The following is a 71,934-nucleotide window of genomic DNA, read 5'->3' on the forward strand; positions in this document are numbered from 1 at the left end:
GCAGAATCAGTTAGAATCCTACCTTTTCCTCTCTCTGTGTTCATTAAAAGATGTCAGTCTTACTTCCAGTGCAAAGGAACGGTCTCTTCAGAGTGCAGTCCTTCTTCTCCAGGGTGACGGTTTCAGTCTGCCAATGGCCCTTATGGGTCAGGGAGCAGCAGTTACTAGCACCCAGTTGAGGCTCAGACACACAGTATGGAAAGGGGTCCCCATTGGACCACTCCCACATTCTGGTAGAAGTCTTCCAGTAGAGTCCAATCCACATTTCAAACTGCTGTGTCTCTGTTATGCTTTGGAATGCTGTGTAATCCTCTTGGGTGAGGATGCTCGCTAAGTCATCTCCACTGGCTCGGCAAGCCGTCTGTGCCTCCTCCCACGTCAATGAACCTTGACCCATGTAATATTTAAGCTCTGAGTTTAATTGTGTGCCTAAGGACAGAAAATACAATTGTCTTAAAAAAGCCCTAAAAGACATGGACATAGATGTTAAATAAATGCACCTAGACAATTGTCAAAGGATACAGTAACCCTTAAAGGTGACATTATTTGAAATGTACTATGTACTTTACCAAGATGTTTATAATGACTATCCCCCTTCAAGTAAAGTGTTTTCATTACTTTGGAGTAGTAGGGAGAAGGGATGCAAAATAAACATACTTTTCTGGCACACAAAGTTACATGAACTTGTGCATTCTCTCAAAACCCATAGTTTTTTTACAAGTCCATGAACAACACACTTTGCATTTGGTGTATTCCAATAGCCCCGTTTGGGCAAAAGGCCCGGTATTGGGAGTGGACCCAGACTGCGTCAGTGAGGCTCTGTGCTGACACTGCTCTCAGAGCTACTATCTGGTCCTCAGCATTGAAGATGGTGGCCAGTTCCTCATAGTACTCCCTGCAGAACTTCTGGGTTCCAGCCATGCTCCTCTCCTCACTAACCAGAGTAAACACAGGTAGCTCTACTGGTGGGCCTGTGTGGACAGACAAAGCACTGGGGTGATTCCTCATGAAACTAGAACCAAAGAAGTTCAGAACTCTTTGGGATTTTCACTAAATATATTCCATAGAATGGTCCATTGGAGGAAGGATTGCTGAAATACTCTGAATGTACAAAACATTAGGAACTTTTTTATGTCATTACATAGAAAGATCAGGTGAATCCAGGTGAAGACAATGGTCCCTTACTGATGTCACCTGTTTAATCCACATCCATCAGTGTAGATGAAGGAGAGGAAACAGGTTTAAGAATGATTTTTAAGCCTTGAGACAATTGAGACATGGATTGTGTATGTGTGACGTTTAGAGTGTGAATGGGCAAGACAAAATATTTAAGTGCCTTTTGAACAGTGGTGCCAGGCACATTTGTTTGTGTGTGTCAAGAGCTGTAACACTGCTGGGCTTTTTAAGATCAACAGTTTCCTGTGTGTTTCAGGAATGATCCATCACCCAAAGGACATCCAGACCATTTGACACAATTTGGGAAGCGTTGGCGTTAACATGGGCCAGCAACACTGTGGGACGCTTTTGACACCTTGTAGATTCCATACCCCGACAAATTGAGGGTGTTCGAAGTGCCAAAGGGGGTGCAACTCATAATATAACTTACTCCAATACCTAAGTTCCAGACTGTGATCTCTGCTACTTTTAGCGTTATAGGATTAAAAAATCATGTTAAACAATAGTATTTCCCAAGGAGTCCATGCAACTTATGCGACTTGGGACATTTTTACTGCTGAACTTATTTAGGTTTGCCATGACAAAGTGTTTAAATATGTATTGACTCAAGACATCTCAGCTTTTCATTTTTAATTAGTTTGTGAAAATGTCTAGAAACATGATTCCACTTTGACATTATGGGGTATAGTGTATAGGCTGGTGACAAAGCAATCTAAATTTTATAAATTTTATATTCAGGCTGTAAAACAACAACATTTTGAAAAAGTCAAGTAGTGTGAATACTTTCTGAAGCATCTGTATTCTACATCCATATTAGATTTCCAGAGTGGAATCTCTACTAGTATTAGTTTTATGGGATGAATTGAAGGGATCATATATTGAAAAATGTGCCAGATCTAAACAAAAGTTTATTTTTAAATATTCATGGTCATATTTTTCAATATGCATAAATGTATGTAAGAAATTTGATATTGAAATCAAAATACTACTCATATTACATAGCATGCGATAAAGCTTCATATGACACCAACTTTTACTTTGTAGCGCCTACAGATGAAAGTATGGAGTCCTAAAGGAGCCCTGGGTGAGGCCAAAATGTCACAAATATTCCAACTTCAGTTGCTGAAGTAAGCTTTAAGGTAGAAATTTCAAATATATGTCAATAATCCTTCCTCCAAAGAACTCTTCTATGGATGACATTTCTTGTTCTAGTTTTGTGAGCAATCACCCATGGACTGAGTGATCCACCCCTTTTTTTCAATTTTCGCCTAAAATGACATACCCAAATCTAACTGCCTGTAGCAAGGATATGCATATTCTTGATACCATTTCAAAGCAAAAACTTTGATGTTTGTGGAAATGTGAAATGAATGTAAGAGAATATAACACATTAGAACTGGTAGAAGGTAATATAAAGTAAAAAACATACGTCTTTTCATATTTTTTTGTACCATCATCTTTGATCTCCCCTGTTGAACCTGTGTGGACAAATTAAGTACCTGGGGTGATTCCTCATGAAAGTAGAACCAAAAAAGTTCAGAACTTTTGAGGATTTTTGCTGAATATAATCCATAGAATGGTCCTTTTGCAGGAAGGATTGTTGACATTAAATGAGTGAACAAAAATGCTCTTTCCATGACGTAGACTGACCAGGATAAAACTATGATCTCTTATTGATGTCACATGTTAAATCTACTTCAACCAGTGTAGATGAAGGAGAGGAGACAGGTTAAAGAAGGATTTTTAAGCCTTCAGTCAATTGAAACATGGCTTGTTTATGTGTGCCATTTAGAGGGCGAAAGAGGTAGTATGGTGGTAGGTGCCAGGCACACCTGTGTAAGTATGTCAATAACTGCAAAGCTGCTGGGTTTTTCAAACTCAACAGTTTCTGTGTGTATCAACAATGTGTATCACCCAACGGACATCCAGCCAACTTTACACAACTGTGGGAAGCATTGGAGTCAACATGAGCCAGCATCCTTGTGGAACGCTTCGACACCTTGTAGAGTCCCTGACCAATCGCCCTGATGAATTTAGGCTGTTCTGAGGGCAAAAGTGGGTGCGACTCATAATATACTTTACGTCCATATCAAAGTTCCAGACAGTGATCTCTGCTACTGTTAGCGTTATGGGATTACATTTTTATATGATTGCGTAACGTGTGAGTCCATGCAACTTATTATGTAACTTGTTAATGCCATTTTTGCTCCTTATTTAGGCTTGCCAAAACAAAGTGTTTGAATATTTATTGACTCAAGACATAAATGTTTTATATTTTTTATTAATTTGTTTTAAAATAATTGATAAACATAATTCCACTTGGAGTCTTAAAGGAAGCCTGAGTAAGGCCAAAATATTCCAACTTTAGTTAGATATTTCTCAATTATGCTTTAAGGTATAAATGTCAACTACTGTTTATTTCAACAATCCTTCCTCCAAAGGACTCTTCTATGGATGAAATTTAATTAAAAAAATATATATTTTTGTCTTAGTTCTGGTAGAAATCCCCTACAAACTGATATCCATGGTTTATATTAAACTACATTGGCTTTATTTTTTAACCTTTATTTTACTAGGCAAGTCAGTTAAGAACAAATTCTTATTTTCAATGACAGCCTAGGAACAGTGGGTTAACTGCCTGTTCAGGGGCAGAATGACAGATTTGTACCTTGTCAGCTCGGGGATTCAAACTTGCAACCTTTCAGTTACTAGTCCAACGCTCTAACCACTAGGCTAACTGAAGTTATTTGAAGCACGTACTAATGTTGTTGTGCTAGATCACTCTGTCATCTCAATTTAGAGCTTATTCGAACATATTTATTAACAGTTGTAAGTACTATTCGTACAGTAGGTTAGATTATCCTATACCTTTACTGCAGCCCTTCCTAGAGTAACCAGATATGACTCCTGGATAGATTATAATAGTTGGTTTACCATCTGAATACTTTTGATAGCAGCGGAATCTGTTTTGAAAGTAAAAGACAATACTGATGCTGTAAGGTTCTGGGTGTAACTGGTGCAGAGGAGTCAGGCACAGGACAGCAGAGATGAGTAACACAATGAACTTTATTCAAAATTTCCAAATACATTAAGAAATACCAAGCCCACAAACAACGGACCGAACTTACAATCTCTCACAAAAACCATGGTGAAATTGAAACCAGGTGTGTAAACCAAAAACAACAAAAATTAGAAGGCCGGTGACATCGACCGCCGAATGCCGCCCGAAAAAGAAGAGGGACTGACTTCGGCGGAAGTCGTGACAGTACCCCCCACCCCTTGACGCGAGGCTCCAGCTGAACATCAACACCGACCTCGGGGACGACCCGGAGGACGAGGCGCAAGGCGATCTGGATGGAGACGGTGGAACTCGCGCAGCAATGAAGGGTCCAAAACGTCCTCCACCGGCACCCAGCATCTCTCCTCCGGACCGTACCCCTCCCACTCCACGAGGTACTGAAGGCCCCTCGCCTGATGCCTCGAGTCCAGTATGGCTCGAACAGCACACGCCGGGGCCTTCTCGATGTCCAGAGGGGGCGGAGGAATCTCCCGCACCTCAGACTCCTGGAGTGGACCAGCCACCACCGGCCTGAGGAGAGACACATGGAACGAGGGGTTAATACCGTAGTCTGGAGGAAGCTGTAACCTGTAGCATACCTCGTTCCGTCTCCTCAGGACTTTGAATGGCCCCACAAACCGCGGGCCCAGCTTCCGGCAGGGCAGCCGGAGGGGCAGGTTTCGGGTCGAGAGCCAGACCTGGTCCCCCGGTGCGAACACCGGGGCCTCACTGCGGTGGCGATCGGCGCTCGCCTTCTGACACTTCACGGCCCGTTGCAGGTGCACATGAGCGGCGTCCCAGGTCTCCCCCGAGTGCTTAAACCATTCGTCCACCTCAGGAGCCTCGATCTGGCTCTGATAACAAGGTGCGAGGACCGGCTGATATCCCAGTACGCACTGGAAGGGGGAGAGGTTATTGGAGGATTAGTGGCATACCCGAGTGCTGAGAGAGCACGGCTCCTATCCCAGCCTCGGACGTGTCCACCTCCACTATGGACGCTAAAGAGGGATCCGGGGGAGCCGAGGTAAGCAGAGCCTTCAGGTGACCAAAAGCTCTGTCCGCCTCAGCCGACCACTGCAGTCGCACTGGTCCCCCCTTCAGCAGTGAGGTAATGGGAGCCGCTACCTGCCAATGCCCCGGATAAACCTTCGGTAGTAGTTGGCAAACCCTAGAAACCGCTGCAACTCCTTTACCGTGGTGGGAGTCGGCCAATTACACACGGCTGAAATGCAGTCACTCTCCATCTCCACCCCTGAAGTGGAAATGCAGTACCCTAGGAAGGAGAAGGACTGTTGGAAGAATAGACATTTCTCAACCTTGACGTACAGGTCATGCTCCAACAGTCGACCAAGCACCCTGTGCACCAGGGACACATGCTCGGCGCGTGTAGCAGAGTATATCAGAATGTCATCGATATACACCACTACACCCTGCCTGTGCAGGTCCCGGAAAATCTTGTCTACAAATGACTGGAAGACTGATGGAGCATTCTTCAACCCGTACGACATGACGAGGTACTCATAGTGCTCTGAGGTGGTACTAAATGCCGTCTTCCACTCTTCCCCCTCACGGATACGCACCAAGTTGTAAGCGCTCCTGAGATCCAATTTTGTGAAGAAGCGCGTCGTGTGCATTGACTCTATCGCACTGGCTATGAGAGGCAGCGGGTAGCTGTACCTCACAGTGATTTGGTTGATACCTCGATAGTCAATGCACGGGCGCAGACCTCCATCCTTCTTCTTCACAAAAAATAAACTCGAGGAGGCAGGTGAAGTGGAGGGCCGAATGTATCCCTGCCCCGGGATTCGGAGACATATGTTTCCATAGCTGCCGTCTCCTCCTGTGACAGGGGATACACATGACTCCTGGGAAGTTCTGCATCTACCAGTAGATTCATTGCAAAATCCCCCCGTCGATGAGGTGGTTATTGAGTCGACTTCTTGTTACAGAAGGCGAGAGCCAAATCGGCATATTCAGAGGGGAAGCACACGGTGGAGACCTGGTCTGGACTTTCCACAGTAGTAGCACCAAATTAAAACCCTAAACACCTCCCCGAGCACTTTCGTGACCACCCCTTGAGAGCCCTCTGTTGCCACGAAATAGTGGGGTCATGACAGGCCAACCATGGTAGGCCCAGCACCACGGGAAACGCAGGAGAATCAATAAGGAAAATACTAATTATCTCCTTGTGACCATCCTGCGTAACCATGTCCAGTAGAGTGGTGGCCTCCCTAATTAGCACTGACCCTAACGGTTGACTATCTAGGGTGTAGACAGGGAAGGGCATATCCACAGGAACAATGGGGATCCCTAAACTATGGGCAAATGCTCTGTCAATAAAATTCCCAGCTGCGCCTGAATCTACGAGCGCCTTATGCGGGGAAAACTCAGGAAAATGTATAAACAAAAACATGTGAGCAACAGGGGGCTCTAAGTGAGCCTGGTGCCGACTCACCTGGGGTGATACGAGCGTGCCCTGCCTGCCGTCTCGACTCCCAAAAGAACCTCCCCAGCACCGACCAGCAGTGTGCCCTCTGAGGCCACAGATGGTACAGGGAACGGCCCCTCTTCCGGTCACCCTAAGTGCAGCACCTCCCAGCTCCATGGGCATCGGGGCAGTGGTTCTGGGGGATGGAACTGACAGGCCCCGATCCGGATGTCCGCGGGGAGCCAGCAGGTTATCCAGCTGGATGGACAGGTCCACCAGCTGGTCAAACGTAAGAGTGGTGTCGCTGCAGGCCAACTCCCGTCGGACGTCCTCGCACAGACTGCACCGGTAGTGATTGATCAGGGCCCTGTCGCTGCAGCCGACGCTGGCGGCCAGGGTCCGGAAGTCCAAGACGAACTCCTGTGCCCTCCTCGTTCCCTGCCTCAAGTGGAACAGACGTTCACCCCCCACTCTACTGTCAGGAGGGTGGTTGAAAACTGCCCGAAAGCGGCGGGTGAACTCAGCGTAATTGTCCAACACCGCTTCTCCTTCCCCCCACAAGGCGTTGGCCCACTCCAGGGCTTTCCCTGAGAGACAGGAGACGAGGGAGGACACTTACGCTCTTACGTCCTGAAGGAGCCGGGTGGAAGGTCGCCAGGTAGAGTTCCTGCTGGAGTAGGAACCCCTGACATCCGGCAGCCGTCCCACCATACTCCCTCGTGAGCGCGAGCCGAATCCCACTGGGACCGGGTGAAGGAGGGGTGAACTGTGGTGCCTGTTGCAGTGGTGCCGGTGGAGGCGCTGGCAGAATTCCTCCTCTCTCCCATCGGTCATTCATCTGCAGCACGTGATCCATAGCAGTGCTGAGACGTTGCAACATGGTTGCATGCTGCTGGACGAGCTCCTCGACCTCCAAAGGGGTGTTGTTTGCTCTTGCTGACTCCATTTTCGGGTGAGTGATACTGTAAGGTTCTGGGTGTAGCTGGTGCAGAGGAGTAAGGCGCAGGATGGCAGAGATGAGTAACACAATGAACTTTACTCAAAATTTCCAAATACATGAAGAAATACCAAGCCCACAAACAATGGACCGAACTTACAATAAATCAATCACTCACAAAAATTATGGGGAAAACATAGGGTTAAATAATTAACATGTAATTGTGGAATTGAACCCAGGTGTGTAAACCAAAGACAAAACAAATGGAAAATGAAAAGTGGGTCGGCGATGGCTAGAAGGTCGGTGACGTCGACCGCCGAACGCCGCCCAAACAAGAAGAGGGACCGACTTCGGCGGAAGTCATGACAGATGCACTTCCTATGTCATTTCTGTTTAACATTAAAATAAATGTAATCAATGTAATTGTTAACAAATACTGCATATCATTTTGATCTCATGCATAGTCAGTGCATGAATCCTTAGCTCTGCATTTGAGAGGGGTGACATTTCTCTAACCCCATCCTTCAACTAATTACCAAAAGAAGTAGTGTGAACTCCACTCAAACAGACAACCCAGATACTCAAATAGGTTATACTCTTTAACCACGTAGCTGAAGTAGGGTTAGGGTTAGTGCAGGCAAGCTGGCAATGATGTAGGTCCCGTTCATACACCTTCAGAATGTCATTCCAGAAAAAGTATTTGTCAACCACGAATCCCTTTGAGCAGTGAGCTGTTGAATAAGGGCAAATATGGTTTTCAATTAAATTACAAGTAAATTATTAAAATATAAACTACCACAAAAGTGACAAATGGTCCATGCCTTATATTACAATATTCGATTGATTTACACTAAACCATGAAGGATATGTCTTATATAGCATACAAACATATACACTCACATGGTTCAGTGACACCCGAGAAGTCGAAGGACTCATCCAAGGACTGCTGGCTGAAGAAGAGGTCAGGTGCTGCACCTGGGCAAAGAAAACAGTCTAAACATTCCCATACCGTACATTTAAAGAGAAAGATCACAAAAAGCAATGTGTATGTTGTATCTGTTACACATGCATAACTACATAGATAGTGAGATATAAAAACATGGATATGTGTCACAGTAGGGCAAGGTAACTTCATCAACATACTGTGGTTAGTGTTCAAGGTCTAAATGATGTGATGTTTTTAGTTTAAAGATGTTGGGGAAAAGGGAATACAATTCTTACCCAGAAACAGTACCACCGCTGTTGGGAGCCACATTGCCACTGAAAAGATGTAAAGGGTCAAGAAGGTGTTTGTCTGTTTAAGAAAACCTTTTATGGAGATGTATAAGAAACAAGATTTTGTGATAGAAAAAATAGATTTAATGCAAACTGTTATGGAAAAGAAGTATCTCGTTACAGCCTTAACATTGAGTAGCTGATTTGGTTCTGGGTGTCGAGATTCATGTAAAAGCTATGTAAAAATAGCCAGTGGATTTAACTAAGCAAATACAGTATGATATTCTGGCTTATTTGACAAGGACAGAGTGACAAAAGCAGCTTGATTCAACCTTTCTCCTCCCCCTTCTGTCCTCCAAAAAGTATATGAAGTTTGTAGTGTTGGGAAACTTATTTTTTTGCTCAAATTCTTCCTCTGAATCCTCTGGAACAAGTATTCTGTAATGAGGCATCAATCTATTAATGCCAATATTTGACAAAGTGATACATCATTTTGTGTGTCATTGTAGTGGGTTTAGCTGCAGACCGTGTGAGAAAAAAAGTTATTTAGGACCCAGGCCTGATCACTGATTTATGTGTTCAATTCCACCTAAACTGGCTAAGTATCAGAAATGAATGCTCTGTTGACTATTTAAGTAAAACAACATATTTTACGGGGAGAATCGCTTTTTTTTTTTTACTTGACTCATAATGATTAGAAACAAACAGTACTGTATGTCATTGATCAAGTGCTGAGTGATATGATAAAATGATAGCTGGTATGCTATTGCAGTACTTTATGTCAGTACATAATCACCTTAAAACAAAACACATTTTCTGACATATTTTCTGCTTGAGAAATATCCCATTATGAGAGTCTCTAGGCATATTCAGTAGATAACATTAAAATAATTATTTTTGACACCAAAATATCAGTCATGATGTAAGATGTTATACAGTAATAAAGTGCTTGTAATATCTCATCAGTAAAAGTCAAATGAAACGTACCTCTTTGAATCCTTCTCTCTCTCTCTCTCTCTCTCTCTCTCTCTCTCTCTCTCTCTCTCTCTCTCTCTCTCTCTAAGGCTTGTTTGGCTTTGATGAGCAGACAGGTGGAGAAGTACTGTAGCTGGAGTGTTTATAAAGAGAATCTGATCTCCTCCTTCTTTGAACACACCCTTGTGTCAGTCAACCTCATCAAGCCTCCTCCTTGTTGTCTTGCTGAAAGATCCTTCTAGAAAGAGTGGACCCACCAAGACTGTGTTTATGTTCCTATATTGTAAATCAAGCAACCTGAAAGGGAGACTCCACTTATGCACATTGAGTAAATTATATTTAATAAGTATGTTGTAGCATAGTATGCAATAATATTCTTGATTTATTGTTCATCTTTAAATATGTTTTAAGATCTGGTAGGAGCCAACACATTTGAAAAATTCCAACATTTCCTAAAGACTTTACATAAAGATAACAATTTATGGTCGACATCATCAAATTACAAACTCATTTTTGGTTGGCATATGACCAAGACTAGAGATCAAGTCACCATGGTGATATACACTGAGTTTACAAAACAGTAAGGACACCTTATCTTTCCATGACATAGACACCAAGTGAATCCAGGTGAAAGCTATGATCCCTTATTAATGTCACTTGTAAATCCACTTCAATCAGTGTAGATAAAGGTGAGGAGACAGTTTAAAAGAAGGATTTTTACATGGATTGTATGTGTGTGCCATTCAGAAGGTGAATGGGCAAGACAAAAGATTTAAGTGAGTTTGAACGGGGTATAGAAGTAGGTGCCAGGCACACCGGTTTGAGTGTGTCAAGAACTGCAACTCAATATTAGGATACGGTTCCTAATGTTTTGTCCTCTCACTTTAGACCACCTGATATGTCCTGCTCTTCATTTGATTGGTAAATCAAGACTTTGCGCTCTGGGAAATGATAGGTGAATTTCAGTTAAATGTTCATGTCAGTTCTTCCCCTATCATGGTATTAACCCTAAATCTGTCTTTCTGGGAGAGGTATAGTTTTTGTGGTCCCTCTAAACTAGGTTTCCTTTGGTGACTCTGTTATATTGTCATTTGCCTTTTAAGGCCATGGACACACATGAAACAATATGATAACCACATATTACATTACAATCATAACTCAAACCTCAGTGTTACGAGCATCTAGGTGAGGGCAAGCATACTGTAGGGACCCCAGCAAGACCAATCAATCAGTCTGAAAATAGATTTACCAGTTTTTTAATTCTCCACTAGAGGGAGTTCAACATCTGAGGTCAAGATGATCAAGATCTTTCAAAATTAGCCAGCAGAACTAGCCTGTACATGCTACAATAAGAACAGTATATTTACCTGCCTATACCTTTTGGCTAGATTGAATATATGAGTATCACAGACCTTCCAGTGAGTGTAAATAAAGTACTGTTTTATATGTGATACCTACAGGGCTATGCCAGCCTAATCCCTAGTTGTGTTAACAAAGTGCAGAGTAATTCTGGATGTAGAAAAGCTGTGGTTTTACTTCCCTGTCTTTTTGTCGATTTGGATAAATGCTAAATAACGACATGATTGATGGTGATTGGTTTATCAAGTTGATTAATGTATAACAGCCATCAACTACATTAATAAGGGCAAGAACCCCACACCCCTCCCCTGCTATCCATGAGCCTGTGTTTATGACTGTAATAGCTGCCACAGTCAACACACCATGATATCAGGGAAAATGATAATATCCAAGTGTTTCTTAGGTTCATAACATGGATACTGTCATTCTGTCACACCCACAACAGTCTGTCTGTCTCTGCTTTACAGTTCTCTGAACCATCCCATCTGGAAGTGGACACATCATTCTACATTGTTGTGACTACTGCCTTCATCTCACCATTCCTGCTGCAAGGTGAAAATAATAATAATACCGTTGTCACTAATCAAACATATTTTATTTAAGAATGTTGACAGTTACATCCATAAGTAACATTATTATGAAGAATTTTACCCTTTGAAAATCCCTCACTGAAAGTTGTCACCACACATGTTTTATATACAAACTTGAAAATCCTTGTCTCCTAACGAATCAAATTGTCCTTATGTACAACAAGCTACATTATCACAATACAGCCAAACACCAATAAAAAATAGAGATTATATTTTTTTGTTGCATTTGTAAAACATTTGTAAATCTAAATCTAACCTAATTCTTTCATATTTCATAAGAGAAAATGAACTTTCAAAATGGGAATAATGTAAGCGAAATATGATTTACTAATCTTATTTCATATGTTATTTATAATGGACTATTTTAGTTGTCTTGGACCTTCCATCCCTCTCCTGCTGCATCAGTATAACTGGTCCTCAGCCAGACCCACACTAACCTAATGTAATACCCTTGTTAAAACCAAGTATAGAGTTTATTTGTTATTATTATTTATTTGTCCTGTGTGGCTCAGTCGGTAGAGCATGGCGCTTGCAACGCCAAGCGTCGTGGGTTCGCTTCCCACTGGGGCCACCCATATGCAAAAAGTAGTGGCCCCAGCCGACTTGTAAGTCGCTTTTAGCGTCTGCTAAATGGGATATATTATTTTTTATATTTTATTATTGTAGCAACACGCACAGACAGCTGTGTGTTATGTGTTAGGATATTAGTGGGTTGTGTTGTACTTACCAGTGTTCGTGGGGTCCGACATGCCAATCACCCTGCTATCTGCCAATCACGGGAATGCCTGGAATGTTCTGATGCCGGGCATCCTGGCGGTTGGCGGAGTGGCGTGGAGGGGGGTTGGGCAGGGGGATGGAGCATTGGAAGTTAAGACCAGGTTTAGCCATCGTTCTCTCTCCTACGTCTGGCCTTCACAAGAGAAGGTCACGGTTGGTTGGTGGGGTATCTTTCATTTATTTGGCGTGGGCTACGGCCAAACAGTAGCATGTGTAAAGTTGGGTTAATAAACAGTCAATTCGTAAACTCAAGCCTCAGTCTGGACAATTGTTCCTTCATGATCTTGTCAGGTCATTACATTATTAATTGGTATTAGATTTAAAAGGTGATTGAATTGCTCCTCAATTGTAATGTCTTTAATGCATTTGATTTTGTGAATAGGTTGGTTTACTTTTAAGTTTAAGTTTGACCAATGAGGTAGCTTGTTAAGTTTTGGCCAATGGGCGAGTTGACCTGGTTAACAGGAGGCCTGGGCAAAAAAGAGGGGTTGGAAAGAAAGAAAGATGGAGAGACCTTATCAGTGTTGGTGAAGAAAAATGGTAAAAGAAGACTAAAAATAGAGCAATACCTATACCTACCGAGTTTTGAAGGGAAATACTGATTTTATTTTATAAGAGACTATTATTATTTTGTTGAGAAAGACTTAGTAGCGACTGAAGCTACCGTCTTATCGTGGAGGAATTTGACAGCCATGAGGTTAGCCTAGCATTGCGCGAGACCTGGAGAGAATTGCTTGTGGAAGATTAACGAGTTCAAGTTTCCGTGGGATATCTGTTGCTGCTAAGGAGTACTGTCTGCATTGATAACTGTGCTAGCTGTGGATCTCGTGAGGACACCTGCACAAAACTGCTGTACTTCGCTGAGGAGATAGTAGTGAGTAACTACAACGGTGGGGTGCTTCGGGACTTTGTCGTCATTTTTTTTTTAGCTCCAACGTGCGCCAACGGGTTTAAGCAAGCTTGCAAGTAATTTGGACATGGGTTGTGCACGACTCATTTGGGTTTATTATTTTTATTTATTTTGATGTGGTACATTGAAGATGTGATGATACAGATCTTGAACCTTATGTCTGTTGCATCGGAGTGATTTACTGTTTCAGTTTCATTTAATGCATAGAAAAGCATATCCTTATATAATAACACATCTATAATCATTCAATCTGAGGTTAGTTAATACCCTAGTTGTCATCACCCTAGTGAGTTTACAATAAGGATTCTTATTGGAGATGTCCTTCTCACCTAATATCCCAAGCTGTTCAGATATTCTAAGTGAGGTAATATCGTGAGAGTCAAATTCGAGTCTGGTGAGAGGGTTACACTAAGAAAACAAACACAACAGTACAAAGACTCTCACTGGAATGAACACCTTACTTCATTTCCATCCTGTCAATGGGATGCAAAACCTAACAACACACTGAACAAGGGACTCTAAGCAATAGACTAAACAGAAGGAGGGACATTTTCATAACTGTGACGCAAAAACATTTTACCTTCAGGGCTTCCAAGACTTCCAACTGTCTTGCGAAAAGTGTCTCCGTTCGGCAGCTCTCTCCAACGTAGGCCTTGGATGGAGTTCCTGTTCTTGGCTAACTCCTTTCTGGTCTATGAGATATGATCAAACTAGATAATGCCAACACAAATTTTAATTGAGCATCCTAAATGTAATACTATGTGATGTTTGTATTCCTGATCCTGAGAACAGTGAAATGAGTGAGGATGACATTGATTTCTGATGTGGGAGATGTAGGACTACTGTACCTGCTCCAACATCTGTTCCTTTACCACTGGGTCATTGAGGTCAGCTCCTGTGTTAGATTTCAGAGACATCCTTACAATGGTCTTCTTGATTCTCTTTTCTAGATGGACAAAGGAATGGTAACAGACACTCAAATGAGATTCAGCTTATTTACAGTAAATATAACTTTTCTTTCAATATCCTTTGAAGACTGTACTTTTTTTTTTTTAAATTTCACCTTTATTTAACCAGGTAGGCTAGTTGAGAACAAGTTCTCATTTGCAACTGCGACCTGGCCAAGATAAAGCATAGCAGTTCGACACATACAACAACACAGAGTTACACATGGAATGAACAAAACATATACAGTCAATAATACAGTAGAAAAAAAGAAAACAAATTCTATATACAGTGAGTGCAAATTAGGTCAAATAAGGGAGTTAAGGCAATAACTGTTTCCTGTCTTTGTCTATGCACCAGACAGGACTGTTTTCACATTTGTTGTTTTGTAATTTGAAGTGTTCAGTTGGGATTTATTATTAAAGAAGATGAACCCTCACCACGCTGCGCTGCGCTTTGGTCCTCTCTTTCCCAGGAAGAAAGCTGTTACATGTGCAAGTAGAGATACTGTGGTGCAAAAGGAGCAAAATAAATAAATACAGTATGAGGATGAGGTAGATAGATGGGCTGTATACAGATGGGCGATGAACAGGTGCAGTGATCTGTGAGCTGCTCTGACAGCCGGTTCTTAATGCGAGTGAGGGAGATGGGAATCTCCAGCTTCAGTGATTTTTGCAGTTCGTTCCAGTCAGTGGCAGCAGAGAACTGGAAGGAAAGGCGACCAAAGGTGGAATTGGCTTTGGGGGTGACCAGTGAGATATACCTGCTGGAGCGCGTGCTACAAGTGGGTGCTGCTATTGTGACCAGCGAGCTGAGATAGGGCGGGGCTTTACCTAGCAGAGACTTGTAGATAACCTGTAGCCAGTGGGTTTGGCGACGAGTATGAAGCGAGGGCCAGCCAACGAGAGCGTATAGGTCGCAGTGGTGAGTAGTGTATGGGGCTTTGGTGGCAATACGTATGGCACTGTGATAGACGACATCCAGTTTGCTGAGTAGAGTGTTGGAGGCTATTTTATAGATGACATCGCCGAAGTCAAGGATCGGTAGGATGGTCAGTTTTACGAGGGTATGTTGGCAGCATGAGTGAAGGAAGCTTTGTTGCAAAATAGGAAGCCAATTCTAGATTTGATTGGAGATGCTTAATGTCAGTCTGGAAGGAGAGTTTACAGTCTAGCCACACACCTAGGTATTTGTAGTTATCCGCGTATTCTAAGTCAGAGCCGTCCAGAGTAGCGATGCTGGATGGGCGGGCAGGTGCAGGCAATGATCGGTTGAATAGCATGCATTTAGTTTTATTTGCGTTTAAGAGCAGTTGGAGGCCATGGAAGGAGAATTGTATGGCATTGAAGCTCGTCTGGAGGTTAGTTAACACAGTGTCCAAAGAAGGGCCAGAAGTAAACAGAATGGTGTCGTCTGCGTAGAGGTGGATCAGAGAATCACCAGCAGCAAGAGCGACATCATTGATGTATACAGAGAAGAGAGTCGGCCCGAGAATTGAACCCTGTGGCACCCCCATAGAGACTGGCAGATGTCCGGACAACAGGCCCTCAAATTTGACACACTGAGCTCTATCGGAGAAGTAGTTGGTGAACCAAGCGAGGCAATCATTAGAGAAACCAAGGCTGTTGAGTCTGCCAATAAGAATGTGGTGATTGACAGAGCCGAAAGCCTTGGCCAGGTCGATGAATCCAGCTGCAAATTACTGTGGAACTGTGTAGTAGCAAGCCTCTGTATTCTATGTTACCCAGAATGGAACTATTATCTCATATTAGAAACCACATGAACACATATTTGCATTAATCCCGAATGAGAGTGGGGAGAGAGAGGTGGCATTTTAGAGTGGATTAGGCTACATTACTGTGCGGCATCTGACAGTGCTTGTTAAAATGGGACCTTATTGGGTCTAAAATGCCACTCCTTCACGTGTCTCACAGATATTAACACCAATAAGATAGCAGTCTTGTTGACTGGTCCATCTAGTGGTAATGCCACAGCCTCTGACACACATATCTATGGTGTCAGTGTAGATTTGAATCTGGCATAGTGCCCCTTAGATGCAAGCTGTCTCTTTCCCTACTGTCCTCCTCTCTTTCTGTTTAAAAAATGTATATACGTAAAAGAGAAAAATATGACGGTCTTACTTCCAGTGCAAAGGAACAATCTCTTCAGAGAGCAGTCTCTATTGTCCAGAGAGGAGTGTTCAGTCTGTCAATGGCACTTACGGGTCAGATGGAGGCAGTTACTACCACCCAGTTGAGGCCAAAATCCTTTGTTCAGTATTACAATATTAGATTGATTTACACTAAAGCATTAAGTATAAAGTATATAAGCATACATTCACATGGGTTGACTGCTCAGGTGTCACTGAAGGACTCGTCCAAGGACTGCTGGCTAAAGAAGAGGTCAGGGGCTGCACCTGGGAAAAATAGATTTGAGCTTATGGTTTAGAGAGCAGTGTTGCATATATACAGCCTATCAGTGAAATAGTGTGTCAACATTACAGATGTCACAGACATCTCGCCCCCATGAAAAGTTGTTTTCTGAGATACCAGGTTCATTGTTGCTGACAGTTGAGATGGACTCCTTCAGTCCTGCTGAAAATATTGAGCAAGTCGATTTAGACTCGACACCACTTAATACCTCTCAAATAATAAGGTTACATTATGACCATTTTAATAGCTTTTGATTCATCACTCAATGCACTTTCTATGAAGAATGAAATTCCACACTGATCAAACTCTAAATGGTTGTTTATGCAGAAAGTACAAAAATAACAATTACATTCTAACTAAATCACGTTCTCAAACAGTACAGGTCACACAGGAGTTATACTATATTTTCAGTTTAACTTTTATTTGACCTTTCTTTACTCTGTTTTTAAACAGTTAAAGTATTACTCTCACGCCCTGGTCGAAGTATATTGTGTTTGTCTGCATTTATTTGGTCAGGCCAGGGTGTGACATGGGTTTTTTGTGGTGTGTTTTGTCTTGGGGGTGTCTAGCATAGTCTATGGCTGCCTGAGGCGGTTCTCAATCAGAGTCAGGTGATTATCGTTGTCTCTGATTGGGAACCATATTTAAGCAGCCATATTCTTTGAGTATTTCGTGGGTGATTGTTCCTGTCTCTGTGTTTGTAGTCACCAGATAGGCTGTATAGGTTTTCACGTTCCGTTTGTTGTTTTTGTATTGTTCGTGTTTTTTCATTCGTCATTAAACATGTCTAAAAAATACCACGCTGCATTTTGGTCCGCTTCTCCTTCAACAGACGAACGCCGTTACAATTACAGTACATTACAGGTCAAATAACAATGCTTATAATTTTGTATATGTAAGTGGAGTATCATTAAGCAATATCATGTAATAGAGATTATAATAATAAGTTAATGCAGTAATAATATTAATAATCGTAGTGTAATAATATAATGAATTGAAATGCAGGTTCCTTCCAGACCATGAGTGTGGTAGTCTCTCTGGCAGATCAGTGTGGTGTCTGTCTGCAGACTGTCCAGGCTGCCATGGAGAGCCCTCTAGTGGAGATCTGTTGAAACATCATACACAGGATTAGAGGACATCAATGTACAGTATCTTATATGACCAGGCCTTGCCATTATGTTTTGGCTCATTCTAAAGAGTATTACTAATAGAGTGAGTCGAGACTGTAAAAAGGAGAGAGTTAAAGGGAGTAAAGAGCAATTCAGATAGTAGCCAGCTGTAGAGAGGTTGTGTCTGGGATGTATGTTGAGCCTTTTAGGGAGGTATTATCAGAGCATTGCATAACGTAATTCAATGCATAAATCTGACATGAGTCGAGACAGTAAATCTCTATTCTGCAGTAAACCATGACACTTCTAAGTAATAATTGTCTATATGTAAAGTTCTGAATGTTCCACCCCACTGAACAAGCCCCAAAATAGGAGTTCCAAAGTTGAGCAATGCACCTTGACAGATGAAGGGTAATTCCTGATGACAGGAAGCATCCAGCCACTTCAGTTCTCTGTTGTCAACCCGGACCATCTTACCACAGTGGTAATTCATGGGATTGAGGGGGAAGCAGCTGTGCCACTCTCTGTTCTTCACCAACTTATCAACATCACCACTGGTCCACAGCCAGGGGGCGCTCCACTCAAAGATGGACCGCTCCAGACCAATCCACACCCCCCCACATGGCAGCTCCACATTGGCCAGGAGCTGGGTCACGTCAGCCTGTACAGTCTGGTTGGTGATGTGCACCAGGTTGGAGCCACGACTTTTACAGAACTCCAGGGCATTGATCCAGCTCTTGGACTCGTTGAAGTAGTGCAGGTAATCTGCATGGACAAGGAACAAACATGAAATTGCACAAATGTTAATGGAAGTGCACTAACACAAAACCACAAATTCTCTCACGGACTTGTCTGTCATTAAAAGCCCAACAACTGTCACTTGTACACATTTGTGCAGATTGGTACAGAATGTAGCTTCATGTCTGACACTCACCAGGATGGAGTGGAGAAGTTGTACTACTGGGGGAGGATGTGGACTTCCTGTCTGGGGAGGTGGGACCTAATGAGGTCAGTTGTCCACTGGAAGTTGAGGTGGTGGACTGTCCAATAGTAGTGGTAGTTGGTGTGGTTGTGGACTGTCCAATAGTAGTGGTAGTTGGTGAGGTGGTGGACTGTCCATTAGTGGTGGTAGGTGGTGAGGTATTGGACTGTCCATTAATAGTAGTAGGTAGTAAAGTGTTAGTTGTTGTGGTGGACGTCTTGATAGAGGGAGGTCCAGTTGAAGTAGGGCTGGTGGTTTCAGGGGTAACAGGAGTGGTCGTATCCCCAGTGGTGTTAAGTGGACGTTCGTCTGTCACAATGAAGTAGAATACATATACATTTAAGTACATTTGAAGTTTCCTGTAATTTTTATAATTGATACAAAAACAATACTTCTAGTAAACTAGGATTTTCTTTGTGGAGATTATATACAACTTAGTCATATCACTGACTGTTTGAAAAGGTTGAAAACGCTCTTACAATGTTGAACTCACCTCCATAGCAAAAGAAAGCACTTTGATTAGAGCAATCTTTTGGAGTACATTTTCTGTCTGAGTTCAGCTGTTGACAGTTTCCACCTACCCAGGTAGGTTCGCTTTCCTGAAATGGTTCTCTGTTTGACCATTCCCATAGTTTGTTGTGCTTAAGTCCAATCCAGGTGGCCACTGTAGTCAACTCATCAAAGGCTTCCTGTTCTTTCTGGTTACAGATACTCGCCAGTTCTCTGCCTTTTATTGTCCTGCAGTCTGTCACAGCATCCTGCCACATCGTTGCCCGAGGCATCAGCTCATACACCTTCTCTGTTGTTCCATTACCATGACGAACTTACAGGAGGGAAGGTGAAAAGTGACACATCTGATGAGACAGTTAATGACTTCGCACAATAAGAAATTAACTTGGAAGTTACAGGTGATAACCTAATTAATAAGGTGCTTGAGATCTGATTAGATGAAGAATACCGTATTAGAGTAGGTGTTGTACAATCAATCAGTCCCATTTGTTAAATGACAAGTTGGATTTTCCATTCAAAGAAAGAGACAGTGAGTGAGTTAGTCAGTCCTCACCTCGGTGACACATATACTGTCTTTGAGCTGCACAAGTCACTGGTTGCCAATGAGATGAAATAGACAAGACACAGTCATGACCCTCAGTGTGGATACCATAACTTTTTTCCCAGTTAAAGAACATGAAGTCCTCTCCATCAGACCACTTCCACTTTTCAGTTGGACCAGACCTATGGAGCCCAATCCACACATCACCACTGAAATCACCCAAAGAGAATTGAATTGCCTTCCAATCCTCTTCTGTGTGTATGATGGACAGGTTTGTGTAGTGTTGTCTACAGTATTCTTGTGCTTCGGTCCAGTTTTTCTTCTCAGGGACGAGGCTGTACTTCTTGACTGAGTAGGTGACTTTTGGAAATACAGAGGAAATGCTTATCAGACTGCTTGTTGTGTTGACTGGCAAATGTGACCATCTTCATCTTCCACTATTGATTATAAAATATAGGCAACACATAATGTTTGATAGCAGAGTAAAAAATACATGACAGAGGCAAATTCATACATTTGCAAACTCATTCAAACCTCCAACCAATTTGTTTTATGAATATGGACGTGTCCTGTGCATTAATGACTAAAAGTGAATACATAGTAGTGATAGTATTCTATAGAGTTTACACATCATTGGTCTGAAACAGCTCTCTTCAAAGAGCTCTGATGCTTGATTGATGACGTTCAATAAGTTACACCTTCAACAGAGATGATGGAATCAACAGAAACACAACATGACAGAGTTTGATATCCATGTCAATGTTATCCTGTTTAAGAGGGTCTATTAACAAAGTCTACCTCTGTGATTATTAGATATTGGCTAGATATTCAATGGCCAAAACAAATGACGAACCAAGTCATGTCATTGTATGTACTCACCTTTCCCACTGCAGTTTCTCAGAGAGTAGCCTGAGGTTGCATGTTGGAGGTGCTGTATTGTAATTTCAGGCGTATGACCAGTTGAGGCCTTCAGGAAACATTTGTTTCTGTGGGATAAATATCACAAAAATGTGGTAGTAGTTATCAGAATGGTGCTGATTCAAAAATGATATTGCTGCCTTTATTTGCCCAAGCATAACAAATATATAATTTTTGAGCATGTACCTGTGAACTATTATTCCTGCGTTTTCATCAACAAATGTGAAGTACTGGCATGTGTCATTTTTGGTGCATTCCTGCCTGCACTGACTTGCATTTTCGGTTGTAAATGGCTGATTCGCAATATTGTTCTCTAGAAAATGGACTTCGTCCAGTAGGTCCCTCACACAACCTGTAACCAAGACATACTGTATTTCACCACACAGACCATCAGAAAGGGACACAGTATAAAGATGAACTAGGCAGCAAAAGGATATTACCAGTAGTGCAGACTTTGTTCGTGTTAAGGGATTTTTTTTAATCAATAATGACTAATTATGTATACATTTCAATCAGGACTGACTAATCAGAATACTATTATGTTACTGTATAGATGTATGAATTTTCTTTTAATCCTTGTACTGAATATAATGTGTGTAATTATAATCAAGAATTAGAACAATGACTGTCTGTTCCTTGGTAGAAACGAATGAACTTATTGTTAGACTGGCTAGAATGCTTATCTACACAGGAAGACCTTGGCTTGGTCATAAATTATCTAATTTGGTGGGAGACGATGTAGGAAAGCTTTAGAACTATACTGCCATTGTACCGGAGTGGAGGAGGGATGGGACAGTTCGAAACCTAATGACGTCATTTTCAGTTTATAACTTGTTGTAAATTGTATCATGTTCAGTACTCTCGAGAATAAACGCTGGTGCTTGATTTTGAGACTGGTCTCCGCCCATTTTATGCAAATAAGTTTCTTACAAATCCTTAGAAATGGGCTGAGTGTATTAATTTAATTGGGTATTAAAACATATAGGAATTTAATTCCTCTAACAGTTAGCGAGAGAACAAACTGATACACAATAGTGATGCACTAATACAACATTCATACATGGAGATGAAGACTTTAAACCTTCTTGTTCCTTCCTACTGTAAGGTGACATCGGCACTGAGCAAAACCCATTGTTAACCCATAGTCTGAAGTGAGCAACACTTACCTTTGACTACCTTCAGGCTGTAGAATTGTTTAAGATCATTGAACCATCCAGATCCAGGGACATAGACTCTGCAGCAGTAGCTCCCACGGTCTGTCGGCTGTAGCTTTAAAATGGTGAGATTCACTGTTCCAACTTCAGCGTTAATGTTATATTTGGATTGATCTTCCATTATGGGATCAGTACACTGAAAAGTTCCACAAGTTCTGTCCCAGCATGTTTCAAGCTTTTTATCCCCTAGGTATGTGCAGACAAGGGTAACAGAGGTTCCCTCTAGTACCGATACCTCAGTCCCAAACACTGGTGAGGACATGGCTGCTGTGGGGATAAATGTCACATCAGAAAGGTGTTATTTTTGGGATGGTCAATCTCTTTCTCTGTTTATATTGTGACACCGACGTCAACATTAGGGCTAGAATTTCAACTTCATAATCACTGTACTAAAATATGAATGTGTCAACTCAAGGAGAGAATTCTGTAGATGTCATCTTAAATGTTGGTTAAACTGAAGCTCATTGTACATAAATAGATGTTGACAGGTTCCACTACCCAACTACTTTGAATACATGGTCAACTAGATAAGTCATAGCAGGTTGGTCTATAATAACAAAAGAGGAATATTCATCCCATCTGATCTCTTACCCAGTAGCAGGAGTAGAGGTACTGGCTTTATCATGACCACTGTGAAGAGATTGTGGTTTAATGCTCCCAACCCTTATATTGCAACTCAAGAGAAGCATTGTTGATGTGAACACATGTTAATTAAAACACAATCATTTATCCAGACCTGTTTTGAAATATTTAATGTAGAAGAAAATAATTAAGAAAGAATTGTCTGTCTTCGTTCATTCGTGTTGAAGTCTGAACTAATGTGCACAATTTCCTTCTGAGAGTTAATAGGCAGTGTTGTACCTTTCCAGTTAAACAAAATGATCATAAGGTGATTTGACTGCCAAAGTTGCATTGCAGTTACTCTAAGGAAACACTACATGTAATAAACTTTGATTAACCAAACATGCACTTTGAAAGAAGTAAAAAATATAGTCTAATTTGAGGTAAATGTGATGAGATTTAAAAGTGTCTCGTCTCTCTAAATCTACTGATTTCCACAATTTCTTTGATATGCATAAGATATGTTTTTACTCACACCGTTATCAAACATTAGATTTGACTTCTACACTTAAAAAAAATTTATCTAGAATCTGAAAGGGTTCTTTGTCTGTTCCCATAGGAGAACCCTTTGAAAAGGCCTTATGGGTTCCATGTGGAACCATTTCACAGAGGAAAATATTCTATGAACAAAAACGGTTATTCAAAAGGTTCTCCTATGAGGACAGCTGCAGAACCCTTTTGGAACCCTTTTTTCTAAGAGTGCAGGGGCGGACTGGGACCAGTATTCATTTCTGAAACACTGGCCCATTTTTTTTCTTTGATGTCCCAAAACTGGCCCAATATTTTTAACTTGAGGGCCCCATTATTAGACAGAGAGTGATTATTTTCCACAACATAAAAAAAAAGAAGTTAGATGGGCTGGTCCACTTTTAGCCAAGTGGGCCTATCTAGCATTTCGGGCAAATGTCTGACATTTTAAGAGTGTAGTCAGTCTCAACTTCATAAAAATACACAGAATACTAAGCAATGGGCACCATTCAAATCATTTCAAACAGTAAGTTTTATAAAAGATGCCAAACATATCTGAATTATTACCTCTTAAATTGAAACACTGTGCTTTTCTTTGATCAGGATAAAAATGTTTAATGCAGCTTGAAATGATGTCACACCTACCCAGTTAGCTGTCTTCTTCCCTCCCCAGAGTTTGGTTGTGAGATGGGGAGACCGGGGAAAGAGAGGTGTGTTTATAGAGTTTCTCTCCTCCCTTTCTGCTGACCAGGTGAACACACCCAGGAGATGCTGAAACTTCAGCTCCAACCCCTCCCTCCACATAAACAAACACTGACCAATAGACCCAATGTATTTTATCTGTTATTACAGTGGACTTTATACAGTGTTAGAAATAGAGTACATCTACGTTGCTTGATCAAATGTACATTTCTGTTAGTGTATCAAGTTCACATTTGTGACAGTAATTTGCTGTACATTTGGTAAATAGGAATCAATTCATTATTATTGGAGCTGGACCTGGGCTTCACTAAAGAGCATGGTTCAGTACAATATCCACTGACCTCTGATTGATGAGACATGAAGATATGTGGTTAAAGTAACAAAGAAAACACCAAATATATCATTGTAACCTGCGTCAGTGAGTTCTTCCAGTTCCAGGCAAAGCAGGGAACCTTCCGACATCCCAATGCATTGTAAATAAAGTCCTGTTTTCTATGTGGTACCTGAAGGGTTATGGCAGCCTAATCCCCAATTGTGTAAACAAAGTGCAATGTAATTCTGTATTTACAAAAGCCCATATTTCCTGGTATGAACACTTCTTCTTGGTCTCTATGTCGATTTGGATAATCATGTTTGCTAGGCCTACATAACTTTTTTTTGAAGTTGATTATTGTCCAACAGCCATCAACAACATGAATAAGGGCAAGAACCCCACACCCCTCCCCTGCTATCCATGACCATGTGTTTATGACTGTAATAGCTGCCCCAACACACCATGACACCAGTGAAAATTCAAATAACGTCCAAATGTTGCTTAGGTTCATAACATGGATACTGTAATACTGTCACACCCACAACTGTCTCTGTCTGTCTCGATACTTACAGTTCCCTGAAGGCTGTCACTTGGAAGTGGGCAAATAATTCTACATTGTTGTCATTTCAAATCAAATCCAACTTTATTTGTTACATGTGCCGAGTACAACATGTTTAGACCTTACCGTGAAATGCTTAGTCACAAGCCCTTTAACCAACAATGCACTTCAAGAAAACGTTAGAAAATATTTACCAAATTAACTAAAGTAAAAAAATAATTTAAAAAGTAGCACAATAATATAGCAATAACGAGGCTATATAAAGGGGGTACCGGTACCGAGTCAATGTGTGGGGGTACAGGTTAGCCGAGGTAATTTGTACATGACTTGCCTAGTTAAATATAAAAAATAAAAGGTAGGGGTGAAGTGATGATGCATAGATAATAAACAGTGTAGCAGCATTGTAAAAATGTCTATCTAAATAGTGTGGCCATTTGGTTAAGCAGTCTTTTGCCTTGGGGGTAGAAGCTGTTTTAAGGAGCCTTTTGATCCAAGACTTGGCGCTCCGGTAGCGCTTGCCGTGCGGTAGCAGGGAAAACAGTCTATGACTTGGGTGACTGGGGTCTTTGATAATTTTTTGGGCTTTCCTCTGACACCGCCTTGTATATAGGTCCTGGATGACAGGAAGCTTTGCCCCAGTGATGTACTGGGCCGTACCCTCTGTAGCTGCTTATGGTCAGATGCCGAGCAGTTGCCATACCAGGCGGTGATGCAACTGTTCAGGATGCTCTCGATGGTGCAGCTGTAGAACATTTTGAGGATCTGGGGACCTATGCCAAATCTGCAGAGGGAGATGTTTAGTCCCAAGATCCTTAGCTTAGTGATAAACTTTGTGGGCATTATGGTGTTGAATGCTGAGCTGTGTCAATGAACAGCATTCTCACATGGGTGTTCCTTTTGTCCAGGTGGGAAAGGGCAGTGTGGAGTGCGATTGAGATTGCGTCAACTGTGGATCTGTTGGGACGGTATGCAAATTGGAGTGGGTCTAGGGCATCAGGGAGTATGCTGTTGATGTGAGCCATGACCAGCCTTTCAAAGCACTTCATGGCTACCAACGTGAGTGCCCTGGGGCGGTAATCATTTAGGCAGATTACCTTCGCTTCATTGGGCACAGGGACTATGGTGGTCTGCTTGAAACATGTAGGTATTGCGGACTCAGTCAGAGAGAGGTTGAAAATGTCAGTGAAGACCCTTGCCAGTTGGTCCTCGCATACTTTGAGTACACATCCTGGTAATCTGTCTGGCCCCACGTCTTTGTGAATGTTAACTTCTTTAAAGGTCTTGCTCACATCGGCTACCGAGAGCATCATCACACAGTTGTCCTAAACAGCTGGTGCTCTCATGCATGCTTCAGAGTTGCTTGCCTCAAAGCGAACATAAAATGCATTTAGCTCGTCTGGTAGGCTCTCGTCACTGGGAAGCTCGCATTTGGGTTTCCCTTTGTCGTCCGTAATAGTTTTCAAGCCCTGCCATATCCGACGAGCATCAGAACCGGTGTAGTAGGATTCAACCTTAATCTTGTATTGACGTTTTGCTTGTTTGATGGTTAGTCTGAGAGCAGAGCGGGATTTCTAATTAGTGTCCCGCTCCTTGAATGTGGCAGCTCTAGCCTTTAGCTTGATGCAGATGTTGCCTGTAATCCATGGCTTCTGGTTGGGATATGAATGCACGGGCACTGTGGGGACGACGTCATCGATGTACTTATTGATGAAGCCGATGACTGAGGTTTGTGCCACCATCTCACCATTCTTGCTGGAGGGTGAAAATAATGGGAATACTGTTGTCACTAAAACGTATTTTATTTAAGAATATCAACAGTTACATCCATAAGTGAGTGTGTAACATCATTATGAAGAATTATTCAATGCAAATCCCTCACGGGAATGTCCATTTATTCCTCTTCACTAATCTAATTTCCCTTAGGTACAACAAACATTATTTTACATTACATTCATACACCAACAAAACATTTAGATTAGAATTTCATGTTACAATAGTAACTCATTGGAATGTTTAAAGTATTTGCTTCATATAACTTAAATAGCATTGTATTATGTATTCTAAGGTATATAACATGTCATGTGATTTTTTTCGAACATCCATGCCTCTCCTGCTGCATCATCATAGCTGGTCGTCTTCATCCAGACCCACACTGACTCACAGGAATTAGTTAATGAACACCATACTTCATTTCCATAGTTTCAATGGGATGCAAAACAGCACACTGCACAGTGGACTCTGAACAACAGACTAAACATAAGGAGGGTCATTTTGGATGAGGTTCCCGTTTTCAGCAAACTCCTTTCTGATCTATGAGATGTGATCAAACCAGATAAAGCCTGCAGTACTCATCGTTTTTATCAAGCATCAGAGTTTATTAATATGACCAATAGGAATAGAAACTTGAGATCATGTGAGAATAGTGAAATGAGTGAGGATGACATTGATTTCTGATGTGGGAGATGTAGGACGACTGTACCTGCTCCTACATCTGTTCCTTTACCACTGGGTCATTGAGGTCAGCTCCTGTGTTTAGATTTCAGAGACATCCTTACAATGGTCTACTTCATTCTCCTTTCTGGAGGGACAATAAATAAGTAACTTTTCTTTCTATGTCCTGTTGTAGGCTGTAAATTACTTTGGAACTATGTAGTAACAAGACTCTGTTTAACACTATGGAAATATTATCTCATAAGATAAACCACATGAACACACACTTGCATTAGTCCTTAGTGAGAGTGTTGAGAGATCTGCATCTGACAGTGGTGTAGTCTACATGAATGCCTCTCTGTGTCCTGCATCTGACAGTGCTTGTTAAAGTAGAACCCTATTGGTGCTAAAATGCCATCCCTGCACCTGTCTTACAGATATAAACCCCAATAACCCCAATAAGATACCAGTCTTGTGGACTGTCTGGTCTAGTGGTAATGCCACAGTCTCTGGAACACGCCTTTGGTGTCGTAGGTTTGATTCTGCCCTAGTGCACTTTGATGCAACCTCTGTGTAACTTCCCTACTATCATACTCTATTTCTATCTCGTCATAGAAAATATATATGTAAAATAAAAAAAATATGATTGTCTTACTTCCAATGCAAAGGAACGATCTCTTCAGAGAGCCGTCTCTGAACACTCCTCCCTTACGGGTCAGAGAGTCGCAGTTACTACCACCCAGTTGAGGCTGATTGTCTGTGCTCAATAATACAATATTAGATTGATTTACACTAAAGCATTAAGTATAAAGTATATAAGCATACATTCACATGGGTTGACTGCTCAGGTGTCACTGAAGGACTCGTCCAAGGACTGCTGGCTAAAGAAGAGGTCAGGGGCTGCACCTGGGAAAAATAGATTTGAGCTTATGGTTTAGAGAGCAGTGTTGCATATATACAGCCTATCAGTGAAATAGTGTGTCAACATTACAGATGTCACAGACATCTCACCCCCATGAAAATCTAATGGCAGTATTAGGTCAAAAATAGTTTTCCATGATGTCAGTTTCATTGTTGCTGACTGTTGAGATGGACTCTTTCAGTCCTGCTGAAAATATTGAGCAAGTCGATTTAGACGAGACACCACTTAATACCTCTCAAATAATAAGGTTACATTATGACCATTTTAATTGCTTTTGATTCATCACTCAATGCACTTTCTATGAAGAATGAAATTCCACACTGATCAAACTCTAAATGGTTGTTTATTCAGAACAGAGATGAAAGGAAATACAAAATAACAATAACTACATTCTAACTAAATAGTGTTCCCAAACAGTACAAATCACTATATTTTCAGTTAATAACTTTTACTTTTCCTTTCTTTACAATCAAAGTATTACAGTAAATTATAGGTCAAATAACAATGCTTATGTGTAAGTACAGTATCATTAAGTAATATCATTAAGTAATATAATGTAATAGAGATGATAATAAGTAAATGTAGTAATTGTCACGGTTTTCTGTAGGCAAAGGAGAGTCAGACCAAAATGCGGCTTGGCTATTTGATCCATGTTTAATGAAAACAAAGTGAACACGAATCAAATATAAAAACAATAAACGTAATTAGAAAACCTGTCAGGATTTGGCCAGGGTTGTTCCGGGTTTTGGTCACTAGATGCCCCCATTGTGCTTTTTGACCTTATGTTTTTTCCCTTGTTCCCCATTATTATTTGCACCTGTACCTCGTTTCCCCTGATTGTATTTAAACCCTTAGTTTCCCTCAGTTCTGTGCTCTGTGTTTGTATGTTAGCACCCAGCCCTAGTGTTCTGTGTTTTCTTGTCGATTCCGGTGGATGCTCTTGTGGAATTCTGTTTTTGTTTTTAAGTGTCTCTTGAGGCTTTTTTGTGCTATTCCTACCACCTTTTGGATTTGCCATTTTTGTATTTAAGGACTTCTCCTTTTTACTTTATTAAATACACCGTCTTAAGTACTGCTGTGTCTGCCTCATCTTCTGGGTTCTGCTGACTATTCGTGGCTCAGTTGGTTAAGTGACTGTTTCTCACTCCGGAGACCCAGGTTCGTAACCGGGTCCTGACAGAAACACAGAGCCAAAAATGAACCCAGAGTCAGCCAGTTCCCAGGACCTTTTTGCCATGCTGTCCCACCACCAGGAGACTGTCCAACGCCACGAAGCCGCCCTGGTTCAGCAAGAGGCCTTAATGGCTAGACATTCTCATCTTCTGTCGGAGATGCTGACTTCCATTAAGCAAATATCTGATCGTCTTACCCCGGCAACAGTTCCCGTCCCAGTACCTCAGATTCACGTACCCATGGCAGTTAACCCCCTGGCTGAACCTCGTCTTCCACCTCCCCAACGGTTCTCAGGTGATCCAAGTGCTTGTAAAGGGTTTCTCACCCAATGTTCTCTCTCCTTTGAGCTACAACCCTCGTCGTTTCCCACCGACCGGTCTAAGATCGCTTATATCATCACCCTGCTGTCGGAAAAAGCCCTGGCCTGGGCTACTGCTGTGTGGGATGCCCATAGTTCCTGCTGTGCCAGCTACTCTGCCTTTGCTGAGGAATTCAAACGAGTGTTTCAAGGCCCAAGCAGTGGTTCTGACTCAGCCAAACAGCTCCTGACTCTCCACCAAGGTTGGCGCAGCGTGACGGACTATGCCATCCAGTTCCGCACGGTGGCAGCAGCAAGTGGCTGGAACAACGAGGCGCTCACGGTGTGCTTTCTGAAAGGCCTTTCCGACACTATCCAAGATGAACTGGCCACTCGGGAACCACCGGACAATCTCGAGTCCCTGATCAAGTTGGCCTCACGCATTGACCAGCGTCTGAGAGAGAGAGAACTCAACCGTAGACCTCTAGCCCCTATCAGTCCCAGCTCCGAGTCCCCACCTTTATCCTCGCTGGCTCCATCGGAACCCATGCAGATTGGACGCATCTCCCAGGCTGAGAGAGACCGCCGGATGAGGGAGCGACGCTGTCTATATTGCGGCAAACCGGGCCATTTCCGTTCCACGTGTCCCGGGCTCCAGGGAAACGCTCTGTCCCGTACAGACCGGGGGAACTGTAACGGGAAACATAACCTCCTCCCATCCGTCCAACTCCCGTCTGCTCATTCCAGTCACCCTCTCCTGGGACAACCACAAGCTTCACCTTCAAGCCTTGGTAGACTCTGGAGCCGCAGGTAACTTCATGGATGGTGTCTGGGCGAAGGAGAATGGCGTTCCCTCTGAACCTCTAAGTGAACCCATGAGGGTCACTACATTGGATGGAAGCCCTTTGGGATCTGGACTTGTCACTCATGTCACTACCTCCTTGCGACTTTCAGTTTCACAACACCAGGAATTGATGAACTTTCATTTGATCTCCTGTTCCGAGTTCCCTCTCGTCCTTGGATACCCCTGGCTTCACAGCCATAACCCTCACATCGACTGGTCTGTGGGCACTATCAAGCAGTGGGGTCCTACGTGCCAAGCTACTTGTATTTTCCAGAATTCCCGAGTTCTACTCCCGAGTCTTTAGAATCCATCGACCTGACCCGAGTTCCCGAGTGTTACCATGACCTCAAACTGGTGTTTAGCAAACAGAGGGCCACCATGCTACCACCCCATAGACCTTACGATTGCCCCATCGACCTGTTTCCGGGCACTTGCCCCCAGGGGTCGGATCTTTTCCCTATCTCCACCCGAACGAGCTGCTATGGATACCTACATCAAGGACGCTCTGGAAGCAGGCCTCATGCGTCCATCCACCTCCCCGGCGGGAGCAGGGTTTTTCTTTGTGGCCAAGAAAGACGGTGGATTACGTCCTTGCATCGACTACCGGGAACTCAATGCCATAACCGTCCGTAACCGTTACCCGCTACCCCTTATGGCCACAGCCTTCGAGCTGCTCCAGGAAGCAGTTGTTTTCACTAAGCTTGACCTGCGGAACGCATACCATCTTGTGCGGATCAGACCTGGTGACGAGTGGAAGACCGCTTTCAACACGCCTACTGGTCACTATGAATACTTGGTGATGCCCTTCGGCCTGACCAACGCCCCAGCGGTGTTCCAAGCGCTCATAAACGATGTGCTTAGGGATATGCTTAACATTTTTGTGTTCGTTTACTTGGATGACATCCTCATCTTTTCGAGCTCCCTTCAAGAACACACTAAGCATGTCAGACAAGTACTCAAACGCCTCCTGGACAGCCATCTGTACGTTAAGCCGGAAAAATGTGAATTCCATTCATCCCGAGTACAATTCCTGGGATTTGTAGTGGAACCCGGTCGAGTCCAAATGGACCCCAGGAAGGTAGGGGCGGTAGCGGATTGGCCCACCCCCAAATCCGTTAAGGAAGTTCAGCGTTTCCTGGGCTTCAAACTTTTACCGCAAGTTCATCAAGAACTTCAGCTTGGTGGCAGCCCCTCTCTCAGCTTTAACCAAGGGTGGCAATGCAAGGTTTTTGTGGGGAAGAGAAGCTGAGACGGCCTTCCAAGGACTCAAGCAGCGCGTTCTCTCTGCTCCCATCCTGATACTACCGACTACGGATGAACCATTTGTGGTGGAGGTAGACGCATCAGAGGTTGGTGTTGGAGCTGTCCTGTCTCAGAGGGGTGAAGACAAGAAGCTTCATCCGTGCGCTTTCTTCTCACACCGGCTTACCCCGACTGAGAAGACCTACGATGTGGGGGATCGTGAACTCCTAGCGGTTAAGATGGCATTGAAGGAATGGAGACACTGGCTCGAGGGGCTTCTCACCCGTTTCAAGTGCTTACGGACCACAAAAATCTGGAGTATATCCAGCAGGCGAACGGTTGAACTCTAGACAAGCTAGATGGTCTCTTTTCTTCAATCGATTCCAGTTTATCCTCACCTATCGGCCCGGGTCGAAGAATCTCAAACCGGATGCCCTGTCCCGAGTCTACGCTCCTGCCATTCGAGATGACACGGACATGCCTGTCCTTCCTGCTGCTAAGATTGTGGCTCCGATCTCGTGGCAAGTTGAGGATACCGTGAGACGTGCTCAAGCTAGCGAACCGGACCCGAAAGGAGGTCCTGCCAATCGGTTGTTTGTCCCCAAGGCAGTGAGGACTCAGGTCCTTCTGTGGGGGCACTCCTCTCGCCTCACCTGTCATCCGGGCGTAGGTCGCACCTTGGAGTTCATCCAGCGTAAGTTCTGGTGGCCTACCATAAGAGAAGACGTTGCCACTTTTGTCAATGCCTGTCCCGTGTGCTGCCAGGGCAAATCTTCTCACCTCCGCCCTCAAGGACTCCTTCACCCTTTACCTGTTCCCCACAGACCCTGGTCCCATATCTCATTGGACTTTATTACTGGACTTGCTCCATCCCATGGCAATACTACTATCCTAGTCATAATCGACAGGTTTTCAAAGGCGGCCAGGTTCGTCCCTCTGACTAAGTTACCTTCTGCCAAGGAAAAGGCTGAGTTGGTAATTAATCATGTGTTCCGAGTCTTCGGCATTCCTCAAGATATGGTTTCTGACAGATGTCCCCAGTTCGCCTCACGGTTTTGGAAGGCCTTCTGCCAACTCATGGGGGCTTCTGCCAGTCTATCTTCAGGGTACCATCCGGAATCCAACGGCCAAACAGAGAGGATGAATCAAGAGCTGGAAACCACCCTCCGATGTATGACTCGTGACAACCCGTCCACATGGTCATCCTTTATTGTTTGGGCCGAATACGCGCACAACACCTTGCGCTCCTCCTCCACTGGTATGTCCCCGCACGAGTGTCAGTTTGGCTATGCTCCTCCATTGTTCCCGGACCAGGAGGCAGAAGTCAGAGTGCCTTCAGCCTTGAAGTTCGTCAGACGCTGTCGGCTTATGTGGAGGAAGACCCGTCTTAATCTTATGCGTTCCTCACAGAGGTACCAACAACAAGCCAACAGACGTCGCCGTCCCGGGCCTACCCTGCGCCACGGCCAGAGAGTCTGGCTCTCCACAAGAAACTTACCTCTAGGGGTGGAGTCTCGCAAGCTGTCCCAAAAATACATCGGTCCCTTCAAGGTTGCCAGGAGAGTTAACCCAGTTTCTTATCGCCTACACTTACCCAGATCCCTTAAGATTAATCCCACATTTCACATTTCATTGTTAAAACCTGTTGTTTTTTCTCCCCTTGTCCCGGCAGACAGACCTCCCCTCCGCCTCGTGTCATTGGAGGCCAGCCGGCTTATACCGTCCATCGGATACTGGATTCCCGCCGGGTGCAGCGGTCCTGGCAGTATCTGGTGGACTGGGAAGGCTACGGTCCCGAGGAGCGCTCCTGGGTTCCTGCCAAAGACATCCTGGATCCTGACCTCATTCGTCAGTTCAGGGCCCTCCACCCTGAGAGAGCTGGTAGGAACGTCAGGAGCCGTTCCTAGGGGGGGGGATTCTGTCAGGATTTGGCCAGGGTTGTTCCGGGTTTTGGTCACTAGATGCCCCCATTGTGCTTTTTGACCTTATGTTTTTTCCCTTGTTCCCCATTATTATTTGCACCTGTACCTCGTTTCCCCTGATTGTATTTAAACCCTTAGTTTCCCTCAGTTCTGTGCTCTGTGTTTGTATGTTAGCACCCAGCCCTAGTGTTCTGTGTTTTCTTGTCGATTCCGGTGGATGCTCTTGTGGAATTCTGTTTTTGTTTTTGAGTGTCTCTTGAGGCTTTTTTGTGCTATTCCTACCACCTTTTGGATTTGCCATTTTTGTATTTAAGGACTTCTCCTTTTTACTTTATTAAATACACCGTCTTAAGTACTGCTGTGTCTGCCTCATCTTCTGGGTTCTGCTGACTGTTCGTGGCTCAGTTGGTTAAGTGACTGTTTCTCACTCCGGAGACCCAGGTTCGTAACCGGGTCCTGACAAAACCGAAACAGCCTAACACTGGTGCTAACTAACACACAACAGAAAAAGGACATAAGGACACTTACCACGCCGCATATTGGTCCTCTGATCCTTTTCGCCTCTCCTCTTTGGAAGAAGCCCGAGAGTCAGCCCCAAAAAGTTATTGGGGGTGGCTCACAGGAAGTATGGTGAAGCCAGGTAGGAGACCTGCGTCAACTTCCTGTGGTTACCAGGGGGCTAGAGAGACCGGGCAGGCACCGTGTTATGCTGTGAAGCGCACGGTGTCCCCAGTGCGGGTGCATAGCCCGGCGCGATACATTCCAGCTCCGCGTATGGTGGGCATCGAGCCAAGTGCAATGAAGCCGGCTCTATGTATCTGGTCTCCAGTGCGTCTCCTTGGGCCGGCTTACATGGCATCAGCCTTGCGCATGGTGTCCCCGGTTCGCCTGCATAGCCCAGTGCGGGCTATTCCACCTCGCCGCACTGGCAGGGCGACCGGGACCATTCAACCGGGTAAGGTTGGGCAGGCTTGGTGCTCAAGAGCTCCAATGCGCCTGCACGGTCCGGTCTATCCGTCACCACTTCCACGCACCAGCCCTCCAGTGGCAGCCCCCCGCACCATGCTGTCTCTCCGGCTCATCCTTGCGGGTGCTCCCACCTCTCCAGCGCTGCCGGAGCCTTCCTCCTCTCCAGCGCTGCCAGAGCCTTCCTCCTCTCCAGCGCTGCCGGAGTCTCCCGCCTGTCCAGCGCTGCCGGAGCCTTCCTCCTCTCCAGCGTTGCTGGAGCTTCCCGTCTGCCCAGCGCCATCAGAGTCGTCAGTCTGCCCAGTGCCGCCTGAGCCACCCGTCTGCCCGGCACCGCCTGAGCCACCCGTCTGCCCAGCGCCACCTGAGCCACCCATCTACCCAGCGCCGCCAGTCTGCAAGGAGCCGGCAGTGCCGCCAGTCTGCAAGGAGCCGGCAGTGCCGCCAGTCTTCAAGGAGCCGGTAGTGCCGCCAGTCTGCAAGGAGCCGTCAGTGCCGCCAGTCTGCAAGGAGCCGGCATGCCGCCAGTCTGCAAGAGGCCGCCAGTGCCGCCAGGTGCCGCCAGTGCCGCCAGTCAGCCAGATGCTGCCAGTCAGCCCAGAGGCGCCAGACCCCCTCTGCCCAGAGGCGCCAGACCCCCTCTGCCCAGAGGCGCCAGACCCCCTCTGCCCAGAGGCGCCAGACTCCCTCTGCCCAGAGGCGCCAGACCCCCTCTGCCCAGAGGCGCCAGACCCCCTCTGCCCGCCTGAGCCACCCGTCTGCCCGGCGCCGCCTGAGCCACCCGTCTGCCCAGCGCCGCCAGTGCCGCCAGTCTGCAAGGAGCCGGCAGTGCCGCCAGTCTGCAAGAGGCCGCCAGTGCCGCCAGTCAGCCAGGGGCCGCCAGTGCCGCCAGTCAGCCAGGGGCCGCCAGTCAGCCAGGGGCCGCCAGTGCCGCCAGTCAGCCAGATGCGGCCAGTCAGCCCAGAGGCGCCAGACTCCCTCTGCCCAGAGGCGCCAGACTCCCTCTGCCCAGAGGCGCCAGACCCCCTCTGCCCAGAGGCGCCAGACCCCCTCTGCCCAGAGGCGCCAGACCCCCTCTGCCCAGAGCAGCTGCCCCTCTGACCCGAGCAGCTTCCCCTCTGTCCCGAGCTGCCCCTCTGTCCAGTGGGGTCATGTAGTAGGGTGGCCGTAGTTAGGAGGCCAAGGAAGCGGACAAGGTGGCGGACTAAGACTATGGTGAAGTGGGGGCCACATCCAGCACCAGAGCCGCCACCACAGACAGATGCCCACCCAGACCCTCCCCAATAGGTTCAGGTTTTGCGGCTGGAGTGCGCACCTTGGGGGGTACTGTCACACCCTGACCATAGTTTGCTTTGTATGTTTCTATGTTTTGTTTGGTCAGGGTGTGATCAGAGTGGGCATTCTATGGTGTGTGACTGTTCCTGTCTCTGTGTCTGCACCAGATAGGGCTGTTTAGGGTTTTCACATTTCTTGTTTTTTGTAGTCAGTTGTTCATGTGTACATTTACGTATTAAAAAGAACCATAGACACTTACCACGCCGCATATTGGTCCTCTGATCCTTTTCGCCTCTCCTCTTCGGAAGAAGAGGAGGAAATCCCTCACAGTAATAATATCAATCATTTTAATAATTATTATTATTAATTATTTGAAATGCAGGTTCCTTCCAGACCATGAGTGTGGTAGTCTCTCTGGCAGATCAGTGTGGTGTCTGTCTGCAGACTGTCCAGGCTGCCATGGAGAGCCCTCTAGTGGAGATCTGTTGGACGAGAGGACATCAATGTACAATATCTTATATGCCCAGGCCTTGTCATTATCTTTGGCTCATTCTAAGAACTATTACTAGTAGAGTGAGTCTAGACTGTGTAAAGGGGAGGGAGTTAAATGGAGAAAAGAGCAATTCAGATAGTAGCCAGCTGTAGAGAGTGGATGTCTGGGATGTATGTTGAGCCTTTTTCAATGGGGAGGTATAATCAGAGCATTACATAAAATCATACATTGCATAGAGCTGACATGAGAGTCAAGACAATACATCTCTATTCCGCATTAAACCATGACACTTCTGTGTAATATTTTTCAATCTGTAACTTTCTGAATGTTCCACCCCACGGAACAAACCACATAATAGGAGATCCAAAGTTGAGCAATGCACCTTGACAGATGAAGGTTAATTCCTGATGACAGGAAGCATCCAGCCACTTCAGTTCTCTGTTACCAACCCAGACCATCTTACCACAGTGGTAATTGATTGGGTTGAGAGGGAGGCAGTTGTGCCACTCTCTGTACTTCACCACCTTATCAACATATCCCACTGGTTCACAGCCAGGGGGGACTCCACTCAAAGATGGACCGCTCCAGACCAATCCACACCCCCCACATGACAGCTCCAAGTTGGCCAGGAGCTGGGTCAAGTCAGCCTGCACGGTCTGGTTGGTGATGTGCACCAGGTTGGACTCTGAGCCACAACTTTTACAGAACTTCAGGGCATTTATCCAGCTCTTGGACTCGTTGAAGTAGTGCAGGTAATCTGCATGGACAAGACACAAACACACATGAAAATAGCACCCATGTTAATGCAAATTCGTAAACACAAAACGACAAATACACACAGTGGTATAAAGTACCTAAATAAAAACTACTTGAAAGTAGTACTTTTGTTGGGTATCTGTACATTACTTACTATTTACTTCACCACATTCCAAAAGAAAAGTACATTTCACTCCCGACATTCTCCCTGACACCTATAAGTACTTGTTACATTTTGAATGCTTTGCAGGACAGGAAAATTGTCAAATTATCAAGAGAACATCTATGGTCATCCCTACTGGTTCTGATCTGGCAGACTCACTAAACACACATGCTTCATTTGTAAATGAGTGTTGGAGTGTACCCCTGACTATCCGTAATTTAAAAATATATGAAAATATAAGGAATTTGAAATGATTCATACTTTTACATTTTATACTTGTGTATTTTAACAATAACATTTACTTTTGATACTTAAGTATATTTAGAACCAAATAATTTTAGACTTTTACTCAAGTAGTATATTACTGTGTGACTTTCACTTTAACTTGAGTCATTTTCTTTTAAAGGTATCTTTACTCTTACTCAAGTATGACAATTGGGTACTTTTTCCACCACTGAATACGCTCAAGGTCTTATCTTCAATTAAATGTCCAACAACTGTCATTTGTACACCTTTGTGCAGAATGTAGTTCCATGTTTGACACTCACCAAGATGGAGTGGAGAAGTTGTAATACTGGGGGAGGATGTGGGCTTCCTGTCTGGGGAGGTGGGACCTAATGAGGTCAGTTGTCCACTGGACGTTGAGGTTGGTGGTGTGGTGGACTGTCCAATAGTAGTGGTAGGTGGTGAGGTGGTGGACTGTCCATTAGTAGTGGCAGGTGGTGAGGTGGTGGACTGTCCATTAGTCGTGGTAGGTGGTGAGGTGGTGGACTGTCCATTAGCAATGGTAGGTGGTGAGGTGGTGGACTGTCCATTAGCAATGGTAGGTGGTGAGGTGGTAGACTGGCCATTAGTAGTGGTAGGTGGTGAGGTGGTGGACTGTCCATTAGCAGTGGCAGGTGGTGAGGTGGTGGACTGTCCATTAGCAATGGTAGGTGGTGAGGTGGTGGACTGTCCATTAGCAGTGGCAGGTGGTGAGGTGGTGGACTGTCCATTAGCAATGGTAGGTGGTGAGGTGGTGGACTGTCCATTAGCAATGGTAGGTGGTGAGGTGGTAGACTGGCCATTAGTAGTGGTAGGTGGTGAGGTGGTGGACTGTCCATTAGCAGTGGCAGGTGGTGAGGTGGTGGACTGTCCATTAGCAATGGTAGGTGGTGAGGTGGTGGACTGTCCATTAGTAGTGGTAGGTGGTGAGGTGGTGGACTGTCCATTAGCAGTGGTAAGTGGTGAGGTGGTGGACTGTCCATTAGCAGTGGTAGGTGGTGAGGTGGTGGACTGTCCATTAGTAGTGGTAGGTGTTGAGGTGGTGGACTGTCCATTAGCAGTGGTAGTTGGTGAGGTGGTGGACTGTCCATTAGCAGTGGTAGGTGGTGAGGTGGTGGACTGTCCATTAGTAGTGGTAAGTGGTGAGGTGGTGGACTGTCCATTAGCAGTGGAAGGTGGTGAGGTGGTGGACTGTCCATTAGTAGTGGGTGGTAGGTGGTGGACTGTCCATTAGCAGTGGTAGGTGGTGAGGTGGTGGACTGTCCATTAGCAGTGGTAGGTGGTGGTAGGACTGTCCATTAGCAGGTGGTGGACTGTCCATTAGTGGTGAGGTGGTGGACTGTCCATTAGTAGTGGTAGGTGGTGGTGGACTGTCCATTAGCAGTGGTAGTTGGTGAGGTGGTGGACTGTCCATTAGCAGTGGTAGGTGGTGAGGTGGTGGACTGTCCATTAGTAGTGGTAGGTGGTGAGGTGGTGGACTGTCCATTAGCAGTGGTGGTGGACTGTCCATGGTGAGGTGGTGGACTGTCCATTAGTAGTGGTAGGTGGTGAGGTGGTGGACTGTCCATTAGGTGGTGGTGGTGGACTGTCCATTAGCAGGTGGTGGACTGTCCATTAGCAGTGGTAGGTGGTGAGGTGGTGGACTGTCCATTAGTAGTGGTAGGTGTTGAGGTGGTGGACTGTCCATTAGCAGTGGTAGGTGGTGAGGTGGTGGACTGTCCATTAGTCGTGGTAGGTGTTGAGGTGGTGGACTGTCCATTAGCAGTGGTAGGTGGTGAGGTGGACATCTTGGCAGAGGGAGATCCAGTTGAAGTAGAGGTGGTGGTATCAGGTGTAGCAGGATTGGCCACATCCCCAGAGGTGTTACTTAGACATTCACCTGTCAAAATCAAAAAGAACACATGCAAATAAGTGCCTGTTTTCTGTCATGTTGATCAATGATATTAAAACAATGTACTCTATATAAAACATTTACATTTGTTTTATTTGGGAGGATCTATACAAACTAATCATAAATTATGATTAACTGTCAACACGAGTTTGATAACACTCTCACAGGGTTCAATTTACCCCCATAGCACAGAGAATGACTTAGAACAATTTTCTGCTGTCTATTTTCTGTAATAGTTCAGCTTTACACAGTTTCCACCGCCCAAACACATTGGATTGTCCCATTTCTGAAATGGTTCCCCACTGGACCAATTCCATGTGTTGTTCTCACTCTTTAATCCAATCCAGGTGATCCCTTTAGTCACCTGATCAAAGGCATCCTGCTCTTTCTGGTTACAGATACTGGCTGGTTCTCCTTGTTGATAGTTGCAGTCTTTCACAGCCTCCGTCTAGTTCTTTGGTTCGGTTATCAGCTTATACATCTTCTTTGTTGTTCCATTGTCATGACAAACTTATGGGAAGAAAGGTGAAAAGTGATTTATCAGATTTCATGAGACAGTTAATAATAAAACATATACAGGAAGTCAATAATAGGGGATATTTTGAGGTCGACATCCAGTGATTTGAAGTGGAAACAATAGTGGTTTTAGAGATAGAGAGAGCCCATACCGTATTGACACATGTAGGGTAATGAGGTGTCACACAACTGTTGTTGAAAACGAGAACAAACTGAAACGGCACAGTGCCAAAGTCAGCATCCCAGTTTAAGAACATCAACTCCTCCCCATCAGACCACCTCCACTCTTCATCTGGATCAGGTTTATCTCTATGGAGCCCAATCCACACATCACCATTTTAAATGACTCTTGAATTGACTCTTCCAATCCTCTTCTGTGTGTATGATGGACAGGTTTGTGTAGTGTTGTCTGCAGTATTCTTGTGCCTCGGTCCAGTTTTTCTTCTCAGGGACGAGGCTGTACTTCTTGGCTGAGTAGGTGACTGTTGGAAATACAGAGGAAATGCTTATCAGACTGCTTGTTGTGTTGACTGGCAAACATGACCATCTTCATCTTCCACTATTGATTATAAAATATAGGCAACACATACTGTTTGATAGCAGAGTAATATAGAGATGTAGATTTAATTGATGAAAGCAACAGAACAGAGTGTCAAGGCCATGGAGAAATTAACACAACCTCCTTCCAAATTTCTCTCTCATTCCAGTTAAATGTAAAGTACTGGCACTTGTCGTTATTGGTGCATTCCTGCCTGCACCGACTTGCATTTTGGGTTGCGATTGGCTGATTCTCAATATTGTTCCCCAGATAATGGAAGTATTTCACCACACAGACCGTCAGAAGGGACACAGGATAAAGCATCACTAGTCACTCATCAAATCACTAGTCAAAACAACATTACCAACAGTACCGACTTTGTTGACTTTCGCCTTTTTGATGGAAGTGGTAGGTGTGCTCAAACATTCAATACATACACAAAATGTTAGGATTCAGGAACAGACAGCATTGACCATGAAAAGAGTTTTGGCTTGTTCACCTCACAATACACACAAGCCGATCAACCCTTCATGTTCCTTCCTACTGTATGGTGGCATCTGCACTGAACAAAATCTATTGACAGCCAGTAGTATGAAGTGCAACACATACCTTTCACTACGCCCAGACTGTAGAATTCTAAAGGACTATTTAACCCTCTAGAGATCTCTGCTCTGCAGCAGTAGCTCCCACTGTCTGCAGGCGGAACATCTAAAATGGTGAAGTTCACCATCACGACTCCACTTATACATCTGCATTTGTTTTCTTGTGTGATTGTTATTGTTGTGTCAGCTATGTGATTACAACAGGACCACCATTTGCAAGTACTGCTTGCTGTTTGGGGTTTTAGGCTGTGTTTCTGTACAGCACTTTGTGACATCGGCGGATAAGTACAGACTTTATAAATATATTTGATTGATTGATTGACATGGTATACACTTCGATTAACCGAACACGTACTTTGAAAGTAGCAAATACATTTAGAATCCAAGTCGAGGTAATTGATATGTCTATGATATGCATAATATACAGAGAAACTTTTGTTTTAATATTAGATTTTACCTCTAGTCAGAATATTAAACAAAGAGCAAAGAGCTCCATTCAAATAATTTAAAGGAGATACTGTACGAAAAAGTTACAAAAGGTTATGTGAGTATCTCTTAAAAGAAAAGGACAGAGTGCAAAATAATTTGATGTTTTCAATTGATCCAAGATGTTTTATGTAGCTTGAAATTATGTCACACCTACCCAGTTAGCTGTCCTCTTCCCTCCCCAGAGTTTGGTTGTGAGATGGGGAGACCGGGAAAGAGAGGTGAGTTTATAGAGTTTCTCTCCTCCTTTCTGCTGACCAGGTGAACACACCCAGGAGATGCTGAAACTTCAGCTCCAACCCCTCCCTCCACATAAACAAACACTGACCAATAAACCCAATGTATTTTCTCTGTTATTACAGTGGACTTTATACAGTGTTAGAAATAGAGTACATCTACGTTGCTTGATCAAATATACATTTCTGTTAGTGTATCAAGTTCACATTTGTGACAATAATTTGCAGTATATTTGGTAAATAGGAATCAATTCATTATTTCCACTGGACTTGGGCTAAAGAGCATGGTTCAGTACAATATCTACTGACCTCTGAGACATGAAGATATGTGGTTAAAGAATCAAAGAAAACACCAAATATATCATTGTATGGTCTGTATTTGATGCGTGCGACTAATAAAATGTGATTTGATTTGTAACCTGTGTGTTCTCTCAGTTCCAATTAATCTTCTCCTTTCCCCCTTCTGATGACCAGGTGGCGAATCGCATCTCTGCATGTCTGGCAGACATATCAGTGTGGATGACGGATCACCACCTCAAGCTGAACCTCGGCAAGACGGAGCTGCTCTTCCTCCCGGGGAAGGACTGCCCGTTCCATGATCTCGCCATCACGGTTGACAACTCCATTGTGTCCTCCTCCCAGAGCGCTAAGAACCTTGGCGTGATCCTGGACAACACCCTGTCGTTCTCAACCAACATCATGGCGGTGGCCCGTTCCTGTAGGTTCATGCTCTACAACATCCGCAGAGTACGACCCTGCCTCACACAGGAAGCGGCGCAGGTCCTAATCCAGGCACTTGTCATCTCCCGTCTGGATTACTGCAACTCGCTGTTGGCTGGGCTCCCTGCCTGTGCCATTAAACCCCTACAACTCATCCAGAACGCCGCAGCCCGTCTGGTGTTCAACCTTCCCAAGTTCTCTCACGTCACCCCCGCTCCTCCGCTCTCTCCACTGGCTTCCAGTTGAAGCTCGCATCCGCTACAAGACCATGGTGCTTGCCTACGGAGCTGTGAGGGGAACGGCACCGCAGTACCTCCAGGCTCTGATCAGGCCCTACACCCAAGCAAGGGCACTGCGTTCATCCACCTCTGGCCTGCTCGCCTCCCTACCATTGAGGAAGTACAGTTCCCGCTCAGCCCAGTCAAAACTGTTCGCTGCTCTGGCCCCCAATGGTGGAACAAACTCCCTCACGACGCCAGGACAGCGGAGTCAATCACCACCTTCCGGAGACACCTGAAACCCCACCTCTTCAAGGAATACCTAGGATAGGATAAGTAATCCTTCTCACCCCCCCCCTTAATGATTTAGATGCACTATTGTAAAGTGGCTGTTCCACTGGATGTCAGAAGGTGAATTCACCAATTTGTAAGTCGCTCTGGATAAGAGCGTCTGCTAAATGACTTAAATGTAAATGTAATGTTCCAGGCAAAGCAGGCCGTCTTCCTACAGCCCAATGCATTGTAATTAATGTTTGTTTTCATGTGGTACCTGCAGGGTCATGGCAGCCTAATCCCCAATTGTGTAAACAAAGTGCAATGTAATTCTGGATGTACAAGAGCCCATAGTTCCTGGTATGAACACGGTGTAGCTTATTTGGTTGGAGTTTAGTGCTACGGTAGAAGTAGTTCGGATGTGGTTTTACTTCCTGGTCTATGTCAATTTGGATAAAACCATTTGCTAAATAACTAGGCCTACATGACTTGGTTTATCAAGTTGATTAATGTATAACAGCCATCAACTACACGAATAAGGACAAGACCCCCACACACCTCCCCTGCTATACATGAGCCTGTGTTTATGACTGTAATAGCTGCCACAACACACCATGACACCAGGGAAAACTCTAATGATATACAAATGTTGATTAGCTTCATGACATGTATACTGCCATTCTGTCACACCCACAACAGTCTGTCTGTCTGTGTGTGTTTCTGTATGTACTCTTCCCTGAAGGTTGCTGCTTGCATGTTGGGACATAATTCTACATAACTCTGTTGTGATTACTGCCTCCATCTCACCATTTTTGCTGGAGAGTGAAAATAATGGTAATACTGATGTCACTAATCAAACATCTTTAATTGAAGAATGTCAACAGTCGCATCCATAATTGAGTGTGTAACATAATTTTTCTCATTAAAATGCAAGTCCCTGACTGAAATGTCCTTAACAACAGACTTGAAAAAACACAAATGTCTTTTTATTCCTCTTCTCTTCACTAACCAAATTGCCCTGATGTACAACAAACATTATTACATTACATTCATACACCAACAAATATCTTACATTATAATTTGGTGTTATATTAGTCAAACATTGTAAAGTCTAAATCAATCCTAATGTAAATTGACGTCATAATTTTACCTTCATACGACAAATCGAACTATCATAACTTGAATGACATTAACAAGAATAATATTGTATTACGTATTATAAGGTATATAATATATAATGTGGTTTCCTTGGACCTTCCATGCCTCTCCTTCTGCATTGCCTTTACTGGTCCTCTTCATCCAGACCCACACTGACCTTAGAAAACAAACACAACAGTACAAAGACTCTCACTGGAAATAGTTCATGAACACCTGACTTCATTTCCAAACTGTCAATGGGATGCAAAACCTAACAACACACTGTACAAGGGACTCTGCACAAGACTAAACAAAAGTAGGGCCATTTTTATAACTGTAGCACCAAAAGGTGCTTACCTTCATCAGGGCTTCCAAGTTCAACTGTTTTGCGAAAAACATCTCCATTCGGCAGTTTTCTCCAGCGTAGGCCTTGGATGAAGTTACCATTCTTCACAAACTCCTTTCTTGTCTATGAGATATGATCAAACTAGATGAAGCCAGCAACACCAATTTTAATTGAGCATCATAAATGTAATACTATGTGATGTCAGGTTTCTATTCCTAATCTTGAAAACAGTGAAATGAGTGAGGATGACATTGATTTCTGATGTGGGAGATGTAGGACAACTGTACCTGCTCCAACATCTGTTCCTTTATCACTGGGTCATTGAGGTCAGCTCCTGTGTTAGATTTCAGAGACATCCTTACAATGGTCTGCTTGATTCTCTTTTCTAGAGGGACATATGAATGGTAACAGACACTCAAATGAGGTTCACCTTATTTACAATAAATAATAAATATTTCTTCCAATGTCCTTTAAAGGCTGTAAATGACTTTGGAACTGTGTAGTAGCAACCCTCTGTGTTCTATGTTTACCAGTATGGAAATATTATCTCATAACTGAAACCACATGAGCACATATATCTGAAAGGTGGGGAGAGAGAGGTGGCTGGAGTAGGCTACATGTAGCATCTCTGTGTCTGACATGTGACAGTGTTTGCTGCATTGGGACCCTATTGGGGCTAAATTGCCATCCCTGCCCCTGTCTTACGAACCATAGTAACACCAATAAGATGACAGTCTGGTGGCCTGGCAGGTCTCGTGGAAATGCCACAGACTCTGGCACACATGTCTATGGTGTCAGAAATAGGTTTGAATCCTGCCTTTTCCTCTCTCGAAGTGTTCAATAAAAGATGTAAGTCTTACTTCCAGTGCAAAGGAACGGTCTCTTCAGAGAGCAGTCTGTCTTCTCCAGGGTGACGTTTTCAGTCTGCCAATGGCACTTATGTTTCAGGGAGCAGCAGTTACTAGCACCCAGTTGAGGCTCAGACACACAGTATGGAAAGGGGTCCCCATTGGACCACTCCCACATTCTGGTAGAAGTCTTCCAGTAGAGTCCAATCCACATTTCAAACTGCCGTGTCTCTGTTATGCTTTGGAATGCTGTGTAATCCTCTTGGGTGAGGATGCTCGCTAAGTCATCTCCACTGGCTCGGCAAGCCGTCTGTGCCTCCTCCCACGTCAATGAACCTTGACCCATGTAGTATTTAAGCTCTGAGTTTAATTGTGTGCCTAAGGACAGAAAATACAATTGTCTTAAAAAGCCCTAAAAGATATGGACATTGATGTTAAATAAATGCACCTAGATGATTGTCAAAGGATACATACAGTAACCCTTAAAGGTGACATTATTTGAAATGTACTATGTACTTTACCAATATGTTAAGAATGACTACCCCCCTTCAAGTAAAGTGTTTTCATTACTTTGGAGTAGTAGGGAGAAGAGATGCAAAATAAACTTACTTTTCTGGCACACAAAGTTACTTGAACTTGTGCATTCTCTCAAAACCCATAGTTTTTTTACAAATTCATGAACAACACACTTTGCATTTAGTGTATTCGAATAGCCCAGTTTGGGCCAAAAGGCCTGGTATTGGGAGTGGACCCAGACAGCGTCAGTGAGGTTCTGTGCTGACACTGCTCTCAGAGCTGCTGTCTGGTCCTCAGCATTGAAGATGGTGGCCTGTTCATCGTAGTACTCCCTGCAGAACTTCTGGGCTTCATCCATGCTCCTCTCCTCGCTAACCAAAGTAAACACTGGTATCTCTACTGCTGGGCCTGTGTGGACAGACAAAGCACTGGGGTGACTCCTCATGAAACTAGAACCAAAGAAGTTCAAAACTCTTTGGGATTTTCACTAAATATATTCCATAGAATGGTCCTTTGGAGGAAGGACTTCTGAAATACTCAATGTACAAAACATTAGGAACATTTTATGTCATTACATAGAATGATCAGGTGAATCCAGGTGAAAGCTATGGTCCCTTACTGATGTCACCTGTTCAATTCACATCAATCAGTGTAGATGAAGGAGAGGAGACGGGTTAAAGAATGATTTTTAAGCCTTGAGACAATTGAGACATGGATTGTGTGTGTGTGACGTTTAGAGGGTGAATGGGCAAGACAAAACATTGAAGTGCCTTTGAACAGGCGGTGCCAGGCACATTTGTTTGTGTGTGTCAAGAGCTACAACCCTGCTGGGTTTTTCAAGCCCAACAGTTTGCTGTGTGTTTCAAGACTGATCCACCACCCAAAGGACATCCAGACCATTTGACACAACTGTGGGAAGCGTTGGAGTCAACATGGGCCAGCATCCCTGTGGAACGCTTTTGACACCTTGTAGAGTCCATACCCCAACAAATTGAGGGTGTTCGAAGTGCCAAAGAGGGTGCAACTTATAATATACCTTACACCAATACCTAAGTTCCAGACTGTGATCTCTGCTACTTTTAGCATTATAGGATTCAAAATCATGTTAACAATATTAATTCCCACAGAGTCCATGCAACTTATTCTGTGACTTGTTAAGGACATTTTTACTGATGAACTTGTTTAGGTTTGCCATGACAAAGTGTTTGAATACTTATTGACTCAAGACATCTCAGCTTTTCATTTTTAATTTGTTTGTAAAAATTCCTGGAAATATTATTCCACTTTGACATTATGGGGTATAGTGTATAGGCTGGTGACCAAAAAATATGCTATTTTTAATCCATTTTAAAATCAGGCTGTAAAACAACAAAAAAAACAAAAAAAGTCTAGTGTGAATACTTTCTGAAGCATCTGTATTCTACATCCATATTAGATTTCCAGAGTGGAATCTCTACTAGTATTAGTTTTATGGGATGAATTGAAGGGATCATATATTTAAAAATTTGCATAATCTAAAATAATATATTTTTAATATTCATGGTCATATTTTTCAATATGCATAAATGTATGTAAGAGATGTACTGTTGAAATCAAAATACTACTCATATTACATAGCAAGCGGTAAAGTTTCATTTGACTCCAATTTTTACTTTGTAGCGCCTACAGATGAAAGTATGGAGTCCTAAAGGAGCCCTGGGTGAGGTCAAATTGTCACAAATTATTCCAACTTCAGTTCCTCCAGTATTCTTTAAGGTACAAATGACAAATATTTGTCAACAATCCTTTCTACAAAGAACGACATTTCTTGTTTTAGTTTTGTGAGCAATCACCCATGGACTGAGTGATCCACTTTTTTTAAATTTTCACCTAAAATGACATACCTAAATCTAACTGCCTGTAGCTCAGGACCTGAAGCAAGGATATGCATATTCTTGATACCATTTCAAAGGAGAAACTTTGAAATTTGTGGAAATATAAAATGAATGTAGGAGAATATAACACATTAGAACTGGTAGAAGATAACACAAAGTAAAAAACTTATTTTTGTATTTATTTGTACCATCATGTCATGTCTTATTATGTCTGTTCCTGTCCTTTCTCTTCACTCTGTCTCTCTCTGCTGGTCTTATTAGGTTACCTTCTCTTTCTCTCCTTCTCCAGCTGTTCCTCATCTCCCCTAACTAGCTCATTCACCCTTTCCCCACCTGTTCCCTTTTTTCCCTCTGATTAGGTCTCTATTTCTTTCTCTGTTCCTGCTACTTTCGGTGTCAGATTCTCGTTTGTGTTTCTCATGCCAGAAGCAAGCTATCGTCTCGTTTGCTTCCACCTAATCCTATCCTGTCGGAGTCTGCCTGGCAGGTGCATCCTGCACTCTACTAACTATCTTTTGTTCCATTGACAACGTCGGAAGAGGATCTATGCCATTCCTGTTTTTTCATTAAAAGAACTCTGTTTCTGTTAAAACCGCTTTTGGGTCTTCACTCAAGTACATAACAGAAGAATCTGACCAAGAATGGACCCAGCGGCTCCGGACCCTTTTCACTCCGCCGTCGAGATCCAGGGAGCGATGCTAGGCAGACACGAGGAGGAATTGTCTGCTGCTCGACATGCCGTTGAGACCCTGGCCATCCAAGTCTCCGACCTCACAAGACAGGTTCACCAACTCCACCTCGATCCACCGCCCACTTCCAGGGTTTCCGAGTCTCCGGAGCCCAGGATCAATAACCCGCCGTGTTACTCTGGGGAGCCCACTGAGTGCCGCTCATTCCTCACTCAGTGTGATGTGGTGTTCTCTCTCCAGCCCAACACTTACTCCAGGAGCACAGCCCGCATCGCCTACGTCATTACCGGACGGGCGCGTGAGTGGGGCACGGCAAACTGGGAGGCGAGGGCTGAGTGTATTAACCAGTATCAGGACTCTGTCTTCCCTATGTCAGGGGAATCGATCCATAACGGATTATTCTATTGAGTTTCGCACTCTCGCTGCCTCTAGTGACTGGAACGAGCCGGCTTTGCTCGCTCGTTTTCTGGAGGGTCTCCTCGCCGAGGTTAAGGATGAGATTCTCTCCCGGGAGGTTCCTTCCAGTCTGGACTCCTTAATAGCTCTCGCTATTCGCATAGAGCGACGGTTTGATCTTCGTCGCCGAGCTCGTGGAAAGGAGTTCGCGTTCTCCTTTGCCCCCTCTCCGCATCACTGCCACCTGCCGCATCACTGCCACCCTCCTCCGCCGGCTCGGATGCTGAGCCTATGCAGCTGGGGGTATCCGCATCTCGGCCAAGGAGAAGGAACGGAGAATCACCAACCGCCTCTGTCTCTACTGCGGCTCCGCTGGTCATTTTGTCACCTCATGCCCAGTAAAAGCCAGAGCTCATCAGTAAGAGGAGGGCTACTGGTGAGCGCAACTACTCAGGTCTCTCCTTCAAGATCCTGCACTACCTTTCCGGTCCATCTCCGCTGGCCCGGTTCATCTGCTTCCTGCAGTGCCTTGATAGACTCTGGGGCGGAGGGCTGTTTTATGGACGAGACCTGGGCTCGGGAACATGACATTCCTCTCAGACAGTTAAGGGATCCCACGGCCTTGTTCGCTTTAGATGGTAGTTCTCTCCCCAAGATTCAGCGTGAGACGCTGCCTTTAACCCTCACTGTCTCTGGTAATCATAGCGAAACCATTTCTTTTTTAATTTTTCGTTCACCTTTTACACCTGTTGTTTTGGGTCATCCCTGGCTAGTGCGCCATAACCCTTCTATTAATTGGTCTAGTAATACTATCCTATCCTGGAATGTTTCTTGTCATGTGACCTGTTTAATGTCTGCTATCCCTCCTGTTTCCTCTGTCTCTTCTTCACAGGAGGAGCCTGGTGATTTGACAGGGGTGCCGGAGGAGTATCACGATCTGCGCACGGTGTTCAGTCGTTCCAAGGCCACTTCTCTCCCTCCACACCGGTCGTATGACTGTAGTATTGATCTCCTTCCGGGAACTACTCCCCCCCGGGGTAGATTATACTCTCTGTCGGCTCCCGAACGTAAGGCTCTCGAGGATTATTTGTCGGTATCGCTCGACGCCGGTATCATAGTCTCCTCCTCCTCTCCCGCCGGAGCGGGGGTTTTTTTGTTCAGAAGAAGGACGGGTCCCTGCGCCCATGCGTGGATTATCGAGGGCTGACTGACATAACAGTTAAGAATCGTTATCCGCTTCCTCTTATGTCTTCAGCCTTCGAGATCCTGCAGGGAGCCAGGTTTTTCACCAAATTGGACCTTCGTAACGCCTACCATCTCGTGCGCATCAGGGAGGGGGACGAGTGGAAGACGGCGTTTAACACTCCGTTAGGGCACTTTGAATACCGGGTTCTTCCTTTCGGCCTCGTTAACGCTCCAGCTGTCTTTAAGGCACTAGTTAACGACGTCCTGAGAGACATGCTGAACATTTTTGTTTTCGTTTACATGGACGATATCCTGATTTTTTCACCGTCTCTCCCGATTCATGTTCAGCACGTGCGACGCGTCCTCCAGCGCCTTTTGGAGAACTGTCTTTATGTGAAGGCTGAGAAGTGCACTTTTCATGCCTCCTCTGTCCCTTTTCTCGGTTCTGTTATTTCCGCTGAGGGCATTAAGATGGATCCCGCTAAGGTCCAGGCTGTCATTGATTGGCCCGTTCCTAAGTCACGCGTCGAGCTGCAGCGCTTTCTTGGCTTCGCGAATTTCTATCGTCGTTTCATCCGTAATTTCGGTCAGGTGGCAGCTCCCCTCACAGCCCTTACTTCTGTTAAGACGTGCTTTAAGTGGTCCGTTTCCGCCCAGGGAGCTTTTGATCTTCTCAAGAATCGTTTTACATCCGCACCTATTCTTGTTACACCTGACATCTCTAGACAGTTTGTTGTTGAGGTTGACGCGTCAGAGGTGGGCGTGGGAGCCATTCTTTCTCAGCGCTCCCTCTCTGACGGCAAGGTCCATCCTTGCGCGTTTTCTCTCATCGCTATCGCGTTATCGCCGTCAGAACGTAATTATGATGTTGGTAATCGCGAACTGCTCGCCATCCGCTTAGCCCTAGGCGAATGGCGACAGTGGTTGGAGGGGGCGACCGTTCCTTTGTCGTTTGGACTGACCATAGGAACCTTGAGTACATCCGTTCAGCCAAACGACTTAATGCGCGTCAGGCTCGTTGGGCTCTGTTTTTCGCTCGTTTCGAGTTTGTTATTTCTTATCGTCCGGGCTCAAAAAACACCAAGCCTGATGCTTTATCTCGTCTCTTCAGTTCTTCTGAGGTCTCCACCGACCCCGAGGGGATTCTCCCTGAGGGGCGTGTTGTCGGGTTGACTGTCTGGGGAATTGAGAGGCAGGTAAAGCAAGCACTCGCTCACACTCCGTCGCCGCGAGCTTGTCCTAGGAACCTTCTGTTCGTTCCCGTTCCTACTCGTCCGGCCGTTCTTCAGTGGGCCCACTCTGCCAAGTTAGCCGGCCACCCCGGCGTTCGGGGTACGCTCGCTTCCATTCGCCAGCGTTTCTGGTGGCCCACTCGGGAACGTGACGCGCGATTTGTCGCTGCTTGTTCGGTCTGCGCGCAGACTAAATCTGGGAACTCTCCTCCTGCCGGCCGTCTCAGACCGCTTCCCATTCCCTCTCGACCGTGGTCTCACATCGCTTTAGATTTTATCACCGGACTGCCTTCATCAGCGGGGAAGACAGTTATTCTTACGGTTGTCGATAGATTCTCTAAGGCGGCTCATTTCATTCCTCTCGCTAAGCTCCCTTCTGCTAAGGAGACGGCTCAGATCATTATCGAGAATGTTTTCCGAATTCATGGCCTTCCGTCAGACGTCGTTTCAGACAGAGGCCCGCAGTTCACGTCTCAATTTTGGAGGGAGTTTTGCCGTTTGATTGGGGCTTCCGTCAGTCTCTCGTCCGGCTTTCATCCCCAGTCTAACGGTCAAGCCGAACGGGCCAATCAGACTGTTGGTCGCATCTTACGCAGTCTTTCTTTTCGTAACCCTGCGTCTTGGTCAGAACAGCTCCCCTGGGCAGAGTACGCCCACAACTCGCTTCCTTCGTCTGCTACCGGTCTATCTCCTTTTCAGAGTAGCCTCGGGTACCAGCCTCCGCTGTTCTCATCTCAGCTCGCCGAGTCCTGCGTCCCCTCCGCTCAGGCTTTTGTCCAGCGTTGCGCGCACCTGGAAGGGGGTCAGGTCGGCACTTTGCCGTAATAGGGCGCAGACTGTTAGGGCCGCTAATAAGCGTGGGACCAAGAGTCCTAGATATTGTTGCGGTCAGAGAGTATGGCTCTCCACTCAGAACCTTCCCCTTAAGACAGCTTCTCGCAAGTTGACCCCGCGGTTCATTGGTCCGTTCCGTATTTCTCAAGTCATTAATCCTGTCGCAGTGCGACTTCTTCTCCCGCGCTATCTTCGTCGCGTTCACCCGGTCTTCCATGTCTCCTGTGTTAAGCCCGTTCTTCGCGCCCCGCTCGTCCCTCCCCCCCCCCATCCTTGTCGAGGGCGCACCTATCTACAGGGTTCGTAAGATTTTGGACATGCGTCCTCGGGGCCGTGGTCATCAGTACCTAGTGGATTGGGAGGGTACGGTCCTGAGGAGAGGAGTTGGGTTCCCTCTCGGGACGTGCTGGACCGTTCGCTGATCGATGATTTCCTCTGTTGCCGCCAGGTTTCCTCCTCGAGTGCGCCAGGAGGCGCTCGGTGAGTGGGGGGGGTACTGTCATGTCTTATTATGTCTGTTCCTGTCCTTTCTCTTCACTCTGTCTCTCTCTGCTGGTCTTATTAGGTTACCTTCTCTTTCTCTCCTTCTCCAGCTGTTCCTCATCTCCCCTAACTAGCTCATTCACCCTTTCCCCACCTGTTCCCTTTTTCCCTCTGATTAGGTCTCTATTTCTTTCTCTGTTCCTGCTACTTTCGGTGTCAGATTCTCGTTTGTGTTTCTCATGCCAGAAGCAAGCTATCGTCTCGTTTGCTTCCACCTAATCCTATCCTGTCAGAGTCTGCCTGGCAGGTGCATCCTGCACTCTACTAACTATCTTTTGTTCCATTGACAACGTCGGAAGAGGATCTATGCCATTCCTGTTTTTTCATTAAAAGAACTCTGTTTCTGTTAAAACCGCTTTTGGGTCTTCACTCAAGTACATAACACATCATCAAATGAAAGGCCATAATGTATTATTCCAGCTACAGGCACAATTTGATTTTGGCCACTAGATGGCTGCAGCGTATGTGCAAAGTTTTAGACTGATCCAATGAACCATTGCATTTCTGTTCAAAATGTGGAATCAAGACTGCCCAAATGTGCCAACTTGGTTTATTAATAACTTTCAAGTTCATAACAGTGCCCTCTCCTCAAAAAATTGTTTGGTTTTCTTTCACTGTAATAGCTACTGTACATTGAACAGTGCAGTTAAATAAACAAGATTTTTTTTTTTTGTCAATATCAGATATGTCTATGTCCTGGGAATCAATCTCATGCTAATCGCATTAGCCTACGTTAGCTCAACCGTCCCGTGTGGACCCACCGATCCTGTAGAGGTTTTAATATAAAACCACATTGGATTTATCTCAATGATCTCAATTTAGAGCTTTTTTGCAACTCTTGACAATGTGAATGCTGACAATATGTTTAACAGTTGTACTTTTCTTACAGTTAGATTAGTCCATACCTTCCCTGCACCCATTCCTTGTGTAACCAGATATGATTCCTGGAATGTCTTTTGTAGTTGGTTGACCATCTGAGTACTTTTGATAGCATCGGAATCTGGTTTGAAAGTAAAAGTCAATACTGATGGAATTCTTCTGTCATGCCTCTGTTCCACAATCATTTTTTGTAAACAATGTAATTGTGAACAAATACAGTGCCTTGCGAAAGTATTCGGCCCCCTTAAACTTTGCGAACTTTTGCCACATTTCAGGCTTCAAACATAAAGATATAAAACTGTATTTTTTTGTGAAGAATCAACAACAAGTGGGACACAATCATGAAGTGGAACGACATTTATTGGGTATTTCAAACTTTTTTAACAAATTGAAAAATTGGGCGTGCAAAATTATTCAGCCCCTTTACTTTCAGTGCAGCAAACTCTTTCCAGAAGTTCAGTGAGGATCTCTGAATGATCCAATGTTGACCTAAATGACTAATGATGATAAATACAATCAACCTGTGTGTAATCAAGTCTCCGTATAAATGCACCTGCACTGTGATAGTCTCAGAGGTCCGTTAAAAGTGCAGAGAGCATCATGAAGAACAAGGAACACACCAGGCAGGTCCGAGATACTGTTGTGAAGAAGTTTAAAGCCGGATTTGGATACAAAAAGATTTCCCAAGCTTTAAACATCCCAAGGAGCACTGTGCAAGCGATAATATTGAAATGGAAGGAGCATCAGACGTCTGCAAATCTACCAAGACCTGGCCGTCCCTCTAAACTTTCAGCTCATACAAGGAGAAGACTGATCAGAGATGCAGCCAAGAGGCCCATGATCACTCTGGATGAACTGCAGAGATCTACAGCTGAGGTGGGAGACTCTGTCCATAGGACAACAATCAGTCGTATATTGCACAAATCTGGCCTTTATGGAAGAGTGGCAAGACGAAAGCCATTTCTTAAAGATATCCATAAAAGGTGTTGTTTAAAGTTCGCCACAAGCCACCTGGGAGACACACCAAACATGTGGAAGAAGGTGCTCTGGTCAGATGAAACCAAATTGAACAATGCAAAAAGTTATGTTTGGCGTAAAAGCAACACAGCACATCACCCTGAACACACCATACCCACTGTCAAACATGGTGGTGGCAGCATCATGGTTTGGGCCTGCTTTTCTTCAGCAGGGACAGGGAAGATGGTTAAAATTGATGGGAAGATGGATGGAGCCAAATACAGGACCATTCTGGAAGAAAACCTGATGGAGTCTGCAAAAGACCTGAGACTGGGACGGAGATTTGTCTTCCAACAAGACAATGATCCAAAACATAAAGCAAAATCTACAATGGAATGGTTCAAAAATAAACATATCCAGGTGTTAGAATGGCCAAGTCAAAGTCCAGACCTGAATCCAATCGAGAATCTGTGGAAAGAACTGAAAACTGCTGTTCACAAATGCTCTCCATCCAACCTCACTGAGCTCGAGCTGTTTTGCAAGGAGGAATGGGGAAAATGTCAGTCTCTCGATGTGCAAAACTGATAGAGACATACCCCAAGCGACTTACAGCTGTAATCGCAGCAAAAGGTGGCGCTACAAAGTATTAACTTAAGGGGGCTGAATAATTTTGCACGCCCAATTTTTCAGTTTTTGATTTGTTAAAAAAGTTTGAAATATCCAATAAATGTCGTTCCACTTCATGATTGTGTCCCACTTGTTGTTGATTCTTCACAAAAAAATACAGTTTTATATCTTTATGTTTGAAGCCTGAAATGTGGCAAAAGGTCGCAAAGTTCAAGGGGGCCGAATACTTTCGCAAGGCACTGTACTGTATATAATTTTGATCTCGTGAATTCTTCAATTCATAGCTCTGCATTTCAGAGCAGTGACATTTCTCTAGCCCCACCCATTAACTATTTAACAAAACAAGTGGTTTGACCACCACCCAAACAGACAACCCAAATACTCAAATAGATGATACGTTTTAACCACGTAGCTGAAGTAGGAACACCCAGGGGTCTGAGTGCAGGCAAGCTGGCAATGATGTTGGTCCCGTTCATACACCATCAGAATGTCGTTGAAAGGAAAGACTTTGTCAACCACGAATCCCTGTGAGCAGTGAGCTGTGGAACAGGGCAAATGTGGTTAATTTGGATAACAAGTCAATTACTAAAATCCTAAACTACCACAAAAGTGACAGAAATGGCTTCGTCCAAGCTCAATAGTCCAATATTAGATTGACTTAAACTAAACCATGAAGGATACATCTCAAATGACCTCTAACCTGTACCCCCACACACTGACTCTGTACCGGTACCCCCTGTATATAGCCTCGTTATTGTGTTACTTTGTATTATTTTTTCTTTGTTTATTTGGTAAATATTTTCTTAACTCTTCTTGAACTGCACTGTTGGTTAAGGGCTTGTAAGTAAGCATTTCACGGTAAGGACTACACTTGTATTCAGCGCATGTGACAAATAAAGTTGGATTTGATATAGCATATAATGTACACTCACATGGTTCAACTGCTCTGGTGTCACTGAAAGACTCATTTAAGGACTGCTGGCTGAAGAAGAGGTCAGGGGCTGCACCTGGGCAAAGAAAACAGTCTAAACATTCCCATACCGTACATTTCACAGAAAGACCCCCAAAAGTAATGTGTATGTTGATTCTGTAAAACATGTATAATTTGTAAATGCATTGCCTTCAGAAAGATTTCACACGACTTGACTTTCTCCACATTTGTTACAGACAGAATAAAAAATGGTTTACATTAAGATGAGAAGCAGACGTTGAATATCCCGTTGAGCATGGTGAAGTTACACTACACTTTGGATGGTGTAGCAATACACCCAGTCACTACAAAGATACAGGCGTCCTCCCTAACTCAGTTGCCGGAGAGGAAGGAAACCGCTCAAGGATTTCACCATGGTGGTCAATGGGGACTTTAAAACAGTTACAGAGTTCAATGGCTGTAATGGGAGGAAACTGAGGATGGATCAACAACATCATAGTTACTCCACTATACTAACCTAATTGGCAGAGTGAAAGAAGAAAGCTGAGTACCACTATTCCTGAGTAGCACTATGCATATTTTCAATGCAAAGTGGTGGCTTCCTCATGTTATGGGCATGTGTCACGCCCTGGTCTAAGTATTTTGTGTTTTTCTTCATGTATTGGGTCAGGCCAGGGTGTGGCATGGAGTTTTTGTATTGTGGTGTGTTTTGTCTTGGGGTTTTGGTGTGTATGTATTTGGGATTGTAGCTAGTGGGGTTATCTAGCAAAGTCTATGGCTGTCTGGAGTGGTTCACAATCAGAGGCAGGTGCTTATCGTTGTCTCTGATTGGGAACCATATTTAGGCAGCCATATTCTTTGAGTTTGCCGTGGGTGATTGTCCTTAGTGTCTTGATGTCCTTGTGCTGTGTTAGTTGACACCAGTTTAGGCTGTTTCGGTTTTCTTTTTGGTTATTTGTTTTGTAGTGTTTTGTATTGATTTGTGTTATGTTTGTTTTATTAAACATGGATCACATTAGACACGCTGCAGTTTGGTCCGACTCTCCTTCACCATATGAAAACCGTGACAGTATGCTTGTAGTCATTGAAGACTAATGAGTTTTTACAAATAAAAAATAAACGGAATAGAGTTAAGCATAGGCAAAATCCTAGAGGAAAACCTGGTTCAATTTGCTTGGTTTTTCTAACAATGACCAGCAATACATGTGACAGAGCTTGAAGAATTTTGAAAAGAATAATGGGCAAATGTTGCACAGTCCAGGTGTGGAAAGCTCTTAGAGACTTACCCAGAAATACTCACAGCTGTAATCGCTGCCAAAGGTGCTTCTACAAAGTATTGAGTCAAGGGCGTGAATTGTTATGTAAATTAAATATGTCTGTATTTAATTTTGAATAAATTTACTACAATTTCTCAAAACGTATTGATGGGTGAGATTCTATTTTGATTTAATCCATTATGAATTCAGGCAGTAACAAAAGAAAATGTGGAATAAGACAAGGGATGTTTCTGAAAAGCACTGTATGAATTGGATATGTGTCACAATAGATCAAATAAGGTAACTATATCAACATTCTGTGGTCAGTATACATTGTCTAAATTATGTGCTGTTTTTACTTTAAAGATGTTGGGGAAAAGGGAATACAATTCTTACCCAGAAACAGTACCACCGCTGTTGGGAGCCACATTGCCACTGCAAAGATGTAAAAGGGTAAAGAAGGTGTTTGTCTGTTTAAGAAACACTCCATAAAAGGTTATAAGAAAGATATTTAATGCAAACTGTTATGGAAAAGAAGTCTCTCTTGACAGGCTTAACATTGAGTAGCTGATTTGGTTCTGGGTGCCGAGATTCATGTAAAAGCTATGTAAAATAGCCAGTGGATTTAACTAGGCAAATAGAGTCTGATACTCTGGCTCATTTGACAGGGAAAGAGTGACTGAAGTGGATTTACTCAACCTTTCTCCTCCAACGTCTCTTCTCCCAAAAATTTTAAACGTGTGTAGTGTTGTGATGCTTATAAATATTATTATATAGAATAGTGGATTGGATGATTTTCAGTGATTTCAGGACTAACTTGACATTTACCTGTAACCTGAAACAGGAAAACTAGTTTTTCTTCTCAAATTCTTCCTCCTCAGCATCCTCTGGACAAATATTATACAATGAGGCATTCATCTATTAATGTCAGTGATAATATAATCTGGTGTGTCATTGTAGTGTGTTTAGCTGCAGACCATTTGAACCAAATGTTATTAAGGACACAGGCCTGATCACTGATTCATGAGTTCAATTCCCCCCCCAAGCAGGCTAGGGATCATACATTGATGATGTGTTGAATATTCAAAGTAAAACAGTATATTTTGAGGGCAGAATCCCTTCTTTTTTAAACTTGACCTATATAGACTCGAAAGAAACAGTACCGTATGTCATTGCTGAAGTGATTAGTGATATGATAAATGATTGATGGTATGTTGTTGCAGTATTATATGTCAATACATAATCACTTTACATATGCAGAAACAAAACACATTTTCTGACTTATTTTGTTCTTGATTAATATCCCATAATGTGAGCTACTGTGATCCAAACTAGACATATTTTCTAGATAACCTAGAATGCTTTTTGACACCAAAATATTAGTCATTATGTAAGATGTTAAACAGTAAGAAAGTGCTTGTAATACCCCATTAGTAAAATTAAATGAAAACTTACTTTTTTGTCTCCTCTCCCTCTCCAAGGCTTGTTTGGCTTTGATGAGCAGACAGGTGGAAAAGTACTGTAGCTGAAGTGTTTATAAAGAGGATCTGATCTCCTCCTTCTTTGAACACACCCTTGTGTCAATCAACCTCTTGCTGTTGTCTTGCTGAAAGATCATTCTAAATAGACTGGATGCACAAGAGTGTGTTCATGTTGCGCAGCAACTCACTGCCATCCTGAAGACAAACAATACATACGAAACGTCATCATAGCACTGACCCCATCATAGCACTGAGACTGCACTTGTGAAGGTGTTAAATTACCTTTTAATGGCGTCAGACCGAGGCTCTGCATCTGTCCTCGGGCTCCTAGACCTTGTGCTGCTTTTGATACCATCGATCACCACATTCTTTTGGAGAGATTGGAAACCCAAATTGGTCTAAACGGACAAGTTCTGGCTTGGTTTAGATCTTATCTGTCGGAAAGATATTGGGTTGTCTCTGTGGATGGTTTGTCCTCTGACAAATCAACTGTAAATTTCGGTGTTCCTCAAGGTTCTGTTTAAGACCACTATTGTTTTCACTATATATTTTACCTCTTGGTGATGTCATTCTGAAACATAATGTTAACTTTCACTGCTATGCGGATGACACACAGCTGTACATTTCGATGAAACGTGATGAAGCCCCAAATTTGCCCTCGTTGGAAGCCTGTGTTTCAGACATAAGGAAGTGGATGGCTGCAAATGTTCTACTTTTAAATTCAGACAAAACAGAAAATCTGACAATTAATCTTGATGGTTGAACAGTCGTTTCAAATAAATATGTGAAGAACCTCGGTGTTACTCTGGACACTGATCTCTTGTTTGACGAACATATCAAGACTGTTTCAAGGACAGCTTTTTTCCATCTACGTAACATTGCAAAAATCTGAAACTTTCCGTCCAAAAATAATTCTGAAACATTAATCCATGCTTTTGTTACTTCTAGGTTTGACTACTGCAATGCTCTACTTTCTGGCGTCCCCGATAAAGCACTAAATAAACTTCAGTTAGTGCTAAACACGGCACATAGAATAAGGGCACATATAATTCACCTGGATTCACCTCATCAGTCTATGTCATGGAAAGAGCAGGTTTTCCTAATGTTTTGTACACTCAGTGTATATTACCATGGTGATTTGAACTCTAGACTTGGTCATATGTCATCCAAAGAATAGCAAATTGCAATTTGATGATGCCAAGCATACGTTGTCATCTTTATGTAAAGTGTTTAGGAAACATTGATCTTAGGACATTTTGATCCTACATGGGCTTAACAAATTGCAATGTCATCTTGGATGCACAAAAGCCTATAGTTCCTGATGGCTTATTCAGTTGAAGTTTAATGTCACAAGTAGTTAGGATGTGGTTTTAATTCCCTGTCTTCTTGTTGATATGTATAAATGCTAAATACAGTTGAAGTCGGAAATTTAAATACAGCTTAGCCAATTACATTCAAACTCAGTTTTTCACTATTCCTGTCATTTAGAATTTAGGATCACCACTTTATTTGAAGAATGTGAAATGTCAGAATAAAAGTAGAGAGAATTATTTATTTCAGCTTTTCTTTCTATCATCACATTCCCAGTGGGACAGAAGTTTACATACTCAATAAGTATTTGGTAGCATTGCCTTGAAATTGTTTAACTTGGATCAAATGTTTCAGGTAGCCTTCCAACAAGCTTCCCACAATAAGTTGGGTGAATTGTGGCCTATTCCCCCTTGATAGAGCTGGAGTAACTGAGTCAGGTTTTTTAGTCTCCTTGGTATTCTTACATACAATCGTCCTTTTAAAAGTATAACGTTTGTCTTATAGGTTTTAGGTGTTTATACCTCTCCCTGCATACTTTTAATAGTCCCTGCTCAGACTATCTCAGCACAAGGTAGCACAAGGTTTATTTTTAGTAATGGCCTCAACTACTACGAGTCATTACAGACCCGTCCGTGTCCTTTCAAAATTGATCAATGATTTGTTACCCAGTGCCGTCTAACATGAACGTATATACTTTTGTAATTAAACTTTCTCTACGTTAGATTATATAGGTGGTATACCCGATACAAATCAGTCCCGTTAGTTTTAAGAATCAAGCCTTTCCCACTCTATTTTGACTAATGCTCTAGAATTCAGTCCATTAAAGTCCATTTTTTAAGCAAGTTTTTTAACTTAACCCCCAAACTTATGAATAAATATTACTGACCTTTTCCTTGCAGCTGAGATTTAATTTCGGTTGGATCTCGTCACCGTTTTCTGTTGTGTACCAGTTCGCCACCGGCCTGAAATGGACCCTCAATGTTAGAGGGCAGGTCTTTGTTATTATAGAATTATCATCCGCAAGTGCACGGTTTTCAGTGTCCCCTGGAACGACAGTTAACGGGTATTGAGGTCCGACTCGAAGGACCAATTGTCACGAGAATTTTCAATCCCAGTGATGATAACAATCACTATAGCTTTGACCAATTCCCCCTAGGTTGTAAAGCTAGGGTTAATAAGAATTAGGCAACTACTCAGATTCTGCAAAAGGTTAGTACAGTTTATTCATGAGGGCTCTAAAGCCAAAAATGAGGACCCAGTCCTTTTATAATACACACAACTTCCTATCTTTAGACTACTCCCAACTCAAACATTTCACCCTGTTATACAATTTCAGAGTGGAACACTTTAGCCATTATCTTAAAACATAAAAATTATTCTATCAGTATGATGAAACAAAAATAGAACTGTTTGGCTATAATTGTGAATATGTTTGGAGGAAAAGGGGGAGGCTTGCAAGTCGAAGATAACCATCCCAACCGTGAAGCACAGGGGTGGCAACATCATGTTATGGGGGTGCTTTGCTGCAGGAGGGACTGGTGCTCTTCACAAAATAGATGGCATCATGAGCGAGGAAAATGATGTGGATATATTGAAGCAACATCTCAAGACATCAGTGAGGAAGTTAAAGCTTGGTCTCAAATGGGTCTTCCAAATGACAATGACCCCAAGCATACTTCCAAAGTAGTGGTAAAATGGCTTAAGGACAACAAAGTCAAGGTATTGTAGTGGCCATCACAAAGCCCTGACCTCAATCATATAGAAATATTTGTGGGCAGAACTGAAAAAGCGTGTGTGAGCAAGAAGGCCTACAAATCTGACTCAGTTACACCAGCTCTGTCAGGAGGAATCGGTCAAAATGCACCCAACTTATTGTGGGATGCTTGTGGAAGGCTACCCAAAACGTTTGACCCAAGTTAAACAATTTCAAGGCAATGCTACCAAATACTACTTGAGTGCATGTAAACTTCTGACCCACTGGGAATGTGATGAAAGAAATAAAAGCTGAAATAAATAATTCTCTCTACAATTATTCTGATATTTTACATTCTTCAAATAAAGTGGTGATCCTAACTGACCTATTACAGGGAATTTTTACTAGGATTAAATGTCAGGAATTGTGAAAAACTGAGTTTAAATGTATTGGCTAAGGTGTATGTAAACGTCTGACTTCGACTGTACATAATACAGTACATTGAATGTAGGGTGTCAAATCTTTTGAACCTTCACTAACTGATCTGTGGTGGTTGGTTAGTCAAGTTGATTAATGTATAACAGCCATCAACAACATTAATAAGGGCAAGAACCCCACACCTCTCCCCTGCTATACATGAGCCTGTGTTAATGACTGTTATAGCTGACACAGTCAACACACCATGATATCAGGGGAAATTATAACATCCAAATGTTTCTTAGGTTCATAACATGTATACTGTCATACTGTCACACCCACAACTGTCTGTGTTCATCTTTACAGTTCTCTGAACTAGAGGTCGACCAATTATGATTTTTGAACGCCGTTACCGATCTGATTAATCGGCCAATTTTTTAAATGTATTTGTAATAATGACAATTACAACAATACTGAATAAACACTTATTTTAACTTAATCTAATACATGAATAAAATCAATTTAGCCTCAAATAAATAATGAAACATGTTCAATTTGTTTTAAATAATGCAAAAACAAAGTGTTGGAGAAGAAAGTAAAAGTGTAATATGTGCCATGTAAGAAAGCGTTTAAGTTTAAGTTCCTTGCTCAGAACATGAGAACATATGAAAGATGCGGGGTCCTTTTAACATGAGTCTTCAATATTCCCAGGTAAGAAGTTTTAGGTTGTAGTTATTATAGGAATTATAGGACTATTTCTCTCTATACCATTTGTATTTCATTAACCTTTGACTATTGGATGTTCTTATAGGCACTTTAGTATTGCCAGTGTAACAGTATAGCTTCCGTCCTTCTCCTCGCTCCTCCCTGGGCTCAAACCAGGAACACAGTGACAACAGCCACCCTCGAAGCAGCGTTACCCATGCAGAGCAAGGGAAACAACCACTCCAAGACTCAGAGCGAGTGACGTTTGTGTGTCACCCCGCTAACTAGCTAGCCATTTCACATTATTTACACCAGCCTCATCTCGGAAGTTGATAGGCTTGAAGTCATAAACAGTGCAATGCTTGACGCATAACGAAGAACTGCTGGCAAAACGCATGAAAGTGCTGTTTGAATGAATGCTTACGAGCCTGCTGCTACCTACCACCGCTCAGTCAGACTGCTCTATCAAATCATAGACTTAGTTATAACATAATAACACACAGAAATACGAGCCTTAGGTCATTAATATGGTCGAATCCGGAAACTATCATCTCGAAGAACAAGACGTTTATTCTTTCAGTGAAATACGGAACCGTTACGTATTTTATCTAATGGTGGCATCCATTAGTCTAAATATTCCTGTTACATTGCACAACCTTCAATGTTATGTCATAATTACGTAAAATTCTGGCAAATTAGGCAGCCCAAACTGTTGCATATACACTGACTCTGCGTGCAATGAACGCAAGAGATGTGACACAATTTCCCCTGGTGTCACGCCCTGGTCGAAGTATATTGTGTTTGTCTGCATTTATTTGGTCAGGCCAGGGTGTGACATGGGTTTTTGTGGTGTGTTTTGTCTTGGGGTTTTAGTAGGTATCGGGATTGTGCTTTAGTAGGGTTGTCTAGAAAAGTCTATGGTTGCCTGAGGCGGTTCTCAATCAGAGGCAGGTGATTATCGTTGTCTCTGATTGGGAACCATATTTAGGCAGCCATATTCTTTGAGTATTTTGTGGGTGATTGTTCCTGTCTCTGTGTTTGTTGTCACCAGATAGGCTGTATAGGTTTTCACGTTCCGTTTGTTGTTTTGTATTGTTCGTGATTTTTCGTCGTCATTAAACATGTATCAAAAATCCCACGCTGCATTTTGGTCCACTTCTCCTTCGACAGACGAGAACCGTTACACCTGGTTAATATTGCCTGCTAACCTGGATTTCTTTTAGCTAAATATGCAGGTTTAAAAATATATACTTCTGTGTATTGATTTTAAGAAAGGCATTGATGTTTATGGTTAGGTTCACATTGGAGCAACGATATGCACCGCATCGATTATATGCAACGCAGGACACGCTAGATAAACTAGTAATATCATCAACCATGTGTAGTTAACCAGTGATTATGATTGATTGTTTTTTATAAGATAAGTTTAATGCTAGCTAGCAACTTACCTTGGCTTACTGCATTCGCGTAACAGGCAGTCTCCCCGTGGAGTGCAATGAGAGGCAGGTGGTTAGAGCGTTGGACTAGTTAACTGTAAGGTTGCAAGATTGAATTCCCCGAGCTGACAAGGTGTAAATCTGTCGTTCTGCCCCTGAACGAGGCAGTTAACCCACCGTTCCTAGGCCATCATTGAAAATAAGAATGTGTTCTTAGCTGACTTGCCTAGTTAAATAAAGATTAAATAAAGGTGTAAAAAATAACATATAAAACTTTTTTTTAAACGGCCAAATCGGTGTCCAAAAATACTGATTTCCGATTGTTATGAAAACTTGAAATCGGCCCTAATTAATTGGCCATTCCGATTAATCGGTCGACCTCTACTTCCACCTGGAAGTGGACACATCATTCTACATTGTTGTGACTACTGCCTCCATCTCACTATTCCTGCTGCAAGGTGAAAATAGTAATAATACCATTGTCACTAATCAAACATATTTTATTTAAGAATGTCGACAGTTACGTCCATAACTGAGTAACATCATTATCAAGACTTTTACACTCCTTCACAATCCTTCACTGAAACTTGTCACCACACATGTTTTATATACAAACTTGAACAAACACAAATGTCCTTTTTATTCCTCTTCACTGATCAAATTGCCCTAATGTACAACAAACATTATTACATTACATTCATACACCAACAAAAATCTTGCATTACAAAAGTAAAACATTGTAGAGTTTAAATCGAGCCTGTAACAATCGGGTGTCGTGGGTGTGGAGTCAAAGGCAGGAGACAGAGAGTACAATGCTGTGCTCTTTAATTGCACTAACGCACCACAGGGTGCTAACAATAATCACGGCCCCAAAACACAGGGAATGACAAAATGACGATTGAAAAATGCACGACTAGGAACTAACACGCTCCTCTGATACAGAGCCGAAGGTTACAAAGAATAATCCCGCACAACAACCAGGCGGGCCGGCTGTCTAATAAAGACCCCTCGATGTCCAGAGGGGGGGGGGGACCTCCGGCACCTCACTGTCCTGCAGGGGACCAGCTACCACCGGCCTGAGGAGAGACACATGAAACGAGGGGTTAATGCGATAATAGGAAGGGAGTTGTAATCGATAACACACCTCGTTTACTCAGGACTTTAAAGGGCCCTACACACTGCGGACCCAGCTTTCGGCAGGGCAAGCGGAGGGGTAAGTTTCGGGTCGAGAGCCAGACCCTGTCCCCCGGTACAAACACGGGGGCCTCACTGCGGTGGCGTTCAGCACTCCTCTTCTGCCGTCCACTCGCTTGTAGTAGAGATTCCTGGACAGCCCTCCAGGTCTCCTTGGAGCGCTGTACCCATCCCTCCACCGCAGGAGCCTCGGTCTGGCTCGGATGCCATGGTGCCAGGACCGGCTGGTACCCCAACACACACTGAAAAGGGGACACGTTAGTAGAGGAGTGGCGTAGTGAGTTCTGGGCCATTTCAGCCCAGGGAATGTATCGTGCCCACTCCCCTGGCCGATCCTGGCAATACGACCACAGAAACCTACCCACCTCCTGCCCATTACTCTCGGGGTGATAACCGGAGGTCAGGCTGACAGAGACCCCCAAACGCTCCATGAAAGCCCTCCATACCCGAGACGTGAATTGGGGGCCCCGATCAGAAACGATGTCCTTAGTGCCGAAAGACATGGGTGAATAATGCCTCCGCAGTCTGTAGGGCTGTAGGGATACCGGGCAATGGGAGGAGAAGGCAGGACTTAGAGACTTAGAGAACCGATCCACAATCACTAGAACCGTGGTGTTCCCCTGAGACGGCGGAAGATCGGTCAGGAAATCTACGGATAGATGTGACCATGGCCGTTGTGGAACGGGGAGGGGTTGTAATTTCCCTCTGGAAAGGTGCCTAGGAGGCTTACTCTGGGCGCACACCGAACAGGAGGAGACATAACCCTTAACGTCCTTAGCCAAAGTAGGCCACCAATACCTCCCCTGAAGGCTCCCCACTGTCCTCGTCACCCCAGGGTGACCCGAGGAGGGTAGGATGTGAGCCCACCGAATCAGTTTGTCTCGAACACCAAGCGGCAGGTACCTTCGCCCCGCCGGACACTGAGGCGGCGCAGGTTCCGCCCGTAACGCCCGCTCGATGTCCGAGTCCACCTCCCATACCACTGGTGCTACCAGCTTTGAGGCGGGAAGGATGGGAGTAGGTTCGGTGGACCCATCTTCCTTGTCGTAAAGGCGGGACAGTGCGTCAGCCTTTACGTTCTGGGAGCCCGGTCTATAAGACAAAGTAAACCGGAACCGGGTGAAGAACATGGCCCACCTTGCCTGACGTGGGTTAAGTCTCCTAGCTGCCCGAATATACTCCAGATTCTGGTGGTCAGTCCAGATGAGAAAGGGGTGCTTAGCCCCCTCAAGCCAGTGTCTCCACACCTTCAGAGCTCTAACCACCGCTAGCAACTCCCGGTCCCCCACATCATAGTTACGCTCCGCTGGGCTGAGCTTCCTTGAGAAAAAAGCGCAGGGGCGGAGTTTTGGTGGCGTACCCGAGCGCTGTGATAGCACGGCACCCACCCCAGCCTCGGACGCGTCCACCTCCACTATGAATGCTTGAGAGGGGTCCGGATGTGCCAACACGGGTGCATCAGTGAACAACGCCTTCAACTTGTTGAATGCTCCGTCCGCCTCTGCTGACCACTGCAACCGCACCGGGCCCCCCTTCAGCAGTGAGGTAATGGGAGCCGCTATCTGGCCAAAACCCGGATTAACCTCCGGTAGTAGTTGGCAAACAACAAAAACCGCTGCACCTCCTTTACCGTGGTTGGAGTCGGCCAATTACGTACGGCCCTAATGCGGTCACCCTCCATCACCACCCCCGAGGTGGAAATGCGATAACCCAGAAAAGAGACGGCTTGTTTAGAGAACACGCATTTCTCAGCCTTCACATATAGGTCATGCTCCAGCAGTCTCCCAAGCACCTTGCGTACCAGAGACACATGCGCGGGGTAAGTGGCCGAGTAGATCAGAATGTCATCAATATAAACAACCACTCCCTGCCCGCACAGGTCCCTGAGAATCTCGTCTACAAAGGATTGAAAAACGGCTGGAGCATTCTTTAACCCATACGGCATGACGAGGTACTCATAGTGGCCTGATGTGGTACTAAATGTGGTTTTCCACTCATCTCCCTTCCGAATACGCACCAGACTTCCAATTTGTAAGTCACTCTGGACAAGAGCGTCTGCTAAATGACTTAAATGTAAATGTAAATGTACTATATGTGCTCCTGAGATCCAGTTTTGTGAAGAACTGCGCTCCGTGGAATGATTCCACCGCCGTAGCGATGAGAGGTAGAGGGTAACTATACCCCACTGTGATGAAGTTTAGACCTCTATAATCAATACACAGATGCAAGCCTCCCTCCTTTTTCCTCACAAAAAAGAAACTTGAGGAGACGGGTGAGATGGAGGGCCGAATGTACCCCTGTCCCAGCGACTCCGTGACATATGTCTCCATCGCCAACGTCTCCTCCTGGGACAACGGGTACACGTGACTCTTGGGAAGCGCAGCGTTTACCTGGAGATCTATCGTACAATCCCTTCCCGGTCGATAAGGTGGTAATTTAGTCGCTTTCACTTTACTGAAAGCGATTGCCAAATCGGCATACTCGGGGGGAATGCACACCGTGGAACCCTGGTCTGGACTCTCCACCGACGTGGCACCGATGGAAACTCCCAAACACCTTCCAGAACACTCCTCTGACCACCCCTGGAGAACCCCCTGTCTCCACGAAATTGTAGGATTGTGCCGGGCCAGCCAGGGAATCCCCAGCACCACTGGAAACGCAGGCGAATCAATAATAAAAAGACTATTGCGCTCCCTATGATTCCCCTGCGTCTCCATGTCCAGTGGGACCGTGGTCTCCCTGACCACCCCTGAACCTAATGGCCGGCTATCTAGGGAGTGCACGGGAAAGGGAGAATCTATCGGCACAAGCGGAACCCCTAACTTAAGGGCGAGTCCGCGATCCATAAAGTTCCCAGCTGCACCTGAATCGACTAGCGCCCTATGCTGGGAAGAGGGAAAAAGTGAAGGAAAAAGGTTAAGACAAACAGGTGGCCAACAAGGGGTTCTGGGTGAGTTTGATGCTGACTCACCTGGGGTGATCGAGAAGCGTTCCGCCTGCCATCTCTACTTCCAGACGGACCTCCCCAGCACCGATCAGACGTGTGTCCTCTCCGACCACAGTTGGTGCAGGGAAGGCCTCCTACTCCGGTACCCCTCGGCACAGCCCCTCCCAACTCCATCGGAATGGGAGCGGAGGGGCTGGGTGGTGGAACGCACAGGACCCTCTCCGGACGCCCGCGGGCAGCCAGCAGATTGTCCAGTCGAATAGACATGTCAATCAGCTCATCCAGTGACAGAGCGGTGTCCCGACACGCTAACTCCCTGCGGACGTCCTCCCGGAGACTACACCTGTAGTGGTCAATAGGGGCCCTGTCGTTCCACCCAGATCCTGCTGCCAAGGTCCGGAACTCCTGCGCGTAATCCTGGGCGCGCCTCCTCTCCTGCCTGAGATGGAAAAGTCATTCTCCCACCGCTCGGCCATCTGGAGGGTGATCAAACACGGCACGGAAGCGGCGGGAAAACTCTGGGTAGTGCTCCCGTGCTAAGTCTGGGCCATTCCAGACTGCATTCGCCCACTCCAGAGCACGACCCGTGAGGCAGGAGATGAGGACACTCACCCTCTCCGCTCCCGAGGGAGTAGGTCTGATGGTGGCCAGGTATAGCTCCAGCTGAAGTAAAAACCCCTGGCAACCCGCCACCGCTCCATCATAAGCCCTCGGTAGCGTCAGACGGAGGGTGTTGGAGTCGGGAGATGGGGAGTCCGGAGCTGGGGATGCCGAAGGTGGAGAGAGGAGACCACTCCTCTCCCATCGGTCCATTCTCTCCATTACTTGATCCATCGCAGATCCGATCCGATGGAGGACGGTGGTGTGGTGGAGAACCCTGTCCTCCATTGATGGGAGAGGGTTGGCTGCTGCTCCTGCTGACTCCATTCAATTTTAGGTGCGGGATTCTGTAACAATCCGGGTGTCGTGGGTGTGGAGTCAAAGGCAGGAGACAGAGAGTACAATGCTGTGCTCTTTAATTGCACTAACGCACCACAGGGTGCTAACAATAATCACGGCCCCAAAACACAGGGAATGACAAAATGACGATTGAAAAATGCACGACTAGGAACTAACACGTTCCTCTGATACAGAGCCGAAGGTTACAAAGAATAATCCCGCACAACAACCAGGCGGGCCGGCTGTCTAATAAAGACAAACTAATCATACACACAGGTGCTACCAATAAACATACAAGGAGGGGGAGGAAAGACAATCAGTGGCAGCTAATAGGCCGGTGACGACGACCGCCGAGCGCCACCCGACCGGGAAGGGAAACTACCCCCAGTCGGACTTGTGACAGAGCCTAATAACTTGACATCATATTTTTCATTCATAAGCATAAAGCTATCTATCATTCAAGAAAAAACATTGTCCATGATCTAAGATAATGTTACTGATATACGGTCATATATTATGAGGTTCTAGGATTATTTACAGTAAACTTCCATCCCTCTCCTGTTGCATCATCATGGCTGGTCCTCTTCATCCAGAACAGTGACCTTAGAAAACAAACACAACAGTATAAAGACTCTCACTGGAAATAGTTCATGAACACCTTACAGTACTTGATTTCCATACTGTCAATGCGATGCAAAACCTAACAACACACTGAACAAGGGACTCTGAACAACAGACTAAACATGAGGAGGGTTTTTTTTCAAAGCTGACACAAAAAAAAGTGTTTACCTTCTTCAGGGCTTCCAAGTTCAACTATTTTGCGAAAAACATCTCCGTTAGGCAGTTCTCTCCATCGCAAGTCTTGGATGAAGTTCCCGTTCTTAGCAATCTCCTTTCTGGTCTATGAGATATGATCAAACTAGATAATGCCAACACAAATTTTAATTGAGCATCCTAAATGTAATACTATGTGATGTTTGTATTCCTGATCCTGAGAACAGTGAAATGAGTGAGGATGACATTGATTTCTGATGTGGGAGATGTAGGACAACTGTACCTGCTCCTACATCTGTTCCTTTACCACTGGGTCATTGAGGTCAGCTCCTGTGTTAGATTTCAGAGACATCCTTACAATGGTCTGCTTCATTCTCCTTTCTAGATTGACATAGGAATGGTAACATTCACTCAAATGAGGTTCACCTTATTTACAATAAATAAGTAGCTTTTCTTGCAATGTCCTTTAAAGGCTGTAAATGACTTTGGAACTGTGTAGTAGCAACCCTCTGTGTTCTATGTTTACCAGTATGGAAATATTATCTCATAATAGAAACCACATGATCACATATATATATCTGAAAGGTGGGGAGAGAGAGGTGGCTGGAGTAGGCTACATGTAGCATCTCTGTGTCTGACATGTGACAGTGTTTGCTGCAGTGGGACCCTATTGGGGCTAAAATGCCATCCCTGTCCCTGTCTTATCATCCCCAGTAACCCCAATAAGATGGCAGTCTTGTGGCCTGGCTGGTCTAGTGGAAATGCCACAGTCTCTGGCACACATGTCTATGGTGTCAGAATAGGTTTGAATCCAGCCTAGTGACCTTTGACACAACCTCTGTCTATATTGTCCTCTCTCTATCTGTTCAATAAAGATGTCAGTCTTACTTCCAGTGCAAAGGAACGGTCTCTTCAGAGAGCAGTCTATCTTCTCCAGGGTGACGTTTTCAGTCTGCCAATGGCCCTTATGGGTCAGGGAGCAGCAGTTACTAGCACCCAGTTGAGGCTCAGACACACAGTATGGAAAGGGGTCCCCATTGGACCACTCCCACATTCTGGTAGAAGTCTTCCAGTAGAGTCCAATCCACATTTCAAACTGCTGTGTCTCTGTTATGCTTTGGAATGCTGTGTAATCCTCTTGGGTGAGGATGCTCGCTAAGTCATCTCCATTGGCTCGGCAAGCCGTCTGTGCCTCCTCCCACGTCAATGAACCTTGACCCATGTAGTATTTTAGCTCTGAGTTTAATTGTGTGCCTAAGGACAGAAAATACACAATTGTCCTTAAAGTGCCCTGAAAGACATGGACATTGATGTTAAATAAATGTACCTAGACAGTTGTCAAAGGATACTGTAACTCATAAAGGTGATACGATTTGAAATGTACTATGTACTGTACCAAGGTGTTAAGAATGAATAACCCCCTTCAAGTAAAGTGTTAACGTTACTTTGGAGTAGTAGTTTACAAATATCAGACAAGGGAGAGAAGGGATGCAAAATCAACTTACTTTTCTGGCACACAAAGTTACATGAAATTGTGCAATATCTCAAAATCCAAACTTTTGCTGTATGTCCATGAACAACACACTTTGCATTTGGTGTATTCCAATAGCCCCGTTTGGGCAAAAGGCCCGGTATTGGGAGTGGACCCAGACTGCGTCAGTGAGGCTCTGTGCTGACACTGCTCTCAGAACTACTATCTGGTCCTCAGCATTGAAGATGGTGGCCAGTTCCTCATAGTACTCCCTGCAGAACTTCTGGGCTTCAGCCATGCTCCTCTCCTCACTAACCAGAGTAAACACAGGTAGCTCTACTGGTGGGCC

General features: G+C 44.3%; 2 protein-coding genes and 2 long non-coding RNA genes across 5 annotated transcripts; all 4 read right to left on the reverse strand.

The window, feature by feature from the left end:
• Positions 1-7,793: 7,793 nt before the first annotated feature.
• On the reverse strand, positions 7,794-9,583 carry LOC135515312 (uncharacterized). The gene is made up of 3 exons (XR_010451779.1): positions 8,821-9,583; positions 8,500-8,574; positions 7,794-8,330 (listed from the first exon to the last, which is right to left on the reverse strand). It is a non-coding gene; the product is annotated as an uncharacterized LOC135515312 (long non-coding RNA).
• Positions 9,584-17,102: 7,519 nt separating this feature from the next.
• On the reverse strand, positions 17,103-41,711 carry LOC135515867 (C-type mannose receptor 2-like). Of its 2 annotated transcripts, none has more exons than XM_064939664.1 (10): positions 41,678-41,711; positions 22,668-22,706; positions 22,029-22,343; positions 21,049-21,214; positions 20,824-20,930; positions 19,957-20,304; positions 19,387-19,716; positions 18,846-19,202; positions 18,308-18,676; positions 17,103-17,907 (listed from the first exon to the last, which is right to left on the reverse strand). In XM_064939664.1, exons 2-10 carry the CDS (start codon positions 22,699-22,701, stop codon positions 17,897-17,899), a joined length of 2,037 nt encoding a protein of 678 aa, XP_064795736.1. In that variant the 5' UTR covers positions 22,702-22,706; positions 41,678-41,711; the 3' UTR covers positions 17,103-17,896. The 2 variants fall into 2 exon arrangements, with proteins under 2 accessions (XP_064795736.1, XP_064795737.1); XM_064939665.1 differs by lacking the exon at positions 41,678-41,711 and adding an exon at positions 23,811-23,840.
• Positions 41,712-43,811: 2,100 nt separating this feature from the next.
• LOC135515313 (uncharacterized) lies at positions 43,812-58,806 on the reverse strand. The gene is made up of 10 exons (XM_064939000.1): positions 58,673-58,806; positions 57,614-57,652; positions 55,963-56,037; positions 55,428-55,569; positions 53,473-53,567; positions 45,908-46,222; positions 45,311-45,676; positions 44,738-44,835; positions 44,462-44,573; positions 43,812-44,282 (listed from the first exon to the last, which is right to left on the reverse strand). Coding segments are annotated over exons 1-10 (1,263 nt in total). The 5' UTR covers positions 58,674-58,806; the 3' UTR covers positions 43,812-44,262.
• An 11,088-nt stretch (positions 58,807-69,894) lies between these two features.
• On the reverse strand, positions 69,895-71,703 carry LOC135515314 (uncharacterized). The gene is made up of 4 exons (XR_010451780.1): positions 71,620-71,703; positions 70,398-71,368; positions 70,130-70,241; positions 69,895-69,942 (listed from the first exon to the last, which is right to left on the reverse strand). It is a non-coding gene; the product is annotated as an uncharacterized LOC135515314 (long non-coding RNA).
• Positions 71,704-71,934: the final 231 nt, after the last annotated feature.

Source organism: Oncorhynchus masou, chromosome 27, assembly GCF_036934945.1.
Source record: "Oncorhynchus masou masou isolate Uvic2021 chromosome 27, UVic_Omas_1.1, whole genome shotgun sequence".
Classification (NCBI taxonomy): domain Eukaryota; kingdom Metazoa; phylum Chordata; class Actinopteri; order Salmoniformes; family Salmonidae; genus Oncorhynchus; species Oncorhynchus masou.

Excerpts from the sequence above, each read along its gene's own strand:
- LOC135515867 (XM_064939664.1), bottom strand. The coding sequence starts at position 22,701 with ATGATAAAGCCAGTACCTCTACTCCTGCTACTGG. Across the intron at positions 20,931-21,048 it reads GCAGGAATAATAGTTCACAG|AAACAAATGTTTCCTGAAGG; the intron begins GTACATGCTCAA and ends TTTATCCCACAG. Across the intron at positions 18,677-18,845 it reads AACTTCTCCACTCCATCCTG|ATTACCTGCACTACTTCAAC; the intron begins GTGAGTGTCAGA and ends TTGTCCATGCAG.
- LOC135515313 (XM_064939000.1), bottom strand. Across the intron at positions 55,570-55,962 it reads CACCAGAGCAGTTGAACCAT|CTCACTGCTCACAGGGATTC; the intron begins GTGAGTGTACAT and ends CCTGTTCCACAG. Across the intron at positions 44,283-44,461 it reads ACTTGGAAGCCCTGATGAAG|GTCAGTGTGGGTCTGGATGA; the intron begins GTAAGCACCTTT and ends TTGTTTTCTAAG.